This window comes from Lethenteron reissneri, chromosome 51 (genome assembly GCF_015708825.2).
Source record: "Lethenteron reissneri isolate LAM-NWPU_2019-01 chromosome 51, ASM1570882v1, whole genome shotgun sequence".
Classification (NCBI taxonomy): domain Eukaryota; kingdom Metazoa; phylum Chordata; class Hyperoartia; order Petromyzontiformes; family Petromyzontidae; genus Lethenteron; species Lethenteron reissneri.
The window spans coordinates 214,690-281,418 of NC_083829.1; the positions used below are offsets into that span (position 1 = coordinate 214,690).

At 44.7% G+C, this 66,729-nt stretch overlaps 1 protein-coding gene and 1 long non-coding RNA gene across 2 annotated transcripts in view; both read right to left on the reverse strand.

The window, feature by feature from the left end:
* Nucleotides 1-15,380: 15,380 nt before the first annotated feature.
* Nucleotides 15,381-52,105, reverse strand: LOC133355603 (uncharacterized). Its single transcript, XR_009756705.1, has 3 exons — nucleotides 51,974-52,105; nucleotides 22,524-22,598; nucleotides 15,381-15,563 (listed from the first exon to the last, which is right to left on the reverse strand). It is a non-coding gene; the product is annotated as an uncharacterized LOC133355603 (long non-coding RNA).
* A 13,518-nt stretch (nucleotides 52,106-65,623) lies between these two features.
* LOC133355533 (protein Wnt-5b-like) overlaps nucleotides 65,624-66,729 on the reverse strand; it is a 13,760-nt gene continuing 12,654 nt past the window's right edge. The window contains exon 3 of the mRNA XM_061572873.1: nucleotides 65,624-65,754. Within this exon, the coding sequence (XP_061428857.1) occupies nucleotides 65,624-65,754 (131 nt within the window). The remainder of the gene's footprint in view (nucleotides 65,755-66,729) is intronic.

A 66,729-nucleotide genomic window follows, 5' to 3' on the forward strand; every position in this document is an offset into this window, starting at 1 on the left:
CAATCTGTTTATTATTAATCGTCTTTTAAGGCCATGCCAGATTAGGCCATACCAAAAATACAAGGCAATCTTTTTTTTCCACCTCTCGCGCCCAACTTTTGCATTACGTACTGAACTGCCCTGTAAACAAAACCCGTATGCGTTCATCAAAAGTGCCAGGTACCACCACAGTCACTATGCACTGCTGTACTAAAAGCAGGTCCCACTGCTGTAGTCATAGCAGGTACCACCACAGTCGGTATGCACTGCTGTAGTTAAAGCAGGTACTCAATACGTTCAGAATGTACTTGCGGACATCTACGTAGACAAAATGTTCATCAACCGATGAACTCGAAGGGGGGCGAGGATACCAAAGGCAACTATAAAACTTCTCAAAGGCCCATCAGCAGTACCACTGGAAACCAATAAAACTTAAAAAATATCTATTTTTTTTTCTAAAGGTCAGGATTGTAAAGATTGTCCTGTTTGTCCCTTCAAGCTATTTGATGAATTATCATTTTTCGGGGCAACGGGTCAAGTCGAGAATGAATTATTCCCACGTCTTGGTTTTACTGCCTCATATTGTATCTCGTTTGTCCTTTCTCGCTTGCAGAGTTTTTTTACCGCATTATCCCAAAAGTAACACGGGGAATAATCTGCGTGAAATACGCGAAATTTGATGCATTTTGCGAGCATTAGGATTTGCAAGTAAAAGATTCATGAATAGATCGTTAAACCCCTGGAATAAATATTGTATTTCACTAACAGGACATGAGTAAAAAAAACCCGTTAAGTCAAGGCAGTAAAAATGTTGCAGAGCAAAGTATTTACTTTCAATAAACAAAACACCTCGATGTAAATTGAGTTCAGGCAACTTCATAATAGAGTACATGACACATTTAATAACAAATTACAGCTTGTTGTCAATCCGCTACTACAGTAGATGAAGGCCTCCCCAACACCACGTTGGTTATGTTGGTTATCTGACCATACTTCACCATGCTGGTCAGTACAGGGTTCGTGAAGGGATGGGGGGGTGGAGGTGTGCAGGACCGGTTCAGATATCACTTGTCATGGCCAGGCACCCCGATCTGATGTGACCTGATTCACAGGGTGGCATGCTTTGTTCCTTCCCTCGCACCTCCGATTAGCACAGTTGCCTACGTACGGTGCGAAAGAAGTTCATCATACGTGCATATGCCATTGCACCACACCACCCATGTGTATACATTGTGCGGCAATCAATGAGTTTTGAAGTTATCCAAGGAAGGAGTGGAGGGGTCTACCGATACATACAGGCAGGCAGACCGACAAATAAATACAAAGATCCCCATATAACCTTAACAGACCGTTGGGGCAAGTGCTGTTAGCGAGCATGGCATAAGAGGGGGTGGGTGGCCAACACCACGCCCGGCCGCGTTTGTCTCTCCAGTGGCGATGTTTTTACACATTGCACCAGGTACTCATTTGAGGCTGAGTCGACCTAGGGGAGGCCCAGGGTCGCCGGGTTCGTAGCGCAAACCGCTACACACAGACACACAGGAATCACGCCAACGGAATGGAGAACCTGGATTCCGACTCGTACAACGCAGACTTTGAAAAATGTTTAGTGGGGAATAAAAACCAGCATTTTCATATCAATCGACCAGCAGACACGAGCAGAGCTGGCAGTATATTACACACAAGAGAAAGGAGAAATAGTGTTTGCTCTAAAGTAGTGGTTCTTATCCTTGACTGCAGCCTTGCACCACTTTGGTTCTCAATCATAAAAAAGTATAATGTAAATAAATATATAGGTTTGATGAAACAAAGTAGTTGCACTTGCATCCCCGTGCCTAACTTGTGTTTTCGATGATTTGCCTTCTAAAAGAAATCTGGCCATGTCTCGCACACCGCAGAAAGGGGCATCTCGCACCCCAGACTAAGAACCACTGATATAAAGAGATAAATTGTGTCTGGCCTAGGGTGAAGAGAATTGTTCATTTCTGCCCTGACATCCTACGAGGACAAGGAGTCAGGACGAAGCGAAAAGTAAAGAAATATATATTAAAAGATGGTAAGATTTAGCCTTGCACATTTTCATTCACCCTGCTCGTGACTGTGTCAAGATTCCGTTTTGTTGGGACGTTCACGTTGCCGAGTTTGACATGTTTTGGTTCTATGGCAACACCTCCGTTTGGCCAAAATATCGTTTGATGCACGTGCTCACAGAGAGTCGAAAAACAAACAACCCTCATGTCACAACAAATACGGCGCGGCGGATAGGGGGGGGGGGGAGACGACCGATTTAACCTTTTGGGAATGTACAAAGCGCCGGGGTCTTTTTTTTTCATCGTTGCAGAAGGACTTTGATAGAACAAGAGGCTTCACAGGTGGGTTACCCGAGTGTTGTACAAAAGCCGAACACAGCCCCGGCGTGTTTGGCTTGAGAATAAACTTTCGGCGCTCGACCCGCAAGATGTGAGCCACCCGTAACACTCAAGAGGCTGAGTAAACAGGCGGTTTATAAACACACAAAACACGTCTGCACGAGCATGCCGGTAACAATTTACAATGCGGCGCCCCGCTACAAAAGCCACGCAATTCAAATGCGCGCACGTGCTTTTCCTAAAAGGTGAGATTCAGCGACGCTGCTCATTCCAGAGAGCCTCCCGGAGCGCACTGTTTATCGTTAAGTAAATCAAGAGCCCAGACATGAAATATAGATTTTGTATATATCTATAAAAGCCATCCACAAATATATACTCGGATTAATATTTACAAACATACTCACTCACTCGTGCGTCGTACATACACACCCGTGCGTGCGTGCGTCGTACAGCCCGTTTGTCAATCCGCCACCTAACGGGGCACCTCCCCACAACCTCTGTCGGCCGTCAGGGTATTTGACCATACTTCCACCACCGCTGGGACAGTGCCGGTGGGGGAAAGGTGTGAGGAGAGCTGAACGGCAACGGATTTTCGCTGCGTCAACGGGGCCCACTGCACCTTGTTGTTCCCGGCCGGTGGTCGCCCGTCGTGCGATATCCAGGCTCCAAAAAAACAAATCCTGCTTAGCTTCTAAGGCCTGAGAGGATCGGGCTCACTCCGTGTGATTTCACTGTAGGAGCAATGCGTGTGTGAGCTGAACGTCGCATGAAGGGGCACGCGCGTGCTCTCGGCAAGCACCGACTAAGATCGACACGGCACGCAAAGAGGTGATGCGGAGGGCACCGTACATGACCACCGAGTGAACTTCGGTGACGTTCAGGGCACATTCACATATAGAGCCCAGTTCACGTGTGGAGGATTCAATAATTTCGTATGGATTACGGTGATAATGTGATACAAATGTCTCCGGAACCAAACCATAATGGAACCCACCGGGTGATGTGAGCTGGGTTGGCGTGATAGCGGTGAAGTGTGCTAACAACAGCAGCTAGCCGATGCACCACCTGCTAACAACGACACCACCACCACTCCCTCACAGTCACGGGTTACAATACCATGGGCTCCTAATCCATATGCAATGACTGCGATTGCGTAGGAGCAATTGAATCACAATTTGATGAATATGTCTGTCCTCTCAGTGGTGCAACAGACTCCAGAACATTCAAGGTGGAGCAAAGTGATGGTAGCCTCAGAGACAGTCTGCGTTGGCATCAGAAGTAATCATTCACGGGCAGACTCCACATTTACGTGAAATATGGCCACTGACTTAGCAGTATCTGACGCGGATTGGTGAGGCATACTTGAAAGCAGAGCCCACGGTGTACGTTTAATTTTGCACACATTATAGAGGGGTCAACATTTCGATTTAAAGCTTTCGTGACTGCAGGGATTCATCTTCTTGGTTCTTTCGGTAAAGTCACGTAGAATGGAATAATAAAATAATAAAAATAAAACATTATAAAATAATTCTCACGACGTTTCGGCCAAACACAAGTAGCCGTCCTCAGGCGGAGAACAGGTCTGTCGAGGAGACAGAGTCTGAATGGCACGCCCCAGGCTTGGAGCGACTATTTAAGCTGGGATGGAGGGGCGAAGAGCGCCTTGACAAAATAATTTGCATATCAAGAGGAATTTAGCATATTTATGGGAATGCAGATATGCATTTCCCATAAATTATTTCCATTCTACGTGACTTTACCAAAGAACCAAGAAGAGGGGTCAACAGTTGACAATTTACCCGAGTGAGCCTAATTTCTAGAGTATTTTTGAAGCTACTGTCATGAGCACCTCTAGGTAGTACCTGCCAGGTATGCAACGATGCATCAATTTGATACATCAGAAATGGCACGCTATCGCTTGTTGTAGACACACAACGTACAAACGGAAAACGGGGGAGGTCGGGCAGAGGGGAAATTGAAAAAAAACGAGACGGTAAAAAATTAGATGCCAATTAATCATATCGTGACCATTCATCGGACCTCTGGCGAGGTGAATATACGTGCCTGGTGTCTGCCAACACAGCGACGCATTCACGCCTGTCAGAGAACGATTGGCAAAGCGGTACTTCTGTCCGTCGCGAATAGGTGGACCAAAAACCCGTTTCCGAGCCGATCTCCTCCGGATTGCTCATTTGCTGCACTGGAGCTGGGCTTGCGTCGCTGTGTCGTAGATTACGATGACAGATGAAGCGTCAACGGAGAGCTTACGGTAACAAAGTGGTACGCCGGGCAGTTCACTAAAACCGTGTGGTCCGTTATCCATCTCAGCACCTCGTAATTTTCCGACTCGCGCTGCAAAGAGGGCAAAAATTGTTTGATTTTTTTTTTGCCCAGCGACTGCAAGCACGCGGTCGTTCATAATAATGAGCGCTCGCATCACAGCTCCGGACCTCGCAGCTGGGCAGGCCTTTTAACATTTCCCCGCTGCTCGTCGGACAAATTAAAGTTGTTGAGAACGTCGGCTTTATAAGGGGTGCCTGTAATGGAGCCCAGATTGCCGGGCACAAAAGCACAGTACTCTAACCACCGCCAACGTGCGAAAAGAGAGGTTCAAACAAAACGAGAAAATTCCATTCGTGTTTGTTTCAAGTATCTCAAAAATCATCTCAAAGTTATTTCATGCTGAAATGAGCATTGAGGTGGGTGTACATCTGTGAATAAATAGCTTCATGGCCCATCGGATTCCTTCAGTATAAATACATATTCTGATTCTGCTCATTTCCTGACTGCAGACCCTGAGCCAGCGATGTAAATACCACGTTGCTATGACGGGGACGTGTCTATCCATAGTACTACCACTATTGACGACTTCCCCGCACAGTGGTAGCAGAATGAATGATGGGCTGAATCAATAGGTAATATAAATGCATATGCATAGTTTATATAGTATTAAAATTACTCTTACAATAACAATATTGCAAATGCTCTCTAAATGCTCAGTGTGAAATACGTAGATATAATCTGCTGGTATAACTGCATATCATAGACCTCTTCATCTTCACAATAGCAGAATTTGGGATAACGATCCAAGTCAACAATCCATTCTCGTTTGTATGTCTCGTCGTAAAGTTTAAGTTCTCATCCCAATAAACTACGGTACAGGTTAGCATACGAGAAGCATCATACACAATCGACCACTGATCGCACAATGACATGTGTGTACACAATGATAATTATCATTTTTTTCATTATAATAACAAAAAAATGTTTGCCAATGAATAGATACGCCGCTGAAAGCGGAGAACCATGTTGACGAAAAACACAGTTGGATGAAACGCCACGTAACTATTTACTGGTTAATATATTTTTCATACCAGGTAAGGCCCACTGAGCAATATAGCTCTTTTTCAGAAGCGACCTGGCCACAAGTGACAGCTCAATGAAGTGGCTCCTCACGCGAAAATGTATAGCAGCAGCCAAATGCTCTAAATGCGCGTTGATTCTAAACGTGGAGGAGAAACCGGAAGGCCCGGAGTAAAATTCACGCCACCACGAGGAGAGAGACACGCAAACTCCAAATATACAGCAGCAGGCGTAGTGGTTTGGATGGAACTCACAACCTCCTGCATGCCAGGCGAGGGAGTTAACATCTCGCCACCGCAGTGAAATGCTAAAACATAGTCGCGTGGGCTGCGATTGAAACGTAAAATTTAGTACCGGACCCCACCACTTTTCGTCAAGCTTGTCACAATATAATCATTGATTTGCACAAATATCGATTTACCCAAACATGCGTTTGCATGATCAATATGCTTAATGATCAAGTCATTTTAAGAATGAACTTCCAGTTCATATTTACTAGTTTTTTGTCATCATTCTCTGCTTTGCATTAAAGGGTTGCTGATTGAAATGTATTTGTGAAAATTTCAACTTTGTGATTCTGACGATGTAATATGGTCAAATTGGCCCGTAACCGTCAATCATTTCACATGGTCTTTAATCTCAACTTTACAGAAGATGCGGCGCATTTGAAATTCCCCCCCGCTGAAATAGCTTCACTGATTGCCCGAGCACAGGGACATGCTGGTAGACCATCACAATAGTTGCCAAGTCTTCATCATGCACCAATTTGCATTATCCAGTGAGAGGCCCCGAGATTAAAGTCGGTAAAAAAGATGCTTGCGTGAAGCTTTCACTGTGGGTGAAATCTGCACATTTGTTGGAGGTACTTTTCCCATCGGTGGAGCGAAGAAAAAAAACTGACAAGGAAAAGTGAAACGCTCAGTAATGAAGAAGAATGAATCGGCCGACTGAAACTGACTTTTTTTTTTACGATTAAGTGAAATTGAAACTTTCAAATAAGCTTGGCTGCTTGCGAAATGGCGAATGAATAATCACCCAAAACTCAATCGCAAGAGATGCGAATCTCATTGAGTTCTTATCAAGTTATAAAAATGACACTGATTCATTTGCCTGATTCTATACATCAGCAATAGCGCAAGTGAGCTGCGCTATGAGATTTTAAACTTTCAGTGTTTCCATACATATATATCTGCACACGCATAAAGCTCCGCGATTATTATTATTTTTACCGTAGATTCATGATATTAAGAGCTTTAAAATACTTTAAACCGAGATCTTAAACGTGAAGTGAAGCCACATGCCCGCTTTATGAAACAGGTGAATCATCTTTCCATTGAGGATTATTGTCCATTCATGTCAAACTTTTCACGAATTAGCTCCGTATGCTCCCGCTCTATCTAAACAGCTGGGAATACCCACCCGGCATTACCACGGACTTATAAAGTGTGAGAAAATGCTATTCCTCGATAAAAGCCCTCTCTCTCCCTTGGAAAAAGAAGGAAAAAAACCCTGCGGAATAATCTCTCAAGGCCCCCATTTGCCAAGAAAGCGGTCACAGCTCAGGAAAACTTGCCAACTTCGCTTCGGCAAAGCAACGGCAGGCAGGCAAGACGAGGCAGCGATGTAACTATTGCAATCTCACTCGCAAGAATTTTTTCACTCACATTAAACGATAGAATAGAACAAGTTGAGGCCATCTCTCACCCCCCTTACTACCCCCACCCCAAATACGCTCTGCCCCAAGCAGAATACATCCTGTGGGTTTAGAGCGTTCTACTTGTCTTATTTTGTGACTGGGATTTTTTTTTACGTATGCACCTACACTCGAGAGGAAGGGGAAGAAATAAATGAGAAGAATGGTTTTTGGTTGGAGTAAAAATGATCGTTTAACAAGAAATGTAATGGCGGGGCGTGGCAGCCACTTATGACAAATTATTGGTCTTCATGCGTGTGACGATGACACTGATGCGAGCTGAGAAGAAGTCGGCTCGAGACAGAGGTTAGAGCCTATCACTGATGACTATAATCAGAGCACAATTTGAGAACCGGCAATTCAAAAAGTAATCCCCCATATCTCTAAATGAATATATGCTTTCGAATTACAATCAAAATGCCTATCATACACGCAAACAAACGCACATTACACCTCCAATTAATACGGTTGGCTATGTACGGCGAGAAAAAGGTTCAAGATACGCTGCAAAGATCCCCCATATAGCCAAAACAGACTGGAGGGGCAAGTGCTGTTAGCGAGCACCTATGATGGCTGGCACAGCACACGAGGGGGTGGGTGGCTGACACCACGCCCGGCCGCCTTTGTCTCCCTAGTGGCGATGTTTACACACCGTACCAGGTACTCATTTGAGGCTGAGTCGACCTAGGGGAGGCCCAGGACCGGTTCAGATAATCGTCACTGGTGTTGGTCGTGAGCGGGAATCAAACCCAGGTCGCCAGGTTCGTAGCGCAGCACGCTAACCACTAACACTACCGCTGCATCGAATTCGCACACTCGCTATCAAGTCCACGGAAGCATAAAGCAAGCAACAATTCATGCTCTCAGACGCGATTTTAATTCCAGATCCTTTCTTTCTTACGTCGTTTTTTACCATCTCCAATTGTATCATTTCCAGTTCTCTCGTCTCTTTTTGTAACCGTTCGTTCATTGTCAATTTGAATAACTCTTTAAAAAAATCGTTTCTAACACGCACTATTTGATGCATATGTAGCGAGCATCCATGCAGGGCACCGTTGGTGGCAAGATGTTAACCACCTCGCCTGGTCTACAGGATGTCCTGGGTTCGATCCCGACACTTGCGATGCCCGCTATATATTTGGAGTTTGCATGTTCTCCCCGTGGACACGTAGATGTTTCTGTAGGTCCTCGGGTATTTCCCTCCACCAATGCGAAACATGCTTTTAGAGTTATTGGGTGGTATACATTTCCACGTGATAAGCCACTTCGCAGAGCTATCATTTGTGGCCAGGTCGCTTATGAAACATTGTTCTAGAGCTCAGTGGTACTTACCTAGTAAAATAAAAATAAAAGTTTAATAGTTAAAAATTGGCAATTGTAATCGATCATCCGACACATTGTTACATTCTTGAAGAATAAGAACATCTTATTTTAATACTTTGGCCCCTTTCCATCACTGCCTGAAATCCACACCTCACAAACGCATCGTTTGAATTTTATGAGCCAAGAGCTCAATAAAAAAAAACAGATCGTTCTACAGAAATATACCTTGACGTGCGAATACTTAAGAACATCGCAGATACGCAAAAACCTCGTCGCCACACTGGGAGACCATGCGTAAAAGTGTGCAAACTGCACAGTGTAAAGCGATCTGAAGTCTGAACAGTGAATGGAACAAACACAGGAAGCAATTCAGGCAAGGCATCGTAAAGTACCCCACTTCTAATTCTCCCAGTGGGGCAATTAGCGTTATTACTCGGTCAATGCTACCAATTTTCTTAAAGGGTTGCCCCTGAGTTTGCGTAGCTGCTGCAGCCTTGAGCATAAACCACGAGCGAGGTGCTGAGCCCTTGGCACCATACATCAGTCGTAAAAATAAAAAATGTCACACACGTGGAGTCAACTTTGATGGTGTTTATAGCTATAAGCAGCTCATGTGGCTTACACATGTAGGGCGCAAACTGAAATGGAAATCGGAATGCGTGCGAGGAATTAGTGCTGATTAGGGAAGCGCCTTCAAAGCGAGGTCTCTTGGCACAGATTTATTTAAGGCGAAAAATCAAACGGACGGGGGGGGGGGGGGATTTCGGCTGAAATAACAATCGTTTGTCTGTGGAGCAAACAGAGTGGGGTGCTGGGGAGTATGGAGCACGTTGTGAGCGCGGGCGCCACGGCCGCTAGGAGATGCATGCAGGAGGTAGTGGGTTCAATCCCGACTCTGACGCCTGTAGATTTGGAGTTTGCGTGTCTCCCCCGCCCCCCCCAGTGGGTTGTGTGGATTTTTCTCCGCGTCCTCCGGTTTATCCCTCCACAATTAGAATCAACGTGCGTTTAGAGTTCCGAGTGGTCTAAATTTCCATGCGATAAGCCAATGCTTCGTTACGTTATCATTTGTGGCCAGGTCGCTTCTGAAAAAGAGCTACGTAACTGGTAAAATATTTTATTTTTATTTCATAGTTAATAGTTATATCTGAGAGCACCAGAAACAAGAACAAGGCCGCATGTCCTTTGCACCGTCCCAGGCGCCAGTTTGAGACACTGACGCTATCGTTACATATCGCGACGTTGGCTTTCAGCTCCTGACCGTAATGACATACGCAAGAAGAACATGCATGAGAATAGCGAAAGAACAGAATAACGTAAGGACAGTCGTGCGACAAAAACGACCGGATAAGTCGGTCACTTTGGCCGAATGTAATTGGCGTTTAGCGTGAAGTCCGGATTGTACTCAACACCCCACACGCTTTTCGGATTTAATTGTTATTAAAAGTTTGGCCCTAGATTTGAAGTTTTCGTGACTGCAAGGATTCATACTCTTTGGCTTTTTCGGTAAAGTCACGTGGGTGAAAATTTTAAATAAATTAAATCACGACGTTTCGGGCGCAACACAAGCGTCCTTCTTCAGGAACCTACGTGATTTTACCGAAAAAAACAAAGAGTGTGTAAAAAGTTTGGCCTTTGGGTGGAGCGGTGCCGCAGTGGTTCGTGCTCTGTACTACAAACCTGGCGACCCGAGTTCCATTTCCGACCATGGGTAGCATTAGTGGCGAGCACATATCGGAGCTGTTCTTGGACCTCCCATCTCGTTACAAAGCGGCACTGTCCGGCAAAGTGAAGTATGCGCGAGCATTGGCTGACAGGGCCTGAGTAGGCCTTCATCCAGCAGTGTAATGAAAAAATGAGCTCTAAGGTAGGTTTTTTTTTCGTGCATTCTTATGTGAACAGATTCATGCGAAGATGATTTAACATTTGTTCACATCTGCTTCGGATCCCCCGGAGACGTTTTCACAAAGTTTGTATTTGGAACGTTCCGAATGGTAATTAAGCCGTCACCCAAAAAACGCAAACAAAAACAATCACAAGTTAAAATATCCACCGTGCACAGCAGTTTTATCAGGAAAAAACACAAGCACGTGTATGTTATTACTGACAACTACACTGCATACAATTTCAATCACCCAAAGCCTTTGCTGGAATCAGTAAAATGAAAGCAGTGTGTTGCAGCGTGGATTTCAATGTCCAGCGAGAGAACAGCACATGCTATCAAGTTCAAAAGCATATATGCACACACATTATGTACTTATTTAAATCTTTCCAGACACCTTATGAATGAATAAAGCTATTGTAGATGTCATTTCTACAGTGTTTGACAATGCTATGCAATCTACGAGGGTTTTGTCGGGTTAGATCGCATAAATATCAATGTTTTGTTAAACCCGCCACCACCCGACACAGCCAATTGTGAGGTTTGTCACGTAAACAAAACATTGCGAATTGGCTGTGTGGTGTGGTGGTGGGTTTAAATATCTACGAGATCTAACAAAAAAAAACTATTGGTCGCGAAAGCCCACGTGTTAAAATGCAATACACCAAAGAAGGATGCTGGAGTTATTCGCAAAACAAATGTACAATTTTTTTAAAACGTTTTTGTTAGTTTGTAAAGCCACAAACAGAGATGAAAGCAGTTCCTGTAAATCCTTTCAGACGGGAATTAACTCATTTTTTGACAGGTTTTAGGGAAAGATCATTGTGGGCACAAGAGTTTATCTTTCCGATTTTGCAAAGTGACCCAAAGCTAAATGTATTATCAGATGTCTTTGTACTGAACATTCGGCTTACCTTGAGCCCGAGGCCAAACTGGGCACACACCATGATGACTAAGGCCACCGTAATTATTTAAACTTTATTTGCTCACTGCCAGTGTTTAAGGTCAAACACTCATAGTGACGGAACAAATAATGCACTGCAAGGTAAATACTTGCGAGTACTTAGAACAAGTTTGGAGTTAATTCCTTTTTTTTATGTTTTCTAAGCTGGCTATCCCGTATAGATCCCAGAGAGAGAGAGAAAGAAAAGACACATGATGGCACGTTCGATGAAGAAGCCACTTTAAACAAATGCACGAAGCCGATGGCCTCGCTTTTATTGCTGTGCATGTGTGCGTTTTTTTGTCAAAGTTTGTTTTCATAAACATCACCACTTAGAATATTAAAAATAGCTTCGTCCCGGGCGGTTCAGAAAACGGTAGCCTGTGGTCCTTGGCACGTGAATGGCTGCTGTGTGGACATAACAAAAGGGGATTTTTAAAAGCCACAATCCCACAACACAAGGACTGGCAAACGACAACAATAACCCACAAAAGAATCCTTGAATCCATATCCAAAACCCGAAACTTTATGCCGATGAGCTTTTACAGCAGTTCTGGAAGGGCTGCCAGCTCGCGCGCCATGGGAGTGATGAAATTGGAGCGCACGGACCGCCAAATATGACTGCAGTTGTTAAAAGCGGCGAGAGGACATTGTTGGCCTTCAAGAACGGGAGGCACTTTCATCCAGCCGTGTACAGAAAACGGCTGGTGGGGTTTTACGTAGAAAATTTTGCTAAGCAGTGCACAGAGATTACAATGAATTCACCAGCGCACATCACAATTCAAAGAGAAAGTTGGATTTCCACCACCCATTAGGGTTGTAAACTTGTCCTCTCCCACAGTTCGTGAAACGAGGCGATGAACCCAAACTACGCTCAACGTAAAGTCAACACGACGCCCCGGGGACTCCGTTGAAACCAATAGGGTACGCATTTTAAACCACGCAAGTTGCCAAATGCACGCCGTCACATCAATGTGCACATGTACAGCCCTTTGTCAGTCCACTGCAAACTGAGGGCCTCTGCCCACCACCCCCCCCCCCCCCCCGGGTGATATGACCATACTTCAGCATGCCGGTCAGTGTAGCTTGGAGGTGGGTAGAATATAAGTGGGAGCGCAGAAGTGCAATACAACAAACGGAATTTGCCGCATTTTCTTCCGCTACCCATCAAAGTTAGAGCCCACTCTCTGATATCTGCCCAACCCCTGTGAAAATGTGTACTGCGATTAACAAAGAGGGGTTAAACAATGTTCACTCTGTCTTCATCGTTACAGTTCAGTTCAAGGGGATCCCGCCGTGGTGTAACAAATGGGCTCGCTGCGTCGGCAGTTTTAAAACAATAAGCTACGGTTTTTCAAATTGGCCCGCCTACGTCTAACCCAGCAGTGTTCATGGGAACGCCCCACAGTTGAAGTTTATTGGCCGGTCGCAAGTGGCAGGGTAAAGTGTGGGCACTATTGATCCTTTTTTTTATCGAAATGTCTGGCCACAGTGGAAGAGTAGACCAAATGACTTATCGTCGAGAGAGAGAGAGACTCTGTGGAGCTCCCTCGAGTGGAGGCCCTTCTGCCGGTGGTGGCGTGAGGGAGCAGTTGCAGTCACGTTTCGGTTAAAGCTTAAAAAGTCAAGACTCTTGGTCAATGGGTGAACAGATGTTCACAGTGTCAAGTTTGCGACGTGATCATACTATACATCCCTTATCTCGCGAGACGTTTCTTTGACCCGATCGATGCGGCAGAGGTTCCAAACAGATCTTGCGGGTCCGTGTTTATATCTTGACAGGAAGAAAACAAAGGCCCTGAATTCAACCCAAAGGATTTGTACGTCAAATTTTTTTTTAACCCAATCTCACACGCCATGTCGAGGTCCAAACCGCCGGGTAGATGACAAGCTCGGCATGGCGGGCAGAGTTTCTTTAAAGGAGAAACGTGATTATATATTTACAATGCCCTGTTTGCTTCACGACTTAAGAACGACCACGCTCAGGTGCACAGCGAAGTTACAACACCTCCGATTTGCTTACACAGTAGTCAGAGTGACGGCGTAAGATTAGGATCTCATCACGTGGCCTACGGCTATCGCATGCCATCGTTGTCCGTGCTTTCCACTGGTAAGCCTGGCACAAACGAATAAGCTGTAGTAGAGTTCTACTTATTGCACATGCATGGCGATTTCACGTGTGGAAGCTGCGAGTTACAGTGACATCGAAGGTCAATTTAGCCGGTGCATGCAAAAAAACATCTATTTGGCAACGGATTTATATAGGAACAAATCACAATATATATTTAAAACAGCAAAAAATCGTCCGATATCACGAATTCTCATGAATGCTATTCTAAGATGTATTCAGAAGAAATTACTATAAAAGGAAGAGAGGAGTGCTGATGATTGCGACGAGGTATTCACGGTTAAACAGCAGGGCTGCTTAAGCTATGTAGGTTGCAGATTAGTTGAGATGGAGCAAAAAAAAGGTAGGGAATGTTTGTGAAGCTGGTGGATTAAGTGCTACAATCTGGCAGGCACTTACTTATACACATAAGGGTACTCAAGCACGGAACACAAAGACAAAGATCACCCATATAGCCTTAACAGACTGTTGGGGCAAGTGCTGTTAGCGAGCACCGATGAAGGCCGGCACGGCAAACAAGGGGGGGGGGGGTGAGTGGCCAGCACCACGCCCGACCGCCTTTGTCTCCCCAGTGGCGATGTTTATGCACCAGGTACTCATTGAGGCTGAGTCGACCTAGGGGAGGCCCAGGACCGGTTCAAATAATCGTCACCGGTGTTGGCCGTGAGCGGGAATCGAACCCGCGTCGCCAGGTTCATAGCGCAGCGCGCTAACCGCTGAACCACCGCTCCCCTTAACGCACGCGCACGCATGCGTGTGTAGACACTTGCGCATGCCAATGCATACACTGACAGACATGTGAAAGCATGCACAGCTGATACACGCACGGACATGTGTAACCATGTGGAAACCACACACATGCAAAGGCGGCCCAGGAACACGCGTGCTCAGACGCAAAGACAAAGGTCCACTTTGTTTGACGTGGTGAACTTTTTTCTGCGAGGCCAGGATTATTAGCGAGCGGCCGATTATATCCTTAACGCCTCATGAAAGGGGAAAGAGTCCATTGCGTTTGCGTTCTTTAAATGGCGGCATTAATACACAACGTTCATTATTCCCTTTAGCCTGAGTTGACCTAGGGGAGATCTGTTGGTACCAACACAGTAATTGCAATTGATGTGCAATTGATTGCGATCAAATCCAGACCATGGGAGATGTGACGCAGCTGCGCGTGTGTGTAACGCACATACATTGCACACAACGCGAATTTCATTGTACAAAAATTTTGTTTGCAATTATACCATGAACCTGGAACTCGCAAAAATGGCACGTCAAGATAAACGATAGGAAAGGTTTTTACTCCCATTGACAACAAGTAAACACACACACGAGTAAACATTACAATATTCAAAGTACCTACAAAAAACGCTTAAATATTTTGTATTTTACCAGGTAAAGCCCACTGTGAGATATTGCACAGTGGGCAAATACTCTTAACGCGTGGTGTCGCTAAATGTGGAAGGGAAAAACGGAGGACCCGGAGAAAAATCCTCGCGACCACGGCGAAAACATCCAAACTCCAAATATACAGCAGCAAGCGTCAGGGTCAGAATCGAACCCACGACCTTCTGCACACCAGGCGAGGTAGTTACCATATGCCAGCGAAAAAAATGCAATCCATCACCCCCCAATAGAAATCCGTGGTTATTTTTTGTTGAATGTGTCTCGAAGATGGATAAATCTGACAGCATACGGGTAGCATCCATGGCTTAAAAATGGGATACAGTTGCAAATGCTGTTACTGCATTAAATTCCATTCTGCAAGTTTGTACTGTTTAATTACATTCCGAAACCTTATCTTTACTTACAATGATAAGACGGTGATGTTTTCAGACGATTTTCCAAAGCTTGCTATTTCTGTGAGTTCATTGTGAGCCACTTTCCTAAAGACGACACGGGGAGAAGAGAGAAGATACATTAACGCGCATCATACAGCAGGACAAAAACACGTTCAAATATTGCATTGCAAAGAATGACATCACACAAAGTTCAATAAAAAAAAAACACCAAAAGTACAGATAAGTGTTTCCCACCGCCCCCCCCCCCCGTTGCTCCAGTTTCCTCCCACATGTACGCGTGTATGTTGAACTTCTTTCGCACCGTACGTAGCCAACCGTGCTGATCAGTGGTAAACACTCATAAATTGGCCGAAACACCTTAATGTATAGAGGACAACAGAGCTTGAGGGTGGGGCAGCGGGGATGTATTGCAGTGTGTATATGCGTGTATGTTGAACTTCTTTCGCACCGTACGTAGCCAACCGTGCTAAACGGAGGCGTCGGCTGACTGCCCAGCTGCTGCCTTTCCACCCTTTGGCAGTGGTTCCTCCTCACACCACCGAATCATTCTCTCGCCTTGAGAATGAACGAACGCTGTGCTGTGTTACACGTTGAGATTATTATTAGTATTACTAGACACGGCCTCCCTGGCTAAAATCAGGAAACAGTGTTCTACTGCTGTGGGTCTATTGCTACAATAAAGCAATCGAGCCCTTATCTGCAAAGACGCTGCTCGTTTACTGAGGTAAAACAAGTGAAAGGCAGAGGTATGACCTGCAAACAGCACTTGAGGCTCCCGCAGTCAAGAGGCCTTTACCTTGCAAGGGACCCTTAGCCTATATTACCACTGTCCAAACAGACTGGAATAGGTGTGGAAACCCACACATCACCCCACCACAAGCAAACTGTCAGCCAGCCGGTTTAAGGGCATTCCCATTTTTACTGGGAGCACATTTATTTATTTTAGTTTCAGCTCTTCGATTGGGTCAACGCACTTCTGGAGCAATGTCGGGTCAGCCATTGGGGTTGTTTGACCATACTTCACCATGCTGGTCAATACAGGTTGGTAAATAGGGTTAGGAGCAGGGCCGGAGCAGAGGTCAGTTGCCAGTGATGTTAGGGGCGCTGCGGTGGCGAAATGTTAACTACCTCGCTTGGTATACAGGAGGTCGTGGGTTCGATACCGACCCTGACGCCTGAATATTTTGAGTTTGCATGTTCTCCCCGTGGTCACGTGGATTTTCGTCCCGGGTCCCCCGGTTTAGAATCAACACGCGTTCAGATTATTTGGCTGCTATAAATTTCCATGTGGTAAGGCACTTCGTTTGGCTATCATTTGCGATATCCAGGTTGCTTCTGAAAAAATAGCTATATAGCCCAGTGGGCCTTACCTGGTTAAAAATACAAAGTTTAGTTTTTAGTTTTAGCCCTGGCTGGAAATCAAACTCAGGTCACTGGGTTCGTAGGGCAGCGTTGTGAATCAGTACGCCACCGCTCCCCCACTTATTAAATAGATGGGATTCCCACTTTGGCTGGGAATTGAATTTGGTACCTCCCGGGTCACAGGCATCAACCACGTGAGCCTCTACATCACCGCAGAGAACATAACAATAAAGGGGGATGGATGATGATTATAAAAACTCAACACATTCATCAATAACATTTCCTTAAAAGGAAAAAAATATATATGTATGACAGGCAACGTTCGGGGCAATGACCGTTCTTCAAAGCACATAAATCCATTGCCTAAAGAAGGGTCATTGCCTGAAACGTTGCCTATTGTGTATATTTTTGTGTTTTGTTGTTACGTGTGCTTGTGCACCCATTGCCAACGCAGCGGCGGCATCAGCATCGGCATCACCCAACAAAACGGACTCAAATCACGCAGTCTCGCCGTGAAGCGCGAAACTTTAAGCGTATAAACGTGCATTAAAAAAAAATAGTTTCACGATACGAATCCTTCGCGCGGTTATTAAAGTCAAGTCAAAGTGTCACTGTCAGCAGCAACGAGCTAACAGTGGAAACTCCACGTTCCCATGACAGGGACCAGTCGCTGCACACAGATGTTGATGTCCCATACAGTGGCCTTCGCTTTGTGATCCGTGCAGGGATAATTGGCACGAGTAGGCCATCGACGGACGACTTGAATTTGTGACATTTGCAATTTGTCAGTCAATTGCCAGTCAAGTGGTAATGCCTCAGTGCAAACCAGCCGGACCTGTGCAAGTTGTTTGTTTGAAGTTTGTATGTTAACCCGGCGAATAATATTGTACTCTATGATTATTGACAAATGGGAATGGATAATTACGTACAGCATGCACATGGCAGACACGGAGTGGAATAGAGTTGACTCATGATGCGGTTGAATTCAGTTCGCTTGTCCGCAACAAAGACTAGATGTGTTTGACACGTGGGTTGTTACGGAAGAACGGAAAGACAACGCTGGTGCGATAAGTCTAGAGCTGAAAAATGTGCCGATAGGGAAGCAAAGAATCCATGATAATTCGAGGTGTGAAGGCAGGGGGTGTATGTGGGACATATCTAAGAGGGTCACAAGCTGTAGATAGGTAGAAACTTAATTCTGAAGAAATGAGAATTGCACGGAGAGAGGGGGAAGAGGAAGGAAAGGGATCAGGCGTAGAGACGAGGCGAGCGGTCGCACCGGAGTTCCTGTTTGAGAGACGCTGAAGATTGAGGAAGACGGAGAGGCTCCGTCGTTAGACATCACACCGCAGGTTTTATAGAGAGATAGAAAATAAAGGATCGTTGTCATGGGAGGAGTTTGGTGTGGTGGGGGGAGCGGGGCACGGGGGGCAATGCCACCCCCTCCCCCCCCCCCAACTGGACAATTTTTTTTTTCAATAGTTCACAATGAAGATTAGAAATTAATAATTGTACTATATGCAACAACGATTCCTAATGTGAGGGACAAAGTGAACCCCCTCTGCCCCCCCCCGACCCCCCCCCCCAAACTCCGCCTATGACCGTCGCTTTTGTTTTACGTTTCTTTGTTAACCCTGGAAAGGCTCACCGAGTCTCAAGTCTCTTTGTTCAGGAGGGTCCTGCCAAGTTTTCGTGGTAAGGGGGCGATGCTGCTGCTGCTGCTGCTGCGCGTAATCCCAATTGAGTAATGTCCAAGTAATCTCCCAACATTGAGATGTTTTGACAATAACATTCTGTGAGGGGGGGGGGGGGGTTGTTTATTTTGTGTTTACAAAAGTAGAAAACTTTTTTCTCAGTCGTCGCGGGCAGAGCAACGTCACCACGGTAACGTTGGTGGCAGCTGCATTGATAACTCAGCAGAGGCACTTGTAGGTCAGGGACCAAAGCCACAATTAGAGACACCCATGTTGACAAGTTTAAAATATAATAATAAAAATAATAATAAAAAATAATAATGTTGACTTGGGCAGGACATCTCTGGACAGGGTCGGCGCCAATTATTTTGCTTGATGCTGGCATTTTTTCCAGCGTCAAAGTATGAAAAATAAGAATAGGTTTTACCCTTTCTGGCAATACATCGGGTGTTAAGAAAGGGTAGATAACCTATTGTTATTTTTCATATTTAATTTTCGTTCCGATTCACTTCACTGTTTGTAATTTTATTAGATTTTTTGTTTTGTTTTTGCCATTTTTGTGACCGCGTATGAAATCTCTACTGTCCTTGGTTGCTCGACTTCTCACTTGGGGGTCGAGCAAAATAAAATGTTTTACTTGAAACTCGAATTCGGGCCGAGTAATTGCGAAGGAATGGAAAACTGACGGAGAAACCAACGCACCCAAGATTGACATCCAGCATGGAGATGGAGCGAGGAGACCGGCATCGTGCTTGAGCAGGATGTACAATATGGATTGTGGGATCGTAAAGCCTTGAGGGATGGCAACGCCATGGGCAGATGATCGCTGACAATGGCGATCATCGTTTATTACGTATATTGCACCATGTGCCTCCCACACAGTATATATGGAGGCACCAAAGCACCCGGTGTTTGAGATAATTATTCGGTAAGTGATGGTGTAATAATAGCAATTACCTTTATATTAAAAAGCGCCTCTCATATCAAAATATATCCAAGTGTTGTATGTTAAAAAGAAAAGAAAAAAACTAGACTCACTAGTACAGATAAAATCTGAGAGAAATGCAGTCAAAAACAAGAATAATAGTAGCAGTAAAGACGACTATACTCGCAATATAGAAAGAATTCCGACAAGCCATGATAAAAGCCAATAGCAATCATCATTACGGTAAAGGTAACGTCCAATCATGACAAATACGGTGGTCAAAAGTTAAACAACACAGATAATATATACCACGAATGAGAATTAATCAACTAATTTCAAACCCTAAACAGAGCTTGAGGCTACTCCCTTTTGATGACGAAGTCAAATGGATAAGAACTTATTAAATTTTGAACGCTAAAAAGTAAAATCTCATGCATGGCTTGGCAAGGTGGCATGCCTGCGATATGGGAAAGCCTCGAATAGCTTCAAGGTCTCTGCCCTCTGACCTTCTCCAACAAAAATAGTATCAGTTCCTGGAGGTAGCGCCGGTGTGCGTACACAAGCAGTGCTTATATCGATATCCGGGACACGCAGTCAGTCGCGTGCATTACTGCGGATATTCACAGTGATCCTATTCATCGGCAGTGCGAGTTCGGGCTTATTGAATCAAGACGCGAGTCTGTGCGCGGCCTCCCACACGAGCAAGGCTGTAATGTGGCTTGGGTTGTAACATGGCAGGAATGCAATATAGATGAGGGTCGTATTATTGTATCACGTGACAAACAGGGACAAGGGCATGTCTGGGTTGGTGGCCAGCACAAAAGCGTAGCTTGTGGAGTGTTCTTTTCTTCACCCTCTCCCCCTCTCGTTCCTCCTGCGAGGGTGGTGCATGAGCAGCACACGTTAACTCGAGGCGGACAAGTTACTCGATGTGGAAAAAAAAGAATCCGTGATGAAAACCTCATCCTTCGACCGGGACAACAGGCAATGCCTCAGGTCAATGGCATTGGACACTTGACTGTTGAAGGCTGCAATTAAGCCTTGACGATTGAAGTGGATGTCAAGCTTTGCGAATCTATCCCGAGATTTAACCCTGAATAGATTTGTGTAAAATCAGTGGGAAGGACAAGGCGGCTCAGAGGGTTAGACCGTGCACTGAGCCAGCGCTCACAAAATCCTGGGACGGAATCTGGGATTCAGCCGCCCGGTGATTAAACCAAGTTCTCAAGTGTAGAGAATTTAAGGTCTCGGCCCAGTCGATCCATCACTGGTCAAAAAAAAAAACTCATTATATTAAATGTGATTTTTTTTTTTCACTTAACGCAGCTTATGTTAGCTCTGAAAATTTATACGTTTGGTTTTAATTACATGCGATGAACATTTTTCCGTAAACCAGCACGCGAACTCCGGTCATCCTTGGAGCGGCTATTGGCTAGCCACCGGACAAAGACGGTCACCGCCATCGCTCACTTTCAGATGCGCTTCTGTGGCCGTCTGGAACGCTCCTCCTTCTGATATTAGGAAGTCACTGGAGCTGTGCACTTTTAAATCATCGATATTGAAAACTCATTTATTTGGAACTATCCGTTTGTGTTTAATTTCTTGTCCTTCCCCCGCACCTCCGATTAGCGCGGTTGGCTACGTACGGTGCGAAAGAAGTTCAACATAGGCACATAGAGAGTGGATAAAGAGGCCGACTGAAATGACTTCCTAAGCCATCTTTTGGGGAGGCTGCTTTCTGGCACAGCAAGAGCGCCGACTTGGAAATTTATTAATCTCCTGTCACAACTCTGACCCGCACAAGCGAAATATACTAGAGTGAATTTAAGAAAGAAGAAAAAAAGCGATACAAAGACGGGAGTTATAAGCAGCGTGAATAAACACATCGCTAAACTACTATAACCATAGGCTGAAAAGTCAATTCATTAAACCCATTCAGCTGCTCGCACGCCATTTTCAAGCAGACTAGGCAGACACCCAATAATTAATATGCCCCATTAGGTACACAATACGAAAATGCATTCACCACCGGAGGTAAACATCGGCACTGGCAATGACACAGAGCCTCCGTTGTTCCCCCCCCCCCCACCGTTTCGAAGGTAAAAACCCGACCATTGTTTTGCTCGTTGCTGGCAGGCAGGTCTCCAACGACGCTTTACAGCTATGGGGCAGCCTGCAAACTTCTTTTCAAACAACTGGTCAATATAACACTCGCCCCGCTGACCGGCCGGGGGCTGGCACATTCATTTCAGAATTTCAGAGCAGTGTAGAGAAAAGAAAAACCTTCATGCAGGCGTGGGAGGCAAGGGTGCATTGATATTATTTTAGACTTGTGACATTTGTTTTGATATATTTTTATGAAAAAAAATATTTTAAAAATAGAATAGCGCACATTCGTGCCAATATATAAGGCCATACAGATGCAACATTCCTGCAACCAAACACTGATTTACAGTCCTCGGTTCCCAAATACATATTTGCGTTGAAATGTTGCACGCCTTGATTTAAAAAGAAGAAGAAAAAATAATAATCGGCTGTTCCTACAGCAACGTTGAACCTACTCACAAAGGTGTCGTTAATTTTGGGTGTGTTTGGGGCAATCAACATTCATCACGAGCCGTGTGACGTTATTTGGCACTAGCTTCATGTTTAATTAACGTGGGGAAAACATCAGTATTGACGATGGTTCCAACACTTGAGCATAATGTCCGAATGTAAACGATTTGCCAATGTATTCTGGAAAAAAAACCCGCAAAATTAATCATAATTAAAGCGCTAACAATTATGTAACTTAAAATAAAGCCACGCATTGTACGGATTCATGAATACAAAATAAGGTAACAGAATTTTGACTTTTTTTTTGTTACGTTAACAATATTTCACATTCACGATTGCTCTCCGTGCCATTTTCCTACAGCAACCATTCGTGAGAAGGCCAATGCGCGAGGGTGTGTGCGCGCAGAGAGAAAGCACCACGCTTTGTAACGTTTCCCCCCACGCTGTACGTGCGTGCGAACCGCACACGATGGCCGAGTTGTCGGCGGACACGGAGCAAATACTTACACTTCCTTCAGGTTTAGCAGGCGGCTCATCATAGCGCTGGCATCAATGTCCTCCAGTTGATTGTTGCTCAAATCTCTGTGAAGAGAATTAATCATGCATGAGCGAGCAAGAAGAGCGAGGTATCCGTGACACTGCTCGACAAATCCACGCACTGCGAAGACAAAGATCTTCTGTGTAGCCCTTCCATACCGGGGGGCTGCCTGTGGCAAGTGTCGTTCAGAATCTTGATCAGAATCTGTATTTGTCTGTGGAGAAATCCGATAAGCTATGGAGCTCTTTTTTTTATCACAGACGTTTTTAGTGAGCAGCGTTTCATGACTATTTATCATTTTGCTTGTTTACGCAAGGAAGCCTCATCGAGTCTCAGGACTGTCTTTTTCAGGAGGGTCCTGCCAAGCATTTGCATTTGGGGGGCTATGGTTGCTCCTTGTGATACCAATTACTGGAGAGTAATTTGCGGGTAAATTTTCATAATTGGGATGTCTTGGCCAATGCCAGTAACATTGCACGAGTATTATGTTTTACCTATGGGATGAAAGCAGAGAACCCGGAGGATACCCATGCAGAACATGGGGGAGAGAATACAAACTGCACACGCAGAAAGGGGCCTGAGTCAGGAGTCGAACCCAGGCCCTTCTTGCTGTGAGTCATGGGTGTTACGGCTGCAACGCCCTGCCGCCAATTTTAGGTCACAGCTGCACACGGAGGTCCATTCAGGCCAGGCTGCCTTTGTGTAAATCCTCAGTGCTGGTGGTCGAAAACCTTACCAGGTGATCATATTTGGGCCGAGTCAACCTAAGAGCGGTGTAATGTCCAGATTTTAATAATGATAATAGTGACGGACAAGGGTGTGCTTGGCCAGGAAGGAATCTTAACTTGCGCTGCTGGAATTGCTGAAATGTGCACGGACCACTCGCTAAGCCACCGTTGCACAGACACACACACGATGTGCACTTGCATACACACGCTGCGCTCGTTGTGTGGAGTAAGAGCAGCAGTACGCAACACGCACGCTGAGAAACAACTCACTGCCGATGCGGAGTAGATAACCTTGCAGAGGCGACATTTGACAAATGGAATGAACGTGGCTATATTTAAATAATAATGCATTGTTAATGGCGACTCGGGGATTGGGTTTCCCTTCTTTCAGAACTCTGCGGGGATGTCTAGGTCAGTCTTTTAGTAGATAACTTGAATGTGCTACGCGGACGGACTGTGATTTCCCCAAGGGGACGTTCTAATTAGTTGAACGACAGCCAGGAGTGCGTGTTTGCCGTTAACGCCGGAGCGCAGCTGAGGATAACGGCAAAGATCGTCGAAAAATGAAAAATGAAAAAACGCGGCCCCACCACAACAAAAAAAATCCCCACGCTTGGTCCACGTGATAGTAGCCATGTGTGGCAGTTGTATGAGGAACAGATTGTACCTTTCAAGTCACAAAGTGCTTGTACCTTTCCTGGGAAAAATGCACTCAAAAGTCCATTCGCACAGGAACTCGATCTAATCTATCAGGCGGCTAACGGCTCTTTAATTATTCGCAGGCCTTCGGGCACATTGTCGGCCGCGGCACGGCGGAGTTAAACTCCACGGAGACGTTTCGTTCGCGTGGGAGGCGGGCGAGTTTCCTTTAAAGAAGTCAACTTTGGAAATGCACGGCGCAACATCCCTGCGACCAAGACTCCTTTAATTTTGCCTTTTTGTTTTATTTGGAAGGTACAACAAAAAAAAGACTAGACGTTGATTTTTAGGGGAACAATAACAAACCGGAAAAATGACATAACACAATTACATAATCCTGGATATGCCAGTTTTATTACAATGTTTTTACTACCGGGCAGGTACACGGCCTAGTGGTAGCGCTCCGTTCGCCGCGAGTTGCAGATGGGCTTCTGCGGCCGTCTGGAACGCTCTTCCGTCCGATATTAGGAAGCCACTGGAGCTATGCACTTTCAAATCATCGTCTAGATTGACAAACTCGTTTATTTAGAAGTGCTTTTGTGTGTTCAATTCGCATGGTTGGCAATGTACATGCATACATTACATGGCTGCATCATAATTAGAAGGCTGTGGAACAAAAAAAATATTTATTTTGTTCCTGGGTAGTAAGTGTTATTTCCTAATTGCTTATGCCTCAAAAATACAGAAAATGGCTATTATTCCCCACAAACTTTGCTTTTGTGACCAGGACAGTGATATTTTGAAATGTACCTATTTTCAATGGGAAAACGTGGTGTGCATTTGTGTCATTCCTTCACGTAAAGTCCTGGTCACAAAAGCAAAGTTTGTGGGGAATAATAGCCATTTTCTGCACTTTTGAGGCATAAGCAATTAGGAAATAACATTTACTACCCAGGAACAAAAATCGGGTTTAGATCTTAAGTTTTCGTGACTGCAATGTTCCATACTCTTTGGTTCTTTCGGTAAAGTCACGTAGGTATAAAATAAAATAAAAGAAAAAAAATCTAAACAAAAATATATATATTTTTAATAATAAAAAAATATTTTCTTTTATTTAATACCTACGTGACATTACCGAAAGAACCAAAGAATAGAAAAATCATGTTACACAGTGATGATACTCCAGATCCCCTGATGCCATTCGCAAGAATTAGGCCACTGTGTGGCGGCATCTGGGAGCCAACTTGTCAAATGAAACCACAAATCACTCAGTTGGGACGATGTCCAGCAATCATCGGCAAGACGCTCTCGCAAATGTGACTATCCTGCTCTCTTGAGTTCGCAGCCGGTTAAACAAAATAAACGCCGTGTGTGTTCTTTAATAAAAAAAAAATGGTTTATTCCACATCCTCTCCTTACATTGCAACATCCTGACGTTCTGGATTGCATTACCAGGGGCTTGGATGATATCTGGCAAACCGGACTCATCAGAGGCAGGCGGGGTGGGGGGGGTATATGTGTTGTTCTATTGTACTGTTTTTACTTGTCAACATTTCCAGTTTTTCGCATCCTCCGAGCACCGCCGTAGCAATCGACGCGGGACCCGCGTTGAAACGAGCGCGGACGTGTGACGGCGCGGCGACCGGTGGGTTCGGGTCAAGGAAAGCCGGGTCGCGATTGACGCGTGCCGTTCGGGACATCGGACCCCCCCGGCTTCACACCAGCATGGAAACAAACGGCGTGGCAGCGGCATAAATCCGATTGAACAAACGGAGATGGCGTACGCTCCCCGACCAAATTATTCACAGCCCGAGAATTTGCAGCCGTTTTTTTTCTTTTTTACAAAAGCGTTCGCAGATCCATCGTGAATCGTGCAGCAAGCCTCTTTCTTCAGGGCCCTGCTGTTTCATCGGAGCGCAAGCCAGAAGACTCCGCAGAGGTCTGCTCTGAGACGACCCATCGAATAGCCAAGTCAGGTGCTCCGAACAAACGTTCCGTTGGCTCGATCATGGTGTACAAAAATTATATTGTCTCTAGATGTGAAGAGAAACGGAGAAAAAAAATCCCACCTGTGAGCTTAGGTGCTCAATCAGTTTCCAAAGTCAAGGGCAATGAATCATTTGGCAAAAATACCCACGAAAAGATGATCGTCGGCAAAACATCGACGTGGCTGTGTTGGCTGCCGCTGTGATTGCTCATCAGCATCCCAGACTTGATGGCGCTATGCGATTAAGTTCCACGAACGCAATTCTCGAACCGCTCTGCACGTGAGAGAGCATGCGCTGGACAAGCTCCACGGATCGGGACAATCGTCAAACTTAAAAAATCCCGTGGACGAATAGCCGGCCGAGGCCACGGGGGCTTTTAAATCGATCCTCCCCGTTCGCAACTCAAACCTAGATCACGGCGGTAAAGCAACCTCCGATTAGCATGGTTGGCTACGTACGATGCGTGAAAGAAGTTCAACGCGCACACGCACACGCATACAGAGGCGACACCCGCCAACGGAAGCGGGCCGATTGGCTCAAAACGTTCGCTCCAGAGGGCCCCGTTACCCCGCCGCTTACAAGGATGAGCGAAGCCGTCACCCGTCGGGGGGCCCTCCTTTATCGCCGTGACCGTCTCGTATCGTTTTCAATCGTGGATCGATCCCGCCGTTCCTGTCGAACGTTACGGAGCGACGGGCGCTTCGCGGCCCGCCCGCGGAATCGATCGTTTCCTTTTTTCTCTCTCTCTCTTTCTCCGCTAGCGTTAGCGTTAGCGCCCGGCGCAGTTGAAAGTGGAGTGCGATGAACGCGCTGATAAATCACGTGCGGCATCCCGCCGCTACCAGCCGGCCACGGGAGAGGAAGCAACCAAGGACTTTCTAATATTATCTCTCCAAGCGGAATGGCGTAACAGCTCCCCGCCCACCGTCACCCCCACCGCCCCTCGTCCCGAGGGATTTAAACAATGCCGACGCACCTCGAGAACGAAAGTCAACGTCACGACGAAAACGTCTGCAAGCGAGCTACGGCCGATGAAGCATATTCACGTGTGACGTATTTATTTGATGTTTACCCGCCTTATATTATCAAACGATAAAAATTTGATTATATGGTATCCCAGTGATTTGGATTTCTTTTTAATTTACATTGCAATGAGATTAAAGTGCAGCCCTGCAATGTTTTGCTGCCACTGTTGGAAGGACCTCCACCAGATGGAGCTCTAGAAAGCCTCGCTAGAGGGTACTTGGCCTATTCTTCCACACTGGTCAGACGTCTTGGAAGAGGTGGGAGGACTCCACACTTTGCTCTACCACGTGTGACCTGATGAGTGAACAGAGGCGGGAAGATTGAATAAACATGTCCCACCGTTTCAACTGAATTGCAAATGCGGTGCAGTAACCGTTGCACCATGGATGAATAAAAAAAATTACAGTGTAATTATGCAGCACACTTGTGAAAATCAATCCTATCTGTCCTCTATCTTTAGATAAACTGCTCACTGCCAAAGGAGTGAGTAACATCATTTTGTCAGGATCGTCAACGGATGAGTACAACACAACACTACTCGTTTGGGGCACAGGGTCACCGATTTCTCTTAAAAGTTTCCCAAGTAAAATGTGCGATTCAACAAAAGTTAACTTGCGTCAACTCGTTAAACACGAACGCAAAGTGTTACGCTCAAATTGACTCAATATGCAGGTGCGTATAAAAGTGTCGTTTCAGTGAAGAAACAAGAACATCCCTCAACTGAATACCTTTTTTGACACCTGCCACTTTTTTTCCTCAAAAGCCAAATCGGGCAATTGCAGACTGCAGATAAACAGCTGCCATCCTTCAACTGTCAAGGAAACAAATGGTTCCACATTGGTATCTCCATTCCTGTTCTAAAGGTGTCAAAACAGCTCTTAGCCTAGGCGGATTTCAGGGATAGCTGGACACGCCGCTGGTTAAAAGTGCCTAAATAATTTTCATGAAAAGCCCACGAAAGGTCATCATACGCGGAATACTTCGGAATAACGAACGGCAGTCGTCAATCGGCTGAGTGCCCTCAAGAGATACAGAGGAATTGGTTTCAATTAGGTTGGGAAAGAAAATAAAATATAAAGCATCACTTCATGCCACTTGTGATCATTGCAACCAGCTGGCTAGTATACAAATATGAACTTTGCACAGCGCTTACCGCAGGCCTCACGCCAACAAGGAGGATGTGATGCTCTTGCTATGCAGTCTGGTGATAGGCTTTATTAGTGCGTTATGTTGAACTTCTTTCACACCATACGTTAGCCGACCATGCTCGTCGGAGGTGCGGGTGAAGGACAACAAACTAAACGCAAAAAAAAGCTGCTCTAAAGAAACGAGTTTCCAATCTAGATCACCCGCTGTGGCTTCTTAATGTCGGAAGAGCGCTCCAGACGGCCGCAGAAGCACACCTCAAAGGTGGGGACGCGGTGACCGTCGCTGTTCGATGGTCGAGCCAAAAGCCGCCACTGCGAGGATAACCGGAGTTCGCGTGATGGTGGTTTATGTTCGCTTGACGCGTCAGAATCTCTTTCCCCGAGTAAAGCCCCATTGAGCTACGCGACTGTCTTCCCCGAGGGTGACTCGGGCTGGCAGACAAACAGGCTGTCCAATATCCGACTAAACACCTCGGGTCAGGCACAACCCGACACTGACTCCTGTTATTCATGCCTCCTATCTTTAGACAAACCGGTCACCGCCAAAGGAACGAGTAATTTCTATAATTTTATCGAGATCGTCAATGGATAAGTACAACACAGCACTGCTCATTTGGGCAAAAGGGGTCACCGATTATTTTTAAAAAGTTTCTCAACAAATGTACAACAACAACAATAATAAAAAAAAGTGTTGCGCCTCGAATACGGAAGGCGCGTTACGAATATCGTTTCGGCAAAGAAAACGGGGACATCATCCGAGCGGACGCCTTGGGGTCAAGGCCACGATGACGTGATTTCACCCCGAGGACAGCCTCGAAGCTCTCTCCTCACCGAGCGCACAGCTGCGTAACAGGGCCCACACGCAGCATATCGCGTGTCGTTCGTTAGACCGAGTCATCCAGCCCTCCTCCTCTGCAGGCAAGCCACCGAAATGCTCGTAGAGCAAGCGCACCAAAAAAAAAAACTGTCCTTCACTGGAATGCAATTAGCGTTGAAGTTTATTTTCCCCTTTGCTTCTTTCATTTCGGTTTAAAAGTCGCCAGATTAAACGAGCCAGCTACATGCTGGCGAGCGTTCAAGCGGAGCATCTGTTATTTTTTTTTGCGCTTGCATTTTACACGCGGAGTATTTAGACTCAGAATGTGGCGCGATCAAGCGCAGGTTGCGTTGTTGTCAAGGCAGGCGTATACGGTTCTTTATTGGATGTTGCGTGCTATGAAACACACCGTTAACAGCCCCCCCTTACCCGCTGGAAATTGGCAATGTTATCCAACCTACTAACATTTTCATTACAATTAACATGGTCTTGTCAAAGTTTTATTAGGCAATTAAATAAATACCTGCGAGGAAGAGCTTGTCTCTTTATACCCACTCTTAAAAAACAAACATACAACTCAACTTATCCATTGATCCCATTATCCATGGCTCCTATTATCCATGACTCCTATTATCCAAGACTCCTATTTCCATGACTGAGTCCTATTAATCATAACTCAGTAACAATCTGTGGATATTTCACGGATCCTATTCCTCAGATGAGTGGAGTCTTCCTATATAAAGTCAACGTAATAAATTCCACTAAGCACTATTCCGTCAATGTGTATTCTAAGTGGAATGTTGCGTATGCCTTGAACGTAAAACATTGCATCGTGTGATCATATAGTTAACCATGCTGGTTAGTAGAATATGGTGAGGTGGGGATAAGTTGTCACTCGCCACTGATATGAGCAGTGGCTAGGAACCAAACTCAGGGTTCAAAGTGCAGCGACCTAACCACCGCACCACTGCTCCACCGCCTTAAAAATACTTCATTAAAATTCGACATAATCTTTTTATTTGCGAAGACAGCGCAGCCCAAGTTGTACTAATGTCGAGAAAGGGGAGAGACGTGAGCACGTAATTTCCAGGTAACTATATACAGTATTAACCTCGAAGCTTAGCGAGTAATTTAATCTTGGCAAATGCAAATTAACTGCATTTTTGTCGAGATTCATTAGTGTACAAATGCTCTTGGGCATTTCTTTTGCTATTTTTCTCCTGCATTCCGAAAAGCAGACTAATTATAACCAGAATGTATTGGCCTTATAGGCCTAGTCAAAGTAAAAAAAAGTTAGTTTGATATTCATAGATTGAAAAAAGTAAACGCATAATGGCAATCGACTCACTGTCTCCACTGGGTTTTGCTCGACACAATGATCAAAGATTAAATTTTAAATAAAATGTAAGCCTCATGGAGCACTTTTACAATTCGGCGAGATCCAAAGATAACAGTGCTCAAAATATTTCATTGATTGCTGGCTTGATTGTTTGAATGTTCGGGTTTCTAGCTTGGGAAACATTTTTAAAAAATGCTTAGAAATGTCATTCCGCAAATGCAAAAAATCGGGATTTATCTCAGCATCATCAGCATTTGCCCTACGCAGGCTAACGAGGGGTCAATTGCGTTAAGTGGATGGCAGAGCGGTGTCAGTGAGTGCTTAGCCTCCGAGGACCCTGCAATGTGTCTTGCACAGCGGTGAAACGACACCACTGGACCACCTATCCTCTTCACTGCTGCTTCTCAACATGATCTTTCTCAGTGCATTATACTGGTAGGAACCCACTGGTTCCACCAGCCCACAGGGGGTTATTGTGTCCGTCGTCCAGGGAGGGGCTGAGTGGGGAGGGGAGGGTGAGGAAGGGCTGGGTGGGGAGGGTGGGGCTGGGTGGGGAGGGTGGGGAGGGGCTGGGTGGGGAGGGTGGGGCTGGGTGGGGGTGGGAGGGGTGGGGCTGGGTGGGGAGGGGCTGGTCACCCCGTGGTGCCCTTGCTAAAACTCAACGTTTAACCTACTCACGCCGGCTTGTGCCCGCCCTCACAGTCGGGCATATTTGCGGAATACACCACGTCGCCGTTGACCCTGGCCATTGACCGAGCAACCCAACGTTCCTACCAGCTCCCTCCGCAGGACAATGTGTTTATTAATCCTGCTGGTGGGTCCTGTGGTCGGTGCCGTTCACTTACAATCGGAAGAGCTAATAAGTTAAAATCAATAGTTTCAGCCGATCATCGAGGAAGGGTTGATAAAGTGAGTACCACCTTGTTGCGGGTGCAGTGCTCATCACGTAGAGAGACATGTCCCCGCGATGGAAACACGACATGTTCACCCACTGGCTTGAGGCCACCGAGGGGAAGGCATTGCTTGTTTGAGCAGAGAGAAACTCTGACCGGTCTTGACTTTTGCCTTCGTCGAATGCGTAAGCTGGTTAAACATTGCGATATTATGTTAGTGGTTAGCACCGCCACAGGCAGACAGCGGGGCAGCTGACGACTGCAGTAGAAAAGTCCGAGAAATTAATTATTTGTTTAACTAAGTAAATGAATAATCGGGCGAAAGCCGCCACCCACCTGCTGTACAAAAAACAAATGTGCTTTCTCAGCGTAGGTGTCAATAGCATGCGATGCACACGCGATTTAACTGAACTGCCTGCGTACTTTGTACAACTTTTGCAACATGCTTCTGCAAATGCACAATCGTGCAATCTGCGAAAAACACACAATCTTGTGCACGAATTGTGAGCTTAACAAACTGGCATTTGTTGACGACCGAGTGCATCATCGCATGCGGACAAACACGCACAAAGACAAAGATCGCCCGTATAGCCTTAACAGACTGTTGGGGCAAGTGCTGTGAGCGAGCACCTATGAAGGCCGGCACAGCAACACGAGGGGGTGGTTGTGGCCAGCTACCAAGCCCAGCCGCCTTTGTCTCCCTAGTGACGATGTTTCCACGCCGCACCAGGTACTCAATTGAGGCTGAGTTGACCTAGGGGAGGCCCAGGGCCGTGTTCAGATAATCGTCAATGGGTGTTGGCCGCGAGCGGGATTCGAACCCGGCTCGCCAGGTTCGTAGCGCAGCGCGCTGACCGCTACGCCACCGCTCCCCACAGACACACACACAAAGACAAAGATCCCCCGTATAGCCTTAACAGACTGTAGGGGCAAGTGCACAGACGTTGCTGGGTAACACGCTCCCCTGGGGGATGGCTTTACTGGGAAAGTGGAGCGGCGCATTTCGCGATGCGCGCGTGTGGTGGTGTGGTGTGTGTGTATATTTAGCAGTACGTATCACGAGATACAGTCAAATATCTATTTATCGGCGCTGGCCTCCGCGAGACGGCCACACAGGGCAGCTGTGAGCGCCTTCCCGGAATGGAACGTGGCGCGGGGGGGATAGCGAAAGTCGCCTACCACTGCACAACAACCTCAGCGCACCGGCACTCATATCGTGCGTAAAGGGGTCATCCATTTAGTGCGTTACGGGGAAAATCTGTCAATGCTTGACCCCCCTAGCCCCCCCTCTCATCCCTGTACGCACGCGTAATTTTTACACCCCCCCTCCCATCACCACTGAATCATATAGCACGGCCGATGTTTAATCCACGTAGAAACGATCAATGATTCATAATATTAATGTGAACCTCATTTGCCAGTAAAAATGATAATTGGTTTTTTACCCCTTCTATCTGGCAACAAAACTGACACCTTTTTACAAGGAGTCATGTTTGCATAGACCGTAATACCTGCAGTCATAATACAAACAAAAGAACATAACTCTGATAATGTGCACTGTCCTTGAAGTTGATTGGTTCACACCCGAGACAGCTTTCCTTAGAGCCTAGCCTCACATTGGGTTGGACCAGATGACGCCAAAAGGCGTACAACTCAAACACAGTGCAATATCAGAGTATTGAGAGCTCGGGGTAAGCATTTACACTATGAGATCTCTTTTACCAGTGGCAAAATATAGTAGTAGGTTTTTACCCTTTAAAACTCATATAATATTATTATCATTATCAATTATAATATTAATGTGTTTAAGCAAACAGATAGGCCACCGCCGGCTGCATTAAAGAATTACGTTCGCGTGCCTCGGCCACATATTTTGCTGAGCTGTGTGCTAGCTGCAGTCAGGGGCACGGTGGCACACGAGTGACACCTCTCCCCCAGTCCCACTTCTCCCGGTAGTACTGGTTGTCTGACAGCTGAAGAAACTCAACTGTGGCTCATTTGAAGGCCAATATAGACAAATTATTATCAAGGCTTCACCACCACCAGCCCCCCCTCCGTTTCCTATGCGTACGTAAATTGCCAGTAAACTCCCCCATACGCAAGCGTACGCATTTGAGTTAGTTAACCTCTCCCCCCTCCAATGAGTACGTACTCAATGGATGGCCCCTTAGGGCCTCGGACAAACTCTGGGACGGTTCAAGTTAAATTCAGGATAGGGCACGGCGCTGCGGCGGGGGGGGGGGGCACCCATCGTCTGACCCACTCTCAGGGGGCGTGGGAGGCTGCAATCCGGAGACTTGCCGGTTCGATCTCGTGGCAGAACGCTCGCTCGCTCGCCCGTTGGGGCAGCACGAACTTTTGGTCGTGGCTTTGAGCCGACGTTCAAATTGATATATTTTATCTCCCCTGACAGCTACCCATCAGTTTTCCAAGATTCCGTTTGAATTTGTTTCAAGACAAACACATGCTTCCCTAATTTTGATACTAACAAACTCTGACTCGTTGGAAGATAAAGAAACGAAACGAGAGGCAAATGTTACTCCGGTACGCTCAAAATAACAAAGGTGGCAGAGTGATTTTGTTTTCAAACTGAACTCGTAAATTTTCATTAAAATGTACGATTTCAAAAAAGGGGCACCCCCTTTTGTACGCTGCGGGTTCGTATCGAGTCCACTCGTACAAGTGCCAAAGCGTATTTATGAAATGCAGTATCTATACGCAATTACGAAGGGCTTTGCACTTCCTCAAAATGACGGCACAAGTTGTTTTTTGGTTCTGACAAGCTTGCCAAGAACTCATGCCAGACAGGTTGGCAGTGAGAAATCCCTAGTGCTACAATCCATGCCAGCTGGGCTCCCTTCAAAAGCCATCTTATTTATGTAGGAATGGCACCCGGTACTGTACCACTGGTGTCATTTCATTAGACCAACAGACATTACACAGTACTGCATTCGTTTCAATAGCAGGCCAATGCACTGGCTTGAAATCGTACCACTCATGCCATTAATTACATTATACAGTATTTCTGTTAACTTACAATTATATATAAGTATAACATGTAACAATTTCGCAACTCCGATTTAGCACGGTTGTCTGTGTACGGTGAGAAAAAAATTCAACATAAATACATACGCATACAACATGGCAAATATAGTCCTAATTCATATCGACACTATTAAAATACAGGCCTTGGTCTAATCACAGCGTGACAAAGGCCTTCACACGCCATGCTGTTGTGGAGGTATTGTACCATACTTCACCACGCTGGTCCATGCGCAAAGGCGAAGAGTGCATAACAAATTCAGATTGTTCTATCGACATCGGGAATGGAGCTGAGGTTATCAGTGTTCATAGTGCAGTGCCCTACAACGCAGTGCCACTGCTTACCCACCAAACTCGTAACTTTTCCATCATATGGAATTGTGTATGTTGAACTTCTTTCACACCGTACATAGCCAACCGTGCCAATCGGAGGTGCGCAATAGTTTTTCGGAGGAAGACCAAATCTAATACTTTTATCTTCCCAATTTGACATTTTGTTGTTGTTATAAAGTTGGCAGAGATGCAACTTTTTTCCAATACTGCAATCAGGCCGGCAATACTCCTAACATGGCACCTACGCCATTTCTCCTGGTTATAAATAGTACAGTATTGTGGAAATATATACGTCCTGTCTGTCTGCTGTCACTCACAAGACAAAGATCCCCCATAGAGCCTTAACAGTCTGTTGAGGCAAGTGCTGTTATCGAGTAGCACCTACGAAGGCCGACACGGCACACAAGGGGGTGAGTGGCCAGCACCAGGTAAGGCCGCCTTTGTCTGCCAGTGGCGATGTTTACACACCGCACCAGCTTCTCGTCGTTGCTGAGTCGACCTAGAGGAGACCCAGGATCGGTTCATATAATGGCCACTGGTGTTGACCGTCAGCGGCAATCGAACTCGTTACACCAGGTTCGCAGGGCAGCGTGCCAACACTGCCGCTCATCACGAGCACATGTGCGATCGAACGTGAGCAACTGTTAAAGCAGCACTCGTTCTAACTTTTAAACGTTCAACATTTATACCATATCTTGTAAAGCAGCAACCCTAATCAATCAGAGAGTTAAAACCCCATAAAAGTTCACCCACTCGAGCCAAAAAGAGAGCTCATTCTGGCTACGGAGGCAGCTGGCACACAGTGGGAACTATGAGGCTCTTCATTCCCATCAAATCGCAGCGCACATTTAAAATGTCAGAGTTGAGCGTGAACATGTCGCTGCCCCATTTGAAACTGTCTTAAATTCAAAGAAGGCCTCAAGGGGGCCCACCCCCCACCCCCCAAACGCACGCGAGTGCGTGACAAAGAAACAAGAAGTATCTCCCTTGAGCTGCACCGCGTTACTGCGATAGCAGACTCAAATCCAATTAATTTGTTTCGGTAAAAGGTTTTGCGGAACGCCGATCCGCTGCTGCGTCCGAATAAAGCAATGCTCGACAGATAGGCACGCTTCATATCCACTCTCGCGATGCCTGTGGCCCGACATTGATGGCTACTGTGTGGTATTAGGTAGGATCGCTGATAGTCCGATCATATACAATGTTTAAACATCAATACAATGTATACTCTTAGTTCTTTCGGTAAAGTCACGTAGGTAAAAATGAAATTAAAATTAATAAAAATTAAAAATCACGACGTTTCGGAGGCAACACAAGCTTCCGTCTTCAGGTGAAACTGTCTTCAAATCTAGAATCAATACAATGCACAGTACATTCTAAAACATAAGCTGCTTCATACAAATGATCACCTGCTATTTTATTTTAAGGATACCGTTGCCTATTGCCAGTGATCTCTGTACCATTTGTCTTCAACAGAATAAAAGGTACGTCACGTGGAAAAATGCCAATCACTTAACAAAAGAAAGTGTCACGGAGTTGTCTCCGGGCTCTTGTTGAGGAGGGTCCAACAATTTTTGATGTTTGGCCAATTCAATTATAAATGAGTGTTCGCGGTGTGGAAGAGACGACACTCAGCACGGCCGTTTCACCTGCTAAGCCCCACTGGTCTCGCCCATTTAAGCCCCTAAGCTCAACCTTGCTTGACTTTCAGTGCCCAATGTGATGGGGCGTTTTCAGAGTAATTTGGTCCGCAAACTCACGTTACAAAGTCCTCGTGTCGAGATCGGCGCGTTTAAAAAAAACACACATATTGACAATGTTACTATGGTGGATTCCACTGAAAATTTTACGGAATGATTTTTTTTAAAGGGGATAACTGCATAAAATATGCTCCATCGTGAAACTTTCACCGCAAAAAAAACAAAATGCTTTAGTAGCGGCAAATTAATAACACATCGATAGGCGTACTGGTAACGGAACACTGATTTGATTTTCATCAGCACGTGATTATCGAAATCCACGTGCGGATGGCCTGGCATCGTTCCCACTCATCTCCAGGCCAATCCCCGGTGGCTTGGCGCTTAATGAAGTTGAACAGACGACATTCACTTTTTCCATTTCACATCTCCATTGTATTGCGTGGATTCCATTACCACTGACGCACGCGTTCTCTCCACAGAGGTACCTTGCTGAAAAGGTCAGCGCAAATGAATGAGGTCGGCAGCTATGAAGCAATGCAAACTGTGTCCGTGAACTAACGTCAGCTAATTCACCAACTAATGAATAACAAAAAGCACATTCGTCAATAACACTGCCACATGAATGTGCTACGAAGGACCATTTCCCCAAACGGCATCTGTTATATATGTGCGTGTGTGTGTTTTCTATTTGAGGTCACAGTGTTATTGATGAATATCTTGACGTTTTTTGTTGTTGCTATTTGTGCTTGTACACCACCACCCACGCAGCAGCAACTAATCTGTTCCACTACCAAATGAATGACGTGAAACATTAAATCACAACACCACACTACGTCACAGTACGGGTGTATAACTCATGTGCCATGTATCATCTGCAGATAAGATCACATCTTCGGTGACATTCAAAATTTTTGTATCTTTTTTTATTAAAGCGGAGGCTTTTTTTTAAATAATTCCTCATAGGGGGGGGGAGGTGGTTTCAGAATGGAGCAAAACAAACCACACAGATAAACGAGGAATAAAGTCTAAAATAAAACGTCAGAAAAGGCGGCACAAAACTGGCCGAGTTGGGTCAAACACCGCACTTGTACTTTTTTTTAGTCTCTTGTAAGGTAAGCACACATGCCTTTTGTAAATACAAGTTCACGTGCAGCGAGACATTCCGGGTTCAAACAACAAAGTGAGACTCTGAGAGAGGCCTGGCTCTCACGCGCCGTGTTAGCAGCCTACCCCCCCCCCCCCTAATGTTGCCACAGGTCCAGAAACAAGCTCTGTTTGCATTAAACATCTCCATAAAAGGGGCGTAAACTCACCCCTATGCACTTTAACTCTCGCTCTCCAAACCAGAGCCGCATGTGAACCACTGAAACCTGGATTATTATTTTCTCTCGATTGAAAAAAATCCACACAGTTTATAGTATTTATACAGGTCCATGACATAATTCATATTGTTTGAAAAATATATAACCAAACTAAACTTTTTTTTTATTTCACCAGATAAGGCCTACTGAGCTATGTTGCTACTTTTCAGAAGCGACCTGGCCACGAATGATCGCTCAACGAAGTTGCTTATCACGTGGGAATTGAAAGCAGCCCAATACTCTAAACGCACATCGATTTTAAACATGGAGGGAACAACCCAGAGGACCCGGAGAAAATCCACCCATCCACGGGTGAGAGAGACATGCAAAATGAAAATATACAGGCGTCAGGGTCGGGATCGAACCCAGGTACCTCCCGTATAACCAGGCGAGGTAGTTAGCGTCTCGCAGGATACGCGGGGCTCAGAGGGATGATGTCTGGTGGTCAAGGATAATGATGCGGCAACAGCCAAGGGATGGAACTTGTCTGACAAGATCCATCTCGGAGATAGCGCAATGAAGTCAGCTCGTGCCCAGGTGTTGGGTAGATTGTCATATGACATAATCGTTAGGGATAGTGACGGCTTGGGCAGGTCTTCAACTAGCAGTGGCTGATGACGATGATGATGTGTGTTTATAACAACAATTCTGCAAACCTTTAAAGGGAATGTTGTTATGTTTCATTGCTTCATCAAGGAATGTGTGAACCTGTGTACAAGACCGAGTATGCAAACAAGTAGCGTTCAATAAAAAATTTCTTCATCAAAGAAAGTGAGACTCTGAGAGAGGCCTGGCTCTCACGCGGCGTGTTGATTAAGCAAATCTAAACCAATTGAAATAGCATTTTATAATTTGTAATGCGAGGATAAATAACTATGCAACACTTCTTTAGCGGTAGTTATTTGCCTTTTTGAAATTTAGTTCCGGATAATTCTACATTTGGGCTCTGAGCCGCTGTGTAACACTGACATACAGTAACAATGACCTTGGCACTGGTAACATTTAGACGGAGTTTTTTTTTTACATAGCACCGTGTAGCAGGTGGCATGCTTTAGAAATTCCCCGTAAAATTAATAGGCGGGCGATTGGAATTGAACCGAGCTCCTATGATAAGCCAGCTCGCAAACACACACAGTGCTCGGACATGCAACCTGCACCGTTTGACAACTGCGATACACAAAATGGTGCAGGATATGCGCCTACGTGGGTTTTATTTAATTTTTTTCAAGATACTCTTTGGTTCTTTCGGTAAAGTCACGTATAAAGATAAAATAATAAATTAAATAATAGCATACGACGTTTCGATTGCAACACAAGCAATCATCATCAGGTATAAATGAAATAGCAACAAAAATCTAACCAGAAGACTACAGACAGACATATAAACAGACAGATATCATCAAGATACATAGAGAGAGAGTAACACATAGGCACAGAGAGGAGAGAGTAACACATAGGCTCTCTGTGCCTCTCTCTCTATGTATCTTGGTGATGTCTGTCTGTTTATATGTCCGTCTATAGTTTTCTGGTTAGATTTTTGTTGCTATTTCATTTATACCTGATGATGATTGCTTGTGTTGCAATCGAAACGTCGTATGCTATTATTTAATGTATTATTTTATCTTTATACGTGACTTTACCGAAAGAACCAAAGAGTAATTCCTGCAGTCACGAAAGCTCCAATTTAAGATTTTTTTTCAAGATATTTCAAATTTATATATATTTTTAACTGGGTACATTCAACGTTCAGCTGAAGGTAACATATCACGCCAAGGTTTACCCAGTTTCATGACCAGAACTTTTTGGACCTTGTTGGTATCCAACTGAAATTAAGTGTACCGTTTGAACAAAACCTGATACTGACCCGTTGTTGATGGAGTTAAGTTATTTTTCCCCCACCAACGTTCCTGCCAAAGAATATTCTGTAATCAAGCTTCTGTTAGGTTTCCAAGACGAGTGGGTTTATTACAGAATTAAGCAATTTTGGCAGTAGTCATTTTCTCAAAATATACAGTTAAATCACAATGTTTTGAATAAAAACAGAAAAAATGTTTATGTGTACCTAATATCCTTTGGGGAAAAAAAATCAACTAGCATAATTGCCACTTCTATCATTCAGAAAGGTTGTTTTTAATGCATAAATAACGGTGTGTTGTGCCTGAACTACTGCTGCATAACAGTCCCCCTTTTCACGCGTGATAAGCCACTTCGCCGAGCTATAATTCGTGATGGCCACGTCGATTCTGAAAAATAAGTCACGAGTTCCGTGGGCTTTACCAGATACAATTTAAAAAAAGTCGTTTCGTTTTAAGGGGGGGGGGGGAGTTTAATGATGTGTTTACCTTTCCTATACTTAGTTTTTGTATTGTTTGTTGTAACTTCCTGACCTGTCCATACTGAACATCTGTGAAAAGGAGCTTTACAGCGCATCGGATTCCTCCATTATAAATAATGAGTCTGATTCTTAACGCAAGGCGATTATAAAACACAACTCTAGTCCACATGGGTTCCGCCAGGCACCCTCTCTCATCCTCCCGTTTCATGGTTTACCTTTAAACAAGAACATAGCAAGAGCGTGCCACACGCATGCAGCTCTGGCACGGTCAACGATTAGCATTCATCACGTGATATGACTCAAACTATTGTAACAACGATGAGCCGATGCATTCACGTGGCACCCCAAGTCTCTTTAATTAAAATTCTAATTAGAATTACTACAATTAACTTTAGTTTTTATTCAACAAAATCAATTAGGGTATGACTCAGTGACACGCGGTGCTTAACTCATACGGGTAAAAAAGCGCGAAAGCAATATTCGGGTAATTTATATGGGAGCCTCTGTATACATAGACTGCAGCATCACACAATGGGTTATGCAAAAAAACAGTTAATCGGGATAATATTTTTTTAAATCATGTAAATCTTATCAGCCTCCCGAAAGTATATAAAGTTCCATCTCCAACTTATCCACTCTACCGCTCTCGCATCTCTGTGGTGTGAACTAAGGCCATTACCCAAAGCGCTGCTTTACTATTTTGTATTTCATTAAAGACAACGTCACTGAAGAACGTGTTGCATTTTTTGATGGTACTTGCGCTTGTGCACCACATAGCCAACATGGCGACAGCAGCAGCAGTATCACCAAAATGATTTCCCTAAAATGTAGAAATCCGTGGGCCAAGATTTGCCGAATTCAATCCATATTTGAAGTTTTCGTGACTGCAGGAATCCATACTCTTTGGTTCTTTCGGTAAAGTCACGTAGGTATAAAATTAAATAAATTAATCAGTCCTGATGACGGGCGCTTGTGTTGCGCCCGAAACGTCGTGATTAATTCATTTTATACCTACGTGACTTTATCCAAAGAACCAAAGAGTATTTGCCCAATTGTGTGGCGCGTGTATGTGAACGCGCGGTGAAAGGTGGCACGGCGATGCACACGCTGCGCTCCAACCCTGGCGACCAGAGTTCAATTCCCCACCCCTTGATGGCAGCAGCCGCCACGAGGTAGAAACGGTCACAAGCAAGTACCGGGAACGATTCGTGCACCATAGCGCCGGGGAGACAAAGGCGGTCGGGCGTGGTGCTCGGCACGTCACCTCTCGTGCGGCCTGCCAGCCTCGGCGAGTGTTTAATAGATCAATTTAACACGTAGGCTTTCGCGACCAATATTATTCATAATCAACGTTTTTGGGTTTAGATCGCGTTATTTATAAATGTGTCGTAACCCTCCACCACCCGACACGGCCAATCAGTAAAAAAGTGTCACGTTGACAAAAGACAAATAGTTCACTGCTTTAGCCCACGAACTGCCCGATGATGCTGGATGCAATTACCAGCGAAATGTCGTACTCAAATTGTAAATGTTGTGGTTTCACGCTTCAACACACCGGTGAGCTAAAGCAGTGAACTATTTGTCTTTTGTCAACGTGACACTTTTTTACTGATTGGCCGTGTCGGGTGGTGGAGGATTACGACACATTTATAAATAACGCGATCTAAACCCAAAAACGTTGATTATGTTTAATAGATGTACCAGAAAACCGCGGCTGTCTAGGGTAGTAATGCCAAATGTTGTTCAAGAACAACAAAGTCAATTAATTGTTCCTCTAAGCAATGGCTCAAATACAATGTCCCAGAAAGTATATATCGAGGAAAATCTGAAACAGCTCCACTTTCTATTCTATATGAATACCGTACAACACGTACATAATTTCTATGTATTAAAACTAAACATTTCTGGAAGCGAAACGTCGGACATCATGTCGAAACAACACACGGCACAACCAGAAACCCCATGGGAGAGGCTCTGCAGAACCGCGACAGGCATGCTGTAAATTCACCTACCTGCCTTATTAAAGTCACTGCACTAAGGGAACAAGGCTTTCATCTGAGATGGGAGCCCAGGATTTCAAAATGCGACTTGAACGAAGCCGGCTCAGTAATGTGCAATAGATCTCTGAATCACCCAGCCAACTCCGATTTACCCATTGTTATTATTGTGTACCATCCACACATGGTCTCCCAGGTGGAGTAACCATTAAAGCTGTGCACAATATTTAGATGTAAAAAGTCACATCTTATCGTTTTCGAGTCGCCATTGTGGTGCGTATCCAAACACATCTGGTGAATGTTACTACTTAATTTTGTCAGTCAATGCCCTCTAATTGAAAGCCACACAACTCTTGCTTTCACTGAAAAAAAATATATATCCTGAAGTGGTTCTTTTTAAGCTCCAGTTACACGAGGTTACAACATTCAAACACCGTGGCGTGGTTTTCATGGCACAGATGTTACGTGGACGGGTCAAGCAGGTCAAGCATTTAATAACCACAAAATTAAAGCGCAAAAACACTTGATATTTTTGGGTACTAATCCAAGTTAATTAGCCTCGGAAAAGCCACAACAATTAAAAGCCAATTGGTGCTTGTGTATTGTGGCCCTTCATTGCCTATTTAAGGGACCGTCACAGAAACGACCCCTCTCTTTGTGCCGATATGTGTCCTCTCTCTGGGTGTCCTTGTGATGTCTGTCTGCTTGTATGTCTGTCTATAGTTTTCTAGTTAGATTTTTTGTTGCAATTTCTTTTATGCCTGATGATGATTGCTTGTGTTGCAATCGAAACGTCGTAATATGCTTTTATTTTAATTTATTATTTTATCTTTAGACGTGACTTAACCGAAACAACCAAAGAATAATTCCTGCAGTCACGAAAGCTCCATAATTAAGAATTAAATAAAGTGCAGCACAGCTGTTTATGGCAATTAAGAATGTCTGCGTCCCGTGGAACACGTGTGTACACGCGCACAAAGCGCAGCACGTGTGCCCACATGCACGCTAAAATAATCTCGATCCTCAATGCCAAGCGGCTCTATTCATGCGGGCAGCGAGCGTGAAGTGCATTGGCGCGACACGTGGGACGAGTTTAACAATCATCGGGCGCGTGCGGCGGCGCGGAACGGGTTCGTTTGTATTTGAACGGGGAGGGGTAAATTGGTAAATGGGGAAAGACAAAACGTGGTAGGTCACGTGGACTGGAGTTCGGGAAACTCTGCGATACGGCGTGGTCCAGATATCTTACGACCCTCCCCCCACCCGCCCCAATTAATTAACCCCTATATTTCTTTAGATGGTAAATAATTTAAAAGACAAATGAAGCAAGGGTACGTAAGTACAACTTTACTTTGTTTCATCAAACCCGATGTAGTTATTAACATAAACAAACACATTTTAACGAATGAGCACCAAAGGGGTGCAAGGCTGCAGTAAAGTTTAAGAACCGCCGCTCAAGACACAGGGCCACCTTTTATATTTACCTGCTGAACCCAAATCTACAAACGCTTGACGTGTACTCACGCCAAATTGTGACCGCAAGGGATGACGGTAACGAAAAAAAATCAAGTATAAGAATGCGTCGACAATTAAACGATTGCCTTAAACAATAACCATTGTTCTGCACACACACACGCGCGCGCACACACACAATGGTTGCAAGTCCACATTGCCAAAAATACTCCCAAGGTGTATAATCTTTAAAGAGACGAGTCGAGTATTAAGCCCCGTCGTGGGAGCTCACAGTATGTTGCCAATGCAGGCTGAAAGTCATGCGCGACATGTTGTGCGTGTGTATCCGAGTTGCTGGAACCAAGGGGTCTGCAACCGAAACAACAAAAAATTAACCCGTAAAAACAAAGTTTTTCACTCTAAATCCTTTATATGCGTGGCATCGGTTTTATTTTATTATTCATTTCTGTTTTTCTTGAGTAAGAGTTTCATTTTTATCACATTGGTATTTTAAATTAAATATGAATTTTTTTTTTTTCTAAAATGTGGAAAAATTTTAAAAAAAATTTTCACGAAAATAAATTGTCACGCACAACGAGTCTGTGTGCAAAATGTCAGCTCGATTGGATCACGGGAAGTGGGTTAAAAAACGAGCGAAAGATTTGCACGGTCCTAAGCAAGCAAGCGAACTTAATATAAAGGATTTAAAAATATATTCGCCTGTGGAGGACGCGGGGATCGATCCCGCGACCTTTGGCATGGGAAGCGAGGGCGCTACCAATAGCGCTACTCCACCACGGCCTGTGGAGGGGTTACGCTCTGGGCTCTTACACTCTGACGTTCAGCCAAAGCCATGAATGCGTTCTATTTTAATATATGTAAAATATGTTTTTTTATGCCTAAAAAGTGTAAAATTTAGGGAATTTTTTTTCACGAACAATTATTGTCTGGCACAACGAGTCTGTGTGGAAAATGTCAGCTCGATTGGATCACGGGAAGTGGGTTAAAAAACGACCGAAAGATTTGCACGGTCCTAAGCAAGCAAGCAAGCACGCAAGCACGCGGACTTAAAATAAAGGATTTAAAAAGAGCCATTTTCCTAGATGTCGGAGAACAAAAAAATATCTCGGTGAACAACGTCAAACCATACGTTTTTTAACCCGCGTTTTAAGAACAGCACACACACCCAAAACGATTTGTAATGACGCATTACACATCAATGTAATGACGCATTACAAATCATTGTAATGCCGCAGTACAAATCATTGTTGGCTTTTTTGGACGTTCACCGCTTATCGAAAATAATCACGAGGCGTGTGCTCTTTACTTTGCCAATGATATTGTCGGAAGCCGCCAAGCGAGACCCTTAAAGAGCCTTGGGTTCATGTCACCAACCCAGTGATGTAATTTCACGAGTTGAATGCCCGGTAGGATTTCTCAAATTAGCTTGATCAAAAATCGAAATCTCCTTCAATCCATTGATTGCCAAAGTTCAGTGGTCCACAAACACTGCTGTTGGATTCCTGATTCGGAGCTGCAAAAGGCACCCCACAGATTATACCAATCCCCGAGACCTGGCCTTCCATACAAATGTGCATCACCTGCTTAAGCCCCCATTGTCTTCAATATCCTCCGTGGCCTCACTCCGACTTGGCTGAGCTCATCTACGACGATTGTACCCCCCCCCCTATCGCTGACCAGCTGACACGGAGCACTGTACAGTAAATGTCCATGGCGATGCAAGTTGTACTCTCTTGTTTTGCGCCACTGGTCTAAAACTATCATTCCTTACCCACACGTACGATATGCTCAGCTACGAAGCAATTTCTAAACACTCTAATCACATATTAAAACTAACAATTTTTTTTTATTTTAGCAGGTAAGGCCCACTGAACTATATAGAGCTCTTTTTTCAGACGCGACCGGCTATCACAAATGACAGCTCATGTGGAAATTTATAGCAGCCAGATACTCTAAACGCGTGATGTTGATTCTAAACGTGGAGAGGAAAAACCGGAGGACCCGGAGAAAAATCCACGCGACCACGGGGTGAGAAAGACACGCAAACTCCAAATATACAGAAGACATGCAAACTCTAAATATACAGCAGGCGTCAGAGTCGGGATCGAACCCACGACCTCCTGTATACCTGTAAACCAGGCGAGGAAGTTAACATCTCACCACCACAGCGCCCCACCTACTACCTAAGTCAAATGATCATTGAGAGCGTGCTCGTCTCGTGATGGACATTCTACGACCTTATAGTGAGGGTGAGTCTATCCATAGGACAACCACCGTCCACCTCCCCACTGCGTGGTTCTGATTGTATTGAGGGATGTTCAATGAGTGGATCACCACCCGGGGTTTGACCTTGTAACTTTACCAGTTGCGAGCAGCTTGCTCAACAGCAGAGCCACCTGGCCGACAAAAACATCGTCTGTCTATTTTTTTAAACCTTATTTGCACGTTGGTAGATCCACTTACATAAGTAATAGCTTGATAATAGCTATAGCAATAAAAACAACGAATTACCTCTCCACGATGGTGCTCAGGAACCCAATTGCTTACCACTTGCACCAGCAAAGTGTCATCTCTCACAGTGTCGAGGACAACTTTAGTCTCACTGTCGATATCGTACTTAATCATCCAACTCGCTTATTAAATGCAAGCTCAAGCTCAAGATATCTTCTCTGACATACTCGTGCATCTGTTAAAGGCCCCTTAACAGATCTGTTAATTTGTTTACATATTCCGTATCACTATTATTCGTGCATTTGCTTTAAATTTCTTAAGCATCATTTTAATACTTTGTAATTAAGAACAAGAAAACTGCACGTAGTGACTTTACCGAATGAACCAAAGAGGATGGATTCCTGCAGTCACGAAAGCTTCAAATCAAGAACTGCATTTAGTTAGTTATTTTTAAACCTGACGTTTTAACAAATAATCGCCACAATCGTTGTTGGACGTTCCCATTTTACTACATAGCCCCGTAAAAAACCCAGAAGACCATCGCATGAAGCTTACACTTTGTGAGGTGAAAGACACCACGGGAACTGTCTCTTGTGTACGTGCGTGCCTTTTGTTCATCACGTGGGGAGGTGGTTTCTCAAAAAGGTTTCGGTGGAGAACTTCACGCTTGCCGCAGCACACGCGTGCAGCAACATAACCATGGACTCTTCCGTGGTATTTAATTGTAAGATCTGTCCACAGCAATGAGAGCAAACGGGGAGCCCAAACACGGAAAGGCCTCTATCCCAGTTGTTCTTAACCTGGAGTGCACGCATCCCCTGGGGGGTGCGAGACATGTCCAGATTTTTTTTTAGAAGGCAAATAATCGAAAACACAAATGAAGGACGGGCACGTAAATACAACTACTTTTCATCTTCTTGGTTTTTTCGGTAAAGTCACGTAGAAGGGAAGTAATAAAAGAATAAAAATAAAACATTTTATTACTTCCCTTCTACGTGACTTTACCGAAAAACCAAGAAGATGAATCCCTGCAGTCACGAAAGCTTTAAATCGAAAAATACAACTACTTTGTTTCATCAAACCCTCTGTATTAACACGCTACTTTTTTTGTTTTACGATTGAGAACCAAGGGGGTGCAGGCTGCAGTCAAAGTTAAGGACCACTGCTCTAGAGCAATCGGCAAACGGAGCAATAGCAACACCGGCAACCCATGCATCTCCAACTGAGAAAACAGTGCAGACTGAGAAAGAGGCTTGATTTACAGCACACGTCTGTGTGCGTGTGTCCAGTAGTAGTTTAACGGTTGGTGCGCTACGCTACGAACCTAGCGACCCGAGTTCGATTCCCGCTCGCGGTCAACACCAGTGACGATTATCTGAACCAGTCATGGGCCTCCCCTAGGTCGACTCAGCCTCAACTGAGTACCTGGTGCGGTGCGTAAAAACATCGCCACTGGAGAGACAAAGGCGGCCGGGCGTGGTGCTGGCCACCCATCTCCTCGTGTGCCGTTCTGGCCTTCATAGGTGCTCGCTAACAGCACTTGCCCCAACAGCCTGTTAAGGCTATACAGGGGGACCTTTGTCCCAGTCCAATGTACCTGATCAGCGAATCAACCTGCCGTGACCTTGCTTGCCACACGTGTAGATGCGAGATCGGGGTGCACCGATTAAGGGTTTCCAACGATCTGCACCTCCCCTCTGGCGATTCTATGAATTGTCACGTGCCACGGTCATGGTCTCGATTCAAGTATGGATTCCCTTTCATAACGATGGATTAAATGTAAAAGTGGCCGCTGCATTTGGTTGGCTACGTACGGCGCGGTGAGAAATAACTTCAACATACATTGGGATCCTTGGATGAAATTCGCATTATAAATATGAATTATTATTATTACATGAACCCCTGAGAGTACATACAATAGAAACAAATTGTAAAGTACAATAATACATTCTCACAGATACATTTGGAGGTCATTGCCAGGAGATGGAATTGAACTAGCGACATCTGGATCGTAAGTTCGATGAGCTATTTGACCGTTAACACTGCTGCATCTCCCTTCCGTCTTCGATTAAAACATATGTGTACATGTGTGCGTTTTATTGATCTAGATATTTCTGTATGTGCGGCATAACGGTAACCGTTTTGAGCGCTCTTTGCATTAGGTTACCGGTAAATGCAAAAATTAACGAATTTAGCAAACGTGGTATCTAATAATGCATTAGCCTGCACTGCGTCCATATTATTGTCATAATGTTATTAAGAGGCTCACTAGAATTAAAGTAAATATTTGAACTATGATCGTCATATAAAGTGATTTATGACTTCATTATACTCTATGACTGATACTTTTGGCTCAATTACGTATTTATTATACATTTTTTTTAGTTTTCAAATATCGTATTAATAAGATATTACTCTTTCTCAAATTAGTTTTTTCCCCCAATGCTTTACAGTTATTACTAATGTAGTGATGTATTAGTAAAAGCATTTTCGGATTATTTTTCAATAGGCTTGGATTATAACGTAGTGTTATGAACCTGCCGACACGAGTTCAATTCCCACTCATGGTCAAATAACAGTGGCAAATCTTTAAACCGGTCCTGGGCCTCCCCTAGGTCAACTCAGTCTTAAATGAGTACCTGGTGCAATTTATAAATATCAGCACTGGCGCCGGCCTTCATATGTGCTCGCAAATAGCACTTGCCCCAATAGTCTAATTAAGGCTACATGGGGATGTATCTTTGTATTCCTGTTATTAATTATTTAGATGTTATTTTGATTCCTGCAATCAATAATCAAAACACAATTTCTTGTTTAAGTACTACAATGATCCTATGACCTCTCATTGATTACTCCTATTAAGAATGCTATTATGGGTGTGTGATGGTGAGTTTTCGTTAATGGTACTAATCATACAACGCGTGCTTGTGTGTCGCACTATTATGCTGATACTGTGTGGGTTTTGAAATACTTTTTTGGAACAGAAGAATTAATGTGACATCGTTCCGTAATTTTGAGGCATTTCAGGCGTGTAAAACATGTTGTGAACCAGCCTCAGAGCTGTGTTTCACCAGTTAACCACACTTCTCTGATGACGTCCTCAGTAATGATGAATATATATACAGTGTGTATATCATCTGGTCCATAACGTGTGCAGTTTACTCCTTAAAGTGTGACATCTGCTGGAAATTTCTCTTTAAAAGACAAAAGATGTCCGATTCCTAGGCCTATATGGATGTTTTTTTTTTGCCCTTCTCGATATCTGCATTACATTCTTCCAATAACTTTAATATCCTATCTCGATCATGAGTCTGGGTTCCCATCTCTCACCCGAACAGCTGCCACGTGATAATGAATTGCTGCTTTGTTGCTCCGATTGTTGCTAGCTGATGGCTTCAATAATCCGTGCTGTGTCTCCAATGTGTGTGTTTAAGCTACGTTAATATCAAGTGTTTGAGTGAATTTGTCAAAGTATTAAGAAGTCCCTGGGCATTTTCTTCATCAAGTATTGTTGTTGTCTGAGTGTGCGTAACATTAAAGATATATATACATTATCACGTGTGTATTATATTACTGTGTCATAATAAATGTCTATTTTAAGTTATGAATGTGAATATGTATCAATGCTACGAGTTTGTTGTCCATCCCCCGCACCTATGATTTGTGCGATTGGCTACGTACGGTGTGAAAGAAGTTCAACATACAGTGGATACCTAAAATAGGTTTATGCATTGTTAAACTATGTGTGTGTGTGTTTGCACTGCACTCGAATAAATTTAAATATGCATGCCGCTAATAAAAAAAAAGCCAAAGTGGGCTCCAACTCGAGCGAGTGTGGGAAGTTATCATCTCCTGCTTACAGATCCTAAGTCAATTGCGAGCTAACTCGACAGATAACAAATGCCTTGATGACAAAAGAGGTTTTGTTGGGGGGGGGGGCTAGATTGTGTAAATATAAATGTGTCGTTAAACCCGTCACCACCCGACACAGCCAATTATCACGGTTTGTCACGTAAACCAAACACGCTAATTCGTTACGAGTACAGCACACCGGCTGTGTTGGAGAATAAACCCACAGCATTTACAATTCGAGTACGACGTTTCACCAGTGATTGCAAGTGGCATCATCAGGCGACGGCCAAATTTGTGGCGGGTTTAATGACACATTTATATTGATGCGATCTGACCCAAAAACCCCCGCTTATGGCTACTATATTAGTCGCGAAAGCCTTCGTGTTATGCTTGCTTTGTTATATATGTGCTAGTGCACTATACCGCCGACGCAGAATCGCCGAATAGCACACTATATTGTTGTATTTTAATAGGTGTGTGGGTGTGAATTCCGTATGTGAGCAGTTAAGCATGCGAATTACGCGGTATATGTAATGCACGCGTTCACGTTCTCATGACAGGCATTGTGTACGACTACATAATACAGTGGCAGTGTGTCGGACTAGAAAGCGTATGTATATTTAGGTCAGTCAATGCACCCGTGCTTTGCATTTCCATTGATCCGCGTTCAATAATTGTCCGATGTATATACAAAAGCCCCCCTCTCCACTGATATGGTGTCATGTTTCTGCCAACCGTTTAACACGACGTGGTTATCTCTGCTCACTGGATCGGTAAGCAGACAGATGACAGCGAACGATGATGATGATGATATGCACACAAGTGCTGTATCAACGTACTCTTCTTAATAGCAGGCGCATGTTGTAGTAGAGTCAAGGGCTGAACGATTTGGGGGAAATATCGAATTGCCATTTTTTTCTGACAGATATTGCGATTGAGATTTGATTTGCGATTAAATTTGTTTAAGTCAAGCTTCAGTTCAATATTCACTGTGTAATAGATTTAAAACATGTGATGGAGCATTACCACATGATACCATCACATATGAACTGCTCTATATATTCTAATGCATGGATGAAAACTTAAAAGGTATGAATTGCTTCCAACATGTATTTATTATAAGGTTTTAATTTAAATGGAACAATCAAGCGTAGAACAATTGTTAAGTTAAATAAAGTTATAATAATACAAAATAGAAAATTCCAATAACAAAGTAATAGGACTTTTAAAATCGCAAAAATCGCAGCCTTTTGCGATTTCTAATCGCATTGTTTCAAATTGCGCGTTTCGATTTGAAATCGATTAATCGTTCGACCCCAGACTATAGTCTACTCCAACCGTCAACATAATGTGGAGTGAGCAAGAGTGTTTTACAGAGTTCACGTGGAGCGGTGGACACACAAGCGCAGTATAGGTCGGGACGCATCTTAATCGATATCGTGGCGAGCATTGACCACACTTGCCAAGCATAGATCCAACCACCTTGGGCACCCCCCCCCCCACCTTCTAAGCACCTGTGTGTAATCATGTACAGCAACATGCGTACATAGCCCCCCCCTCCCACCTCCCCATAGACCCCCCACGATAGCGTTGCCCCCCACCCCTCCCAACTTGGTTGAGTTATCATCTGTAGGCAGGTCGCTTCTTGCAAGAAGAAGCGAATAGCTCAGTGAGCTTTACCTGTTAAGATAAAAAAAATAGTTTCGTGCACTTTTAAAAAAGTGGTGTGTTTACCTTTCCTAGACTTTTCACCCCACTCGTGCTTTTTGAACTGTTTGCTGTTGTAACGCCTTGACCCGTCCCTACCGGACATCTGTGAGAAAGAGCTTTATAGCTCATCGGATTTCTCCTGCAGTGTAAACACACACACACAGTAGTCTGATTGGGATCTTTCCAGCAGACTATACAACACGAATGATGCTGCTACCAGAGTCCACATGGCAAGTGTGTCTACACGTGTGGCAGCCCCCCCCCCACCACCACCAACCTGCCCCCCCCCCCACCACCAACCTGCCCCCCCCACCAACCTGCCCCCCCCACCAACCTGCCCCCCCCACCAACCTGCCCCCCCCCCACCAACCTGCCCCCCCCCCACCAACCTGCCCCCCCCCACCAACCTGCCCCCCCCACCAACCTGCCCCCCCCCCACCAACCTGCCCCCCCCCCCCACCAACCTGCCCCCCCCACCAACCTGCCCCCCCCACCAACCTGCCCCCCACCAACCTGCCCCCCCCACCAACCTGCCCCCCCCCACCAACCTGCCCCCCCCCACCAACCTGCCCCCCCCCCCAACTCACACGTGCTCTGTCCCCGCCGGGAGCTGCTGCATGAGCTTCATCACTGAGAGCGGCAGCCCCGCGGCAGCAGCAGCAGCGCAGTCCGCGTGCGCGTCCCTGCAGCGGCACGACTCGGGGCACGCGTGCACCACCCCCACCACCCCCACCACCCCCATCGTCAGCACCATCACCAGCAGCACCACCAGCAGCACCAGCAGCACCGGCACCGGCACCATCGTCCAACGCACACCGCGGCGCTGGCCGCAGTCTCCCCGCGCTCTCCTCGCCATGGCGAGCGGGGAGGATGAGTAGAGGGAGGATGGAGGGATGGAGGGAGGGAGGGAGACACCTCTACCCGAGCGGAGGATGACGAAGACGAAGAAGAGGCGGCGGCGGCGGGGGCCGAAGATGAAACTTCACACTTGACAGCCCGCAGGAGTTTGCGCAACTTTTCTCACGGCCGGACGGGCCGAGGGCGCTCTTCAGCCGGCATTGGAGGAGGAGGAGTGGGTGGCTGTATCGGGGCTACTGCCGCTACTGCTGTTGCTGCTGCTGCTGTGGCTGTCTTGTCTGCCTATGCAAGTGCCGATGAGTCCGGCGGCGGCGATTTCTCCGTTTGACGATTTGTTGTTGTTGTTGTGTCCCGGCCAACTCGCACTCACGACTTCCCGAGCTCGCTGCGCGAATCCTTACCCCCCCACCCCACCCACTCACACAAGAAGCCACCCACCCACGTCTCAACTCCACTCCTCCCCTCCATCCACTGCGGCGTGTCCTCTGGAGGCCGCTTGCCCGTGAGTGAGCCAGGGGGTGGGAGCAGGCGGCCGTGGTACCGCCTGCCGGCTTGACACACGAGAGGGTGGGGAGTGGGTGGGTGGGTGAGTCGTGCATTGAGGCTTGCCCGCACCGCACACTGAGCGCGTGTTGCCGCACGCTCCTACTTGCTGCGCTGCTGTCTCGCGTTAAGAATACGCTGGGAAAAGTTTCGAAGTGAGTCTAGATTTGAAGCTTTCGTGACTGCAAGGAATCATATTCTTAGGTTTTTTCGGTAAAGTCACGTAGGTAAAACATCAAAATTAATGAAAATAAAATAAAACAAAAAAAAATCACGACGTTGCCTCCGAAACGTCGTGATTTTTTGTTTTATTTTATTTTCATTAATTTTGATGTTTTACCTACGTGACTTTACCGAAAAAACCTAAGAATATATTTCGAAGTGAGCTCTTCGTCAGCTCAGCCCGGTCAAACGACGAGCATCGATGCGTGCTTGTCGGGCGTTTTAAGCAACCCCCCCCCCCTCCCCGCTTTCTCCACGTGCCCGCAGAGGCCGGTCGGTGGACATTCCACATTCCGTATGGCGGGGCCGAGTTATGTTCTTCGGACAACCGCGAATGATTGCCCTGCAACGTGGTTTTCGTATGCATCCTGACGAATGGGTTGAGTCAACTGCCCAACCAGCATCTGAACTCAGGTGCGCGCAATATCAACCAGATCTCTTCTGGAGTTGTGGGAAAATATTTTAGTCGCAGGGCTGGGAGTTGGTAAGCGCCGGGAAATATTCCATGAGAAATAAAGCCCTTGATATAACTTCGCATTTGAGTACACAGCTTAGTTTTCATTCGGTGGTAAGAGGGTTTATTCTAGGGCTGATTTCATATCCCCATGGCTTTCTATGACGTCTTCAATCGTTCCATGTTCTCTTATTTTCCATATTCATCCAGTATCTTTATTTATCGTGGATTCGTATAACGTGCGCTCTGCTTGTTCTTTGCAACTCAGATTCAGTGTGCATGCAGTCTTCGACTTCTGAACGGGGCTAACGTTCTTGAGGTCCGTTCATGAGCTGATTTATTCGTATCTCAGAACTTAATTTGTATTGAACATGTGGTCAGTGTTATAACTTGTGTTATAGTAAACCAAAAAAAGGAAAGCATTGTTAAACTCATGAATAATAAATATTGTACATTTGTATGAAATACTGTAAATAAAACAAAATAAAGTAAAAAAAGGCAGCGTTATTGTTTTTTATTGGATGTGATTTACAAGTAACACCTTACTGTACTCATCTTCTTGGTTCTTTCGGTAAAGTCACGTAAAATGGAAATAATAAAATAATAAAAATAAAACATACAGTAATATAATAATATAATAAAATAATATAATTATAATATATTATTTTATTGTGTTTTATTTTTATTATTTTATTATTCCCATTCTACGTGACTTTACCGAAAGAACCAAGAAGATGAATCCCTGCAGTCACGAAAGCTTTAAATCGAAACCTTACTGTACTGTTGTGCACATTGATTTTTCTTATATTTTGTATTTGTAATTTTGCCTAGCATTGTATGATATCCAATATATAATGTATGCGTTTCCATCTATTTTACAGTTGACTATGCCATTAGTTCGTTCAATTTTTCAGCCTTCAATTATAGCGTGAAAATTAAAATGTACGTATTGCTATTGTGCATGTGTTGTTTCATTTACCAGCGTACGCATTTATTTTCTGCATGTCAAAGGAGGTAATTCATATGCAATGGTATGTTTCCTTTCATTGTCATATATAATTTACTGAACGCACTCCATCCTCTTGTCTCTTTATGTCATCATGTATTCCAGTTGTGTCCCTCCAACAGTGATTGTATCTGTTGAGGGGAGCGGTGGTGTAGCGGTTAGCGCTATGCACCTGGCGACCCGAGTTCGATTCCCGCTCACGGCCAACACCCAGTGACGATTATTTGAACCGGTCCTGGGCCTCCCCGTAAGTCGACTCAGTCTCAAATGAGTACCTGGTGCGGTGTGTAAACATCACCACTGGGGAGACAAAGGCGGCCGGGCGTGGTGTTGGCCATCCCACCCCCTCGTGTGCCGTGCCGGCCTTCATTGGGTGCACGCTAACAGCACTTGCCCCAACAGTCTGGTCAGGCTATCCGGGGAGACTTTGTATATATTTGAACACTGCCAATGAACGTTTTTGGGTTAGATCGCATTATTTATAAATGTGTCGTAACCCTCCACCACCCGACACGGCCAATCAGTAAAAAAAAGTGTCACGTTAACAAAAGACAAATAGGTCACTACTTTAGCCCACTGGTGTGTTGAAGAGTGAATCCACAACAGGCTATGCATCTACAATTATATTGGGGTTGGATGTGCCATTAGCGTGCGTCCAATTTCCCTGCTTTGCATTCTCGATTAATGTCCACTGCTTTTTGTGCACTGCTATTAGTTTGCAGTTGGCGATGTTGTCAGAGTATTGATGTGCGGTAGCAATGGATTGCCATTAAAACGTTTGGGAGAGCAAAGAAAATAATCAAATCCAAATTGTCACGTTTTAATTTGAATGTGGTTCATTTCTAACTGCTCTCCAAAAGATAAATTGTGAAAAGGCTACGTTGTGTGCTGTGATTAATTGTATTGGTTTCACAGTTGCCAGCCGATTAGCACCATCTCTAAATTGGTTGGAATCCTTCATGTGTAGGATAATTTGACCTCAAATGTATTCACTGCATCCTGAATGCATTCAACACAATGTAGAGGATAAATACTTTTTAAAATATATATCCTGTTAGCAAGTCGTTTTTTTTTTACAATGTGTACAACTTTAGTAAATGGCGCTTCGCGGAATAAGAGGAATGCTGTTGTGGTGTAACTGTTAGCATGGACTGAAAATCCAGAGGTCGCCGGTTCGACTTGAGACAATTTGCTTTTTCTTAACCGCCCCCCCCCCCCCCCGCCTCTATCCACCGAGCAGTCCTCATGAATTCGCGACAGGGTAAAGTGCGGGTGCGTCCACGTCTTCCAAGACGTCTGGCCGATGTGGAGGAGTAGGCCTAAACATCCTTCAGAACAGTGATTCTTAAGCTGGGGTGCACGCACCACCCTTGGGGTGAAAGATGTGGCGAGACATGAGCAGATTTTTTTGGAAGGTAAATAATCGAAACACACATTTAAGCACGAGCATGCGAGTTACTACTTTAAATTTTGATTTAAAGCTTTCGTGACTGCAGGGATTCATATTCTTGGTTCTTTCGGTAACGTCACGTAGAAGGGAAATAATAAAATATATACAACAATATATAATTTTATTTTATTATTTCCCTTCTACGTGACTTTACCGAAAGAACCAAGAATATTACTACTACTTTATTTCATGAAACCCTCTATGTATTTATTAACATTGTACTTTTTTTCACGATTGAGAACCGAAGAGGGTGCAAGGCTGCAGAAAAAAAAGTTAAGAACCACTGCTGTAGAGGGAATCTCTAGAGGGAATGTCTAGAGGGAATGTCTAGAGCTCCCTCTGGTGTGGAGGCCCTTCTGCCAACAGTGGCATGAGAAAGTAGTTCCAGTGCTCCACTTTAACCGTTTACATGAATAACTGAGTGAAGCAGAACGTCAGCACACTGCATAGTACATCACTTTGCCTATATTCGTATACGTACATAACAGTAGTGTAACCGGTGGCATGTAAGATGCTGTATGTACATTTAGATTGTGGTTGTTGTAGGGCACACTTTTCCATTGTGCACCTTAGATTACTATTGCTGCAAAAACATGTGCTGATTACACATATTCATGGTAAATTTTGCGTTAGATTGACAACATTATGTGTTTGGTTTGACAAGAAACATGTTTGAAAAACAAATAAAATACACTGAATAACGAAATTATGTTAGGAAAAATATATGACGGTGTTTCAATACATGAAGATAAACTTTTAATAATTCTGTATCCTACGTGTTATTGTAACCTAAGTATTTCAACGCCTACAGAGACTTGTAATAATGATGTATTACAATAGTTAAAATACTTAAGTGAGTATGACTTTCATGAACGTCGTTTAGTTAGTGGGTCATGACTTCCACCCATTTCTCTTCGGATTTTACTATTATATGAAATGTTTTTATTGTTTTACCGGGTAAGGCCCACTGAGCGATATAACTCTTTTTTCAGAAGCGATCTGGCCCCAAATGATAGCTCAACGAAGTGGCTTGTCACGTGGAAATGTATCGCAGGCAAACACTCTCCATGATAATATATTGCAGATCCCCTGGACAACTTGCACAGTCTTTTGAGTGTGTAACAACAATTGAAACGTATCAGAGAATAAAGCCGCAATAGTGTGACAGGTGTGTGAATTATGACAGTGTGAACAAACCACTGAACGTGTTTGTGATTGTGACATATCTGACACGTCGGTTGATATTTGAACTCCAGCCTCCGTTGCTCCTGCTGAGAGGTTGATTTTGGACGGCGGCTGAGTTGGAATAGAGGACATGCAGCAGTCGTGGCGATTCTGCATGACGAGATGTGATTTGTGCCCATTTGGGTTTGATGAGCAACTGTAGAGCAAACAAGATACTTCATTGACGTGCCTTAGACAGATCCCCACGTGAAGGCAGTGGACACATTTAGGCCTTGCTTCATCACCCGCTGATGAAACCTGGAAGCAATGGCTGGCGAGTGACCATCAGAGCAGTGACAGGAAGCAGCCAAGAAAGGAGGTGAAACTTTCGCTCCCCAATGTCTTGCTCACGCCACTGCTCGTGGAAAGACCTTGACTCTGCGGAGCCATAGAGAGCCCCCTCCAGCGGGGATGTGTGCTAACGAAACTCACTAATCTAACGAAACTGATTCAACTATTTTTTTTTCCCAGGTAAGGCTCACAGAAGCGACCTGGCCACAAATGATGGCTCAACGAAGCAATAATGTATAGCAACCAAACACTCTGAACGCGTGTTTCTAAATGTAGAGGAAAAAACCGGAGGACCCGGAGAAAAAAAAATCCACGCAACCGCGGTGAGAGAGAGAGACACGCAAACTCCAAATGTACAGACGTCAGGGTAGGGATCTAACCACAATACTCCTGCATACCAGGCGAGGGAGTAAACATTTCGCCATCGTGGCACCCCACACTGGCCTGCCCAGACTTCCCCCCCCCACCACACACGACCTACAGATAGGCTGTGAAGTACACATTTAGACTGCTAGGCGGACATAAGCAGTGGGTAATAGCTATTCTTGCCCGTCATGTGATCAAACAGACGACCGAATAACTAACTATTTATTATATTATATTATTATATTATTATTATATTATTTTATTTTATTATGTTTTATTTTTATTATTTTATTACTTCCCTTCTACGTGACTTTACCGAAAGAACCAAGAAGAAAAAAACTAACTATCAGTTTTTGATGTTACATTTAGCTATACAGCTCTTTTTCCAGAAGCAACCTGGCGACGAACGATAGCGCAATGAAGTGGCTTATCGCGTGGTAATGTATAGCAGCCAAATTCTCTCAATGCATGTTGATTCTAAATCTGGAGGGGAAAACCGGAGGACCCGTCATTCTAACTCCAGTGTACCTACCATTACACCACAGGAGTGAAATGAAACAGAGATGTCAATTATTGTTGTTATTATTAACAACATTGCACACTATTTTGAAAAGAGATTTTGTCGAATACATCAAAAAAATGCTCAGCTCCATTTACGACTCGAATTTTAAGCGACCACACTAATTACTTGTTTTTAAGGTCACGGTCATAATGTCCGGTTATTTGTCTAAGTAACACCCGTGGATCTTGTTCCAACGGTTTACTCGAAAGCATTCACAACTACCCTCATATCGGTGGCTTGAATCTGGTGAAACCGCACTTAAAGCATGCGAGTCAAAAGGTTAATAAAGCCGCAAGATCATTATCAATATCTGGTTACGCTAAATTAATGGGCGCAATGAACGAAGGCACGTCTGCAACCGAAGCTGCAGTACTCTCCGTGCGATTCCTCGCAGTCGAGTTTTTTACGACCATTTAATGTGGCCAGCCTTCAACAAAACGCAATCCGTCCCAATGGTGCGCTCCGTGCGTGTGGTGCCGTCCACTCTCAAGCCACAACTGCAATGAGCGCGCGTTGTCCTGTGCAGATGCGGTCCACCTTAATCCCACCACGTGAGCCACCATTTCATAGCTTTATCTCCCCTTTGGTCACCCCGTCTGCGTGTGTACCTCCGCCACTCTTTGATGGCAGAATGCCGCGAGGTTTGGCCATCATATGTCATTCCTGCCAGAGCCTTCCCCTGCTCACATCAATTTGCCATGGATTCTTGTTTGTTCTCTAACACATGTGTTTTTCTTGTACTCTTCACAAAAGATGCGGGTCACTCGAGGTTAAGCTCCAGTTTTTTGGTTGTTTCTGGATAACCGTTGGAACATCGCAGATCACGGAAAGTGTGTGGGAGTGGTGGTAGGCAACATCTGGCAACTCCTGTGCAGTGGAAATGTAATAAATCATACTTAAGTAATGAAAACATTCGCCAATCGCCGATGTTGCACGGTTGGTTACGTATGGTGTGTGCGAAAAACGTTCAACATACATACATTCAAAGACGTTGGTTATTATTATTCATTTTAGTCAGAGATGACTATCCATTCACACCTCCCGACTCAGAGGGATGGGCATCTTAGCCGCGTCAAAACGCACAGAGCCGAAACATCACCCCAGTGTTCCGAAAATCAGATCTCGTTCAGTGAACCATGTACAGCCATAACACGCGTTCAATAAAGCCACAATTGTGCAAGGTTCTCTTGTCTATATGTTTTAAATGATAGTTACTTGTATGATTTTTTTAAAAAGCGAACGCGAGTGTTGAGTGAGGTCCGAACTGGTCATGTGCCTCCCCTCACCAACCTGCTCTGACCAGCGTGGCGAAGTATGGCTCGGGTTGCCACCTGCCCAGGTCTTACCTGGACAATCGGGAATTTGCATCTGTGTTCGGGTGGCAGGAATTTATTTGTTTGTGCCAAGATCTGGTACTGGCATTGTGTTGAACTTATTCGAGTATATGGCATAGTTTTGATAGACTTGGGCTGACTGAGATACATGAGTTTTGGTCTGTGCAAAAAAGTGGCAACTCGGGGTATAATCAAATAAACCCCAATAACATACATGGTGTAGACAAGTCTTCAGTCAAAAATTTTTTTTTCGGGTGAGATCGTGTAAATATAAATGTGTCGTCAATCCCACCACCAGTCGACGCATCCAATTCGCAAGGTTTGCCACGTAAACACAACAAAGTGGCTGCGTCGGGTCGAACAACACATTTATATTGACGGGATCTAACCCCAAAAAAGTCCACCTTTAATACAGATAACTTTGGTCGCGAAAGCCCACCACGTGTTTAACGTGTCTTCATTCATCATATTCTTAGGTGTTTTCGGTAAAGTCACGTAGGTAAAACGTCAAAATTAATAAAAATAATAAAATAAAATAAAGATCACGACGTTTCGGAGGCAACACAAGTCTCCGTCATCAGGTGGGACAGTCACAGACAGATCAGCTGCATCAAGTGAGGCAATGATTCAAGATGTAATCCCTTATAAGCGAGTTGAGGGGGGAGGAGAGGGGGGGGGGGGAGCTCATCAGAATGTGGTAGCCAATGAACCTTTTTGTTGGCCCTTCTCTCCCGATACTTTCCATTCATTGGCTACCACATTCTGATGAGCTCCCCCCCCCTCTCCTCCCCCCTCAACTCGCTTATAAGGGATTACATCTTGAATCATTGCCTCACTTGATGCAGCTGATCTGGCTGTGACTGTCCCACCTGATGACGGAGACTTGTGTTGCCTCCGAAACGTCGTGATCTTTATTTTATTTTATTATTTTTATTAATTTTGATGTTTTACCTACGTGACTTTACCGAAAACACCTAAGAATATGATTCCTTGCAGTCACGAAAGCTTCAAGTCTAGAATCTTCATTCATCAGTTGGGTTGACAAAGGGTTGCACATTGGCAACACAACCACCGAGAGCAGAAAGTCACTTGAAAGAGGACCCGTGCAGTAATGCGGGCCCCATTAACAGCAGTGCCATTAGTTCAACAACTAACTTGCATTACACATTTTTTCTTCAACAAATTAATAATATAAAAGGTGATATTTAACTTGCCTATGTTCCTCGGTTACTGTTATTTTCGACGGCTTGTGCAAGTAACTGTGGACATTTTCAGCAGAATCGCCACGACTGGATGGAGGACTCTGTTGTCTGTGGTTGCCCACGAAAGACATTAAACAATCGGGCAATTAGCGCCAACATCGCAAAGGCAGCTGCAAAATATTTTCACGGAGCTGAAATACCAGACGCTTTGATATTCAATAGGCCATTGAAGTCATGTAAATCGTGGGCCAACATTTCTTTTTAGGGGAACAAATTAATCACTGTGAATTCCAAGAATAAAGCTTACATTTTAGCTAAGAATTTACTTGGAAAACATCCTAATCTTTGTTGTTTCATGGATTTGTTTTAAGGGTCACTTATTTTGGCCCTTCTCAGGGACTTTAATTGAGTTCTCTGAAAAATAATAATTCTAAGCGACATTTATTTTCACATTCATTTCCAAGGCATCACTTTTAAATATCATCAGAGTGTATTTTATAAGGTTGCACTCATTACACACAAAGTGCTTGACACAAATGACCAAATGAACCACAATACTTTGCTGATTTCTTATAAACCATCACGCAAACTCCAGTTATCCTCGCAGCAGCAGCTGTTGGCTAGCTATAGAACAAAGATGGTTAGCACATCGCGTGCTTTCAGATGCGTTTCTGCGACCGTCTGGAACGCTCTTCCCTCTGCTATTAGGAAGCCACTAGAGCTATGCACTTTTAAATATATATTTAAATGCATGAAACTTTTGTACATTGTGTATATTTCTAACGATCGTCAACCATACGGCCTGCCGTAAAATATGTAAATGAAATAATGAACGATTTTATGAGCTTAATAAAATGCAGCCCTTTTCAATCCTATAAACTAAACAATTTTTTTTATTTTACCAGGCAAAGCACACTAAGCTATATAGCTATTTTCCAGAAGCAACCTGGCCACAAATGATAGCTCAACGAAGTGGCTTATCACGTGGAAATTTATATCAGCCAAACACTCTAAACGCATATAGTTTCTAAACGTGGAGGGAAACTGGAAGACCCGGAGAAAATCCACGTGACCACAGGGAGAACTTCCAAACTCCAAATATACAGGCTTTGCAGTCGGGATCGAACCCACAACCTCCTGCATACCAGGTGAAGTAGTTAACATCTCGCTACCGTGGCACCTGGATGAAGGCCTTCATCCAGCAATCCACTGTTGGATGAAGGCCTCCCCATAACCGTTTAAGTAGTGAACCATACTTCCCCACGCTGGTCAGTGTGTATTGGTGAGAGGGGGAGAGTGGATCCAGGACCAGTGTTGATCTATCACTCGCCACTGATGTTAGCCGTGACAATGAATCAAACTTACTAAGCCAGGAATCGTAAGGTTAGTAGCACAGTGCCCGACCAATACGCCACTTCTCCCCACCCAATTAGATGTTATCATTTTCAAATGATGCAGAGATTCACGTGATCCCGTATATATATTTTAAGACTCACAAATTGTACGCGCATTAATTGGAGATAATTTTGCACTAAAACTACCATTTATTTAACAATATCACAGCGTTAAAATTATTTACGCGGAATTAATGTTCCGATATTCTGGGCCGGTAAGTTACAGCCAGAGTTATTTAGGCTCCCAAAACCGGGCAATGCAAAGTTAATTTATCCCAAAAAATTCAAACGCGTATCTGATAAACCAGAAAAAAAATAATCAACCAAAAACACATTCGGATATCGGTGCAGATGTGGTAATGCAATTGGACTTCTAATCCAAAGCATACTTTTAGTTAACACACATCACATTTCCCCCCTTCTTTCACACGAACAATCTGAGACACCCTGATAATGTGACACGTTTCTAATGAATCCCAAATGGAGTTTTCAAGACAAATGAAAACAGTTTTCACACTCCCCAGAAGTTAATAATTTTAGTAAATATGCCTGCAGGCAAAATCCATTATATCGTATACCACATTTATAATAAGTACTGTATGGACATTGTATGACTGGACATTGATTATGCAGCGTTATATATCAATATTAAATTCCATTTGTTTTTGTTACATATGTAAGTTGCTTAGACGGCCACTCTAATAGACTATGGTATTGTAATCATATTTTTTGTAATAAAGTATCTGCTTGCATTTAACAGGTAGGCTTTCGCGACCAATATCATCCATAATTGGCACGTTCTGTTTACGTGACAAACCTTACTAATTGGCAGTGTTGGGTAAGTGGCGGGTTTCACGACAGATTTATATATTTACGTAATATAACCCAGAAAAAAACGTGTATTGTGGAGTATCTGCTTTAATTTACAAAAAGTATTTAGACATTGAAGAGTTGCCACTTTGGTATTGAAATGTAACTTTTCAACGTACACGAAGACAATACAATTACATATCCCGTGTTTTTGCTTTGAAAGAGAGTGTCGAATTTGCGTTTTCGGCTAACACATTCTTAACGCTAAATAAGATCTCAGACGGGGCACACTCATAGGACGGACGAACTTAAAGGCCTCGGTGTGAGCGATCGCAGCAGATGAATGTTGATTGCACTTGCCAATACCGTCAATTTACAGCTAAAAATGTATTTAAATTGCAGGTGCAGACCTGCATTTTCTTGATTTTGTCACTACTCATGCGTAGGCTCTCCACTAAGGGGAGCTCAAGAGAACCCTTTAGAGTGGTGTTTGGCCTACTCTTCCATGCTGACCATCAATCTTGCAAAATGTGGGAACATGTATGCGTGTCGGAGAGAATGTAACGTGAGCCAACGATTTTGGGTTGCAGTAACTTTTACTTTGTAAAAGATCTAGATTGGACTTGTTCCCAAGGCAACACCGATCCACAAGCAGCATGTGACTTTAAGATGTTTTTTGTTCATGTTTTTGTTTTTGTTTGTTTGCGGTTGCACCCGATTCAAGAGCGAATGTCTCACAGGGTATACCTAATAAATGACTTGAACTTGAGAATCGAAGGCCTCGTCTGCTAACCATTACCATCACGGGAGCATCCAACAATGAACCAACCGGTCCACATTATAACCAACGTCTATCAGAGCAAACAAAATCCACAATGAGCAACTACAATCCTTTTACTGGTAGGAACCCTCCTGGTTACACCAGCCCACAGGGGATTATTGTGTCCGTCCGTCCATCCGTCGTGCAGGGAGGGGCTGGGTAGGGAGGGGCTGGGGTGGGGAGGGGAGGGTGGGAGGGCTGGGTGGGGAGGGGCTGGGTGGCGAGGGTGGGGATGGGCTGAGTGGGGGGTGGGATGGGTGGGGCTGGGTGGGAAGGGCTGGTCACCCCGTGGTGCCCTTATAAAACTCAACGTTTAACCTACTCACGCCGGCTTGTGCCCGCCCTCACAGTCGGGCATATTTGCAGAATACACCACGCCGCCGTTGACCCTGGCCATTGACCGAGCAACCCAACGTTCCTACCAGCTCCCTCCGCAGGAATGTGTTTTTGGTTCAATATTTTCCAGAAAACGTTTGGCTAACGATGCACAACCCTTCTTTTCGAAATGACACACGTGCACAAAGAGCTTTTCCATCAAAACGTTGAACAAAAAAAATCGCATCGCAAAGCTGCGAAAACACCTTTTTGGGCTATTCGTGTAGTAATCGCTTGTTGACTTATCTATTTGCGTTCACGTATTTTGACTGCAGTGTAATCCATCGTTCGCAAGTGCCACTCAGCAATGTGAAACTACCATGTCAAAGAATGTCCGGTAATACGGTGCCTCTTAATGCTGGCTAGCGCATGAGGCGCAGTGTTGGGGAGGGCGCCAGACCCTGCCACCTTTGTCTCCCTTGCTATGATGTCGACACACCACACTCGATATTAATTTTGGTCTCAGTGGACCTGGTGGGACCAGACTGCACCACGAAAATCTTGATTTGAAGCTTTCGTGACTGCAGGAATCCATACTCTTGGTTCTTTTCAGTAAAGCCACTAAATAATATATATTTTTTTTAATTTTATTTTATACCTACGTGACATTACCGAAAGAACCAAAGAGTCTGCACCACGAAAATAACTGCCAATGGAATGGTATTGCAAGGCCAGGGTTTGACTCTGCCATTCGGATTGCAGTGCGGTGCACTGTAAGAGAGTATACAGCCTACAGGACGACCCCCATGGAGATGGAGCATTGAAATCGACCCATACGCAAGGGTGCTCAGATGCCACGGCTTCGGATGGTCTTAATCCAGCAATGAATTGTTGATGATGATCGAAAAACAATAACCTGCTACCATTAACACTTGAACTTGCACGTAACAAAATAGCACTTTTGTTTTTAGTAGGTAATCTGATATGTATATATATATCTAAGGCAATGTCCTCACGTCAATAGTATTATGGGGAGACTCGCCTTCACCATGGGAATGTGGAATTTCGACCACAGGCTCAGAAGACGGACAAAGACACTGCCCTAATACTCCTTTGAACCAGGAGACACCTGCCCTTCCGACTTCACTTGTCACGACATTACTAACGATCTCGGTGCGTATTGGCCTGCGTTTCTTACATGCTTTTCTCTCAGGCTCGTGATAAAGTAGGGGGGGGGAGGGAATGTGTGGGGTTTAGCCCCTCCTAACCGTCCCTACCCATCCGGTCCGGGCCTTACATTCGCTCCCTTTGAATTGGCACCTGTGCAAGCACTGTGAAAGCAGAGTTTGCCAATGTTCCGTTTGATGAGGCGAGGGCTTCGTGCCCTCAGTGGATCCCGTGCACATCCCTGGCATACTGAAGGCAGGTGCACACTTTGGTGTTTTTTATGAGCTCCGTTGCAAACTGACGTCCGGTCAGCGGCATTGCTGCATTTAATTTCAGCGTTCGCCCGATCACTGCACGACGGCGTTCGGGGAACGTTTAAACGCGGCGTTAAAGATCAACATCGAAAAGGGGCAAAAGTGTTTTGTAGATTTTCATATTTAGAATGCGGTTTGCTGTTCTTGTTGTTGTTGTTGTTTCAGATGGGGGAAAAAACTGCTTGAGTCTGCATCGCGATTATAATCGCAGTGCAGACCCAAGCTGTTTAGCAACCATAAACACATGAACAAACCCAAGTATACAATTTACGAGTAAAACTCTACTATCTACACAATATACATAGACGTTAAATGTAAAAAAAAACTTAAATATCCTTGGAACAGTGGCCAATCAGTTGTGGGAATTGTCATGTTTGAATTCAGCACGTCAAAATTCATAATAAACAGCACATTTCATCTCTGAAGCAGACGACGTCTAAAAAAATAATCGCAGACCAGTGCTATTACTCGTAGCCGCAACATTTCACCGTCGTCCAGTGCCGTCTGTAGGCAGCAGTTCGGTTGTCGCTGCCAACTTGCACGGCAGCGTTATTATATTTAACAGGCAAGGGGCCTTATCCTTCATTGTCTCGGCGGCGCACCATCCGAAGATAAAGCGTTCGTGCTCGGTGTCATCGCCGCGGTGGGTGACATAAGGTTCCAACATGGCTCTCTCATTCTCCCATCATCCCAAGGTCACGAGTCGTGACGGGCATTGCATCTGTTCGAGGATAATGTGACTTCCAAAATGCCAACGCCGTGCAGATGTGCCCCGCGCCCGCCAGCCTGTAATGGGACACGCGTTAAAGGGACAACGCACGCCACTGTAACACAATTAACCGTGACACCGGGGCAATATGTTGACTGCTCGCTGCCAGAACCCGATGTTAATATCTATTCGCCGGGAGATACATTGTGTGCGCGTGTGTGTGTGTTTGTGTGTGCGCGTGTTTGTTTTGTGTTTCGTCCGCGTCGCGTTAAAACACACATTTAATTGGCAGACGCACGCAG